The following is a 72,089-nucleotide window of genomic DNA, read 5'->3' as shown; positions in this document are numbered from 1 at the left end:
GTTAATCTGAAACAAAGATTCTGGGACAGGAAAGTCTGATTGAAATCTGTAGATTACTAAGGGGCTTGATCTCTGCACAATGTAAGGATGTGCTCCTATCTTCACAACACTATCACAGTGGATGATTTCACTGCCAGGTTGTTCAGGTAAGGTATTGTTCTGTCACACACAAAAAAATATTGGTGATGAATTTTCTCATGTAACTTTCCAGTCCATAGTTTTGGGTCTGAATTACTCAAACTACATGCTGAAGCTAAGTGGGGGGGGGGGGGGGGACCCCCTTGAAGCAGATAGCAGATAGGGATTAACACCATTGCTGCTGGTGGCTGAGGTGTTTCTGCCCGCACAACCAGACGTCCACCGGTATGTTCACATGACTAGTTATCAAATGATACCTTTAAATGTCCCCTGTGAATCATTTTTCTAAATTAGGCCTATTATTATGTAATCACTAGGCAACATCCTGAAGAGGGCTGGTCAGTTGGAGAAAAGCAAGCATATTCTAGACAACAACCCTCCTGCAGGTCTGGCATAAGGCCTGGGACCTCTACGGCTCAGAGAAGTGGGTGTCATAAGGTTTTCATATCACTTTGACTTTGAATGATTCCAACTCCAACTGTCAAGGCTAACTATCTACCTCTCACTCACTGCAGGGATGTTGTCATGTTTCTGGTTGAAGAGTTCCAAAGAACTTTGGCCGTAGATATACTGAGAACGATCTACGGAACAACTGTCAAGGTTAACTATCTAACTCTCACTCACTGCAGTGATGTTGTCATGTTTCTGGTTGAAGAGTTCCAAAGAACTTTGGACGTAGATATACTGAGAACGATCTACGGAACAAGTACGTTTGGTTGTATTCATTTTGGTGCTTATTAGTCAAGTGAATCGTTATCAGTAATGACACAATGAAGTCATGAGTGTTCACAAAACGGACTGCAACATGTTTCCCTTCATGTTCCTCTTATGAAAAGAGGGTTGGAAGTTGTATGGATTGTGTTTGTTTTCTAACAAGTTTTACTGACACATTTTACTGACAAGAACTAAATAACCAATGTTCATATCAGTGGAGGCTGTTGAGGGGAGGACTGCTTATAATAATGTCTGGAATGGAGTCAATGGAATGGTGTCAACCAGATGGAAACCACGTCTTTGAAGTGTTTGATTCCATTCCGTTGACTCCGTTCCAGCCATTATTATGAGCCGTTGTTACGTTCCCCAGATTATGTGTTGTAGTTTGTGTATTTGCATGTGTTTATTTCAGGAAATGGCTTCCTGAAATCCCCCAAGCAGCTGATTGGTCGACTCCATGGCTAATTGGAGAGCTGACCCCGCCCCCTCATCAAGACGCAGCTGTCTCCAATTACCCATTCATTCTGAAGCTATATAAAAGCCAGTGTTCTGTTCAGGAGAGAGAGATTTGCTGGGAGGTCATTGCAGAGTGATTGATTGTGATAGAGAGATTTTTTTCATAGAGGTGTGCGTAACAGCCGTCCTCCCCTCAGCAGCCTCCACTGACATGAATCTTGTTTGCATTCAAGCAAGTCAAACTCTTTTTTTTATTTTTCATCTCTTGTTGTTTAATCATTCTCTCTGCAGAGATGACGAGAGGTTTCTAATTTATATTTCCGCTATGGGTACATGATACAGAACAACACAGAACAGGTTAGACATTAACATCCAGTTGTTTTACTTCACCTGTGGTTGTTAAAGCTGGAAGTTCATTCTCAGTAGCCATTGTACCGTTGAATGTACTGTATGTACACATTCAAGACTAATTCACAGACCACTTCCCGGTTCATCTATAATGATGATACTGTTGGATTAGATTTGGGCATTTCATTCCACACTAATAATCTTGCCTGAGTGATTTTGTGTAGAACTGGGAGGCTCGCCTCATGATGAAGCGCTATCTGTCTGTGAAGTGTCCAGACATCAGCACCCACCTGGCCGGCACCAAGAAGGTCCAACAGGAACTGGCCAGACCTGGTGTTCTGGAGAGGTTATTTCCCGGTGAACCTGGCGTCGTTTACCAGATCCGGGCCACCTTTGCTGGACTGTATACATTAGATATGGTCAGAGAACCTGGTTCAATGTTTACATAGTACCTATTTTCTTTACAATGCTGTTTTAAGTAGTTTGCATTTCTTCTTCAACTTTCCTATTGGATATCTTACTAACAGGGACCAGAAGGTGACAATGGCTATGACAAAATCAGACCAGTTTGTCCTGAAGCCACAGAGGGACGGCTGGGTTAAGAGGACCTCATTTCTGTACTTCATCTCACTATGTCACTTTAAGACCAATTGAATGGTCTACAATTTACAAACTCCTCCCACTCTGTGCCCCAGCTGAGGTTAAATTAATGTACCTAGTCTCTCATGAACTTGACCTCTAACCTTGTCAACCTGAGGTCTGTATGCTGATGTGTAGAATTCCTCTCCTCTTGTAGTCAACGACATCTATGGAGCTGAGATCTGTCAGGTACTGGAGAGAGTCAAATATGATTTCATTAGCACTTTTCTTTTCTTCACAGCTTATTGAAACGATTGGCAAGGATCAACCAAGTCTAATGTAGAATTATGCTGAGTTCATTCAGGGGTAATTGATTTTAAAACAAATATATCACACAGGCATTAATACAGGCAGCTCAATTCTGATCTTTTGCCCAATTATTGTCAAAAGAGCTGATCTGATTGGTCCAAAGACCAATTGGTGAAGAAATTATCGGAATTGGGCTGCCTGTGTTAATGCACTATTACTCATACGCAAATGGAATAATGTTGTAGAAAATTGCAGTTCTTTAGTTTGAACACCAGGTGGGAGTAAAGGATAAACGGCTCTTTGCAAAAGGCCCAGATGAGAGAAACTGTTTTTTCATCCATTATTCTAAAGTCCTTTTGAATATCTTATTTTTTGAGGAGGTTGATCAGTGGTCATACTGTGTGATGAGTATCAATGAACGGATCGTTTTTGGAAACATGTCAAATACACTTCAGATATGCAATGCAACTGCTGGTCATGGTTGAAGTCTGCTGTGTCAACCATCAAATTATTTACGTATACTGATCCTGATAACTTTATCTGTTCCTCTGTGTAGCCATTCAATTCTCTGTTCATCTACCAACTGGGGTTGGGGTCAATTCGAATCAAAGGCATTCAAATAAGGAAGCAAACTTAAATTACAATTCAAACATTGAAAAAAGGGGTATCTATTTTCAATGACTTCTCATAAACTGACAAGTAGAAGCTATTTCTTTCAAACGTTTTCCTATTTTAGAATGTTTTATTGAAATCATTTCCTGAATTGAGTGTCTTTGAATTGAACCAAACTGTGGTACCAACTCTCCGCAGAAGACAACAAAGACACAATGGGGCCAAATTGGCCGTCCGGAATGAACAAACACCCACAACTCGCCCTCCTTGTCCCTGGCAGTGCTGTTGTCTACTCTGCCTGTGTGTTTTATCCTGCTGCCATCAGATTAGAGTGCTTTGTTATTGATCCCCCAGTGCCACACATTCCAGGAGGCGGGTCATCAAACAGACAAACACACAGGTCACTCTCACTGGGTTTGATGTCAGCACCAGCCGGGAAATGCAAGTGCCTCCCACTTTACTTCCTGGACTGCAGCAGCAGGATTTGGTCAAAAAACTAAGTGTTTGTTCCCAGCAAAAGGTTGCTCTAGAGGTCAGGATATGTATTGTTTTTATGTTCCAGGGATCACTAAGAAGGCAGTTTTTTTTGTCATATATTTCCTTTCTCTGAAATTGCTCCACACGACTGTTCCAAAAGCTGACAAAGAATTACACCTATCTTCTCCATTAATGACTCCACTGTTAATGTTTCCTTGCCAGCTTGCTCACATTCTCAGGCAAGTGATTGGCATGGGCAGAAGGAGGAAAACGCTTGAAAGAGACCGTAATGGATCAACCTTCAGCTCTGATCCACGGGCTAAAAGCAAACTGTTGGGGATAACAGGCTGGTTACACAAGTGGCCCAGTTAGCAGTGGCACTGTGGCAGAAAGTGGCAGAGACTGCAGATGGAAGCGCCAGGTCAGGAAGGAACAACCGGAAGTGGGTCATGACAGGGTGGAAGTGGGTCACAGTGCTCTGGCTCTGCATGGGAGGACAGGGAGGGACAGCAGCACTGGGACAGGATTGGGAGTAGCTTCCCTGCCTGCCTGATTCAGTTCCCTGCTGCACTCCCTACAGCCGCTCACTCCCTACAGCCGCTCACTCCCTACAGCCGCTCACTCCCTATACCACTCTGTTTGTCCGTAGACTGTAAAAATAAACATGGTTAACTCAAATGTGTTTACTATGAATCAATTATTGTTTTATTCAATACCCTCTCTTGAAGGTAAAGTTATTTTTGGGGCAGATCTCTGTCAAGCGTTACTTTCCTTTACAGACTTGTTGAAATCATTTTGTTTTGGTAAAAATGCTGAGGGATGGGGCTGGAGAAATGTAGCCACTCTCAAATGCATAGACAGAGCTGTGGATACAAGGACTGGCCATTCATAATATCAGCGTTGTAGTTTTGTATAGTGTTTACATTTACTTTGTTTACAAAAAGTGGAGAAAAGAAAGCTCATATTTGGGTTCTGATGGGGTAAGACAGTTGAACTAAGGCATTTATAAGTCATATTCTTCAAAAATCAACAAGTACATATCATTAATTAATTCATTAATTTAATTAAGTCCAAAAATGGATGTAGCCACTGCAGATTGCCCCGTTTAGCCACCTATGCTAGACTCTAGTCTATTTTCACACCCTGGAGAAAACCCTTGTATTATACAGTACATTTACTCATTCTTCTTCCTTTTCTGCTACTTCATAAAACCATAGTAGGCAATTGAATAGCCTATATTTACGCATTCTTCTATGAAAACCCTAGTAAGCAATAGCCTATATTATCACATTCTCATTCTTCTTCTTCAGTTAACCCTAGTAGGCTACAGTACATTTACTCCTTCTTCTTCAGTTAACCCTAGTAGGCTACAGTACATTTACTCCTTCTTCTTCAGTTAACCCTAGTAGGCTACAGTACATTCTCATTCTTCTTCTTCAGTTAACCCTAGTAGGCTACAGTACATTCTCATTCTTCTTCTTCAGTTAACCCTAGTAGGCTACAGTACATTCTCATTCTTCTTCTTCAGTTAACCCTAGTAGGCTACAGTACATTCTCATTCTTCTTCTTCAGTTAACCCTGGTAGGCTACAGTACATTTACTCATTCTTCTTCAGTTAACCCTAGTAGGCTACAGTACATTCTCATTCTTCTTCTTCAGTTAACCCTAGTAGGCTACAGTACATTCTCATTCTTCTTCTTCAGTTAACCCTGGTAGGCTACAGTACATTTACTCATTCTTCTTCAGTTAACCCTAGTAGGCTACAGTACATTTACTCCTTCTTCTTCAGTTAACCCTAGTAGGCTACAGTACATTTACTCCTTCTTCTTCAGTTAACCCTAGTAGGCTACAGTACATTTACTCCTTCTTCTTCAGTTAACCCTGGTAGGCTACAGTACATGTACTCCTTCTTCTTCAGTTAACCCTGGTAGGCTACAGTACATTTACTCATTCTTCTTCTTCAGTTAACCCTAGTAGGCTACAGTACATTTACTCCTTCTTCTTCAGTTAACCCTAGTAGGCTACAGTACATTTACTCCTTCTTCTTCAGTTAACCCTAGTAGGCTACAGTACATTTACTTCTTCTTCTTCTTCAGTTAACCCTAGTAGGCTACAGTAAATTTACTCCTTCTTCTTCAGTTAACCCTAGTAGGCTACAGTACATTCTCATTCTTCTTCTTCAGTTAACCCTAGTAGGCTACAGTACATTCTCATTCTTCTTCTTCAGTTAACCCTAGTAGGCTACAGTACATTCTCATTCTTCTTCTTCAGTTAACCCTAGTAGGCTACAGTACATTCTCATTCTTCTTCTTCAGTTAACCCTAGTAGGCTACAGTACATTTACTCCTTCTTCTTCAGTTAACCCTAGTAGGCTACAGTACATTTACTCATTCTTCTTCTTCAGTGAACCCTAGTAGGCTATAGTACATTCTCATTCTTCTTCTTCAGTTAACCCTAGTAGGCTACAGTACATTCTCATTCTTCTTCTTCAGTTAACCCTAGTAGGCTACAGTACATTTACTCCTTCTTCTTCAGTTAACCCTGGTAGGCTACAGTACATTTACTCATTCTTCTTCTTCAGTTAACCCTAGTAGGCTACAGTACATTTACTCATTCTTCTTCAGTTAACCCTAGTAGGCTACAGTACATTTACTCCTTCTTCTTCAGTTAACCCTAGTAGGCTACAGTACATTTACTCCTTCTTCTTCAGTTAACCCTAGTAGGCTACAGTACATTTACTCCTTCTTCTTCAGTTAACCCTAGTAGGCTACAGTACATTTACTCCTTCTTCTTCAGTTAACCCTAGTAGGCTACAGTACATTCTCATTCTTCTTCTTCAGTTAACCCTAGTAGGCTACAGTACATTCTCATTCTTCTTCTTCAGTTAACCCTAGTAGGCTACAGTACATTTACTCCTTCTTCTTCAGTTAACCCTAGTAGGCTACAGTACATTTACTCCTTCTTTTTCAGTTAACCCTAGTAGGCTACAGTACATTTACTCATTCTTCTTCTTCAGTTAACCCTAGTAGGCTACAGTACATTTACTCCTTCTTCTTCAGTTAACCCTAGTAGGCTACAGTACATTTACTCATTCTTCTTCTTCAGTTAACCCTAGTAGGCTACAGTACATTCTCATTCTTCTTCTTCAGTTAACCCTAGTAGGCTACAGTACATTTACTCCTTCTTCTTCAGTTAACCCTAGTAGGCTACAGTACATTCTCATTCTTCTTCTTCAGTTAACCCTAGTAGGCTACAGTACATTCTCATTCTTCTTCTTCAGTTAACCCTAGTAGGCTACAGTACATTCTCATTCTTCTTCTTCAGTTAACCCTAGTAGGCTACAGTACATTTACTCCTTCTTCTTCAGTTAACCCTAGTAGGCTACAGTACATTTACTCCTTCTTCTTCAGTTAACCCTAGTAGGCTACAGTACATTTACTCATTCGTCTTCTTCAGTTAACCCTAGTAGGCTACAGTACATTTACTCCTTCTTCTTCAGTTAACCCTAGTAGGCTACAGTACATTTACTCATTCTTCTTCTTCAGTTAACCCTAGTAGGCTACAGTACATTCTCATTCTTCTTCTTCAGTTAACCCTAGTAGGCTACAGTACATTTACTCCTTCTTCTTCAGTTAACCCTAGTAGGCTACAGTACATTCTCATTCTTCTTCTTCAGTTAACCCTAGTAGGCTACAGTACATTTACTCATTCTTCTTCAGTTAACCCTAGTAGGCTACAGTACATTTACTCCTTCTTCTTCAGTTAACCCTAGTAGGCTACAGTACATTCTCATTCTTCTTCTTCAGTTAACCCTAGTAGGCTACAGTACATTCTCATTCTTCTTCTTCAGTTAACCCTAGTAGGCTACAGTACTTTATCATTCTTCTTCTTCAGTTAACCCTAGTAGGCTACAGTACATTCTCATTCTTCTTCTTCAGTTAACCCTGGTAGGCTACAGTACATTTACTCCTTCTTCTTCAGTTAACCCTAGTAGGCTACAGTACATGTACTCCTTCTTCTTCAGTTAACCCTGGTAGGCTACAGTACATTTACTCATTCTTCTTCTTCAGTTAACCCTAGTAGGCTACAGTACATTTACTCCTTCTTCTTCAGTTAACCCTAGTAGGCTACAGTACATTTACTCATTCTTCTTCAGTTAACCCTAGTAGGCTACAGTACATTCTCATTCTTCTTCTTCAGTTAACCCTAGTAGGCTACAGTACATTCTCATTCTTCTTCTTCAGTTAACCCTAGTAGGCTACAGTACATTCTCATTCTTCTTCTTCAGTTAACCCTAGTAGGCTACAGTACATTTACTCCTTCTTCTTCAGTTAACCCTAGTAGGCTACAGTACATTTACTCCTTCTTTTTCAGTTAACCCTAGTAGGCTACAGTACATTTACTCATTCTTCTTCTTCAGTTAACCCTAGTAGGCTACAGTACATTCTCATTCTTCTTCTTCAGTTAACCCTAGTACGCTACAGTACATTTACTCCTTCTTCTTCAGTTAACCCTAGTAGGCTACAGTACATTCTCATTCTTCTTCTTCAGTTAACCCTAGTAGGCTACAGTACATTCTCATTCTTCTTCTTCAGTTAACCCTAGTAGGCTACAGTACATTCTCATTCTTCTTCTTCAGTTAACCCTAGTAGGCTACAGTACATTTACTCCTTCTTCTTCAGTTAACCCTAGTAGGCTACAGTACATTTACTCATTCGTCTTCTTCAGTTAACCCTAGTAGGCTACAGTACATTTACTCCTTCTTCTTCAGTTAACCCTAGTAGGCTACAGTACATTTACTCATTCTTCTTCTTCAGTTAACCCTAGTAGGCTACAGTACATTCTCATTCTTCTTCTTCAGTTAACCCTAGTAGGCTACAGTACATTTACTCCTTCTTCTTCAGTTAACCCTAGTAGGCTACAGTACATTCTCATTCTTCTTCTTCAGTTAACCCTAGTAGGCTACAGTACATTCTCATTCTTCTTCTTCAGTTAACCCTAGTAGGCTACAGTACATTCTCATTCTTCTTCTTCAGTTAACCCTAGTAGGCTACAGTACATTTACTCCTTCTTCTTCAGTTAACCCTAGTAGGCTACAGTACATTTACTCCTTCTTCTTCAGTTAACCCTAGTAGGCTACAGTACATTCTCATTCTTCTTCTTCAGTTAACCCTAGTAGGCTACAGTACATTTACTCATTCTTCTTCAGTTAACCCTAGTAGGCTACAGTACATTTACTCCTTCTTCTTCAGTTAACCCTAGTAGGCTACAGTACATTCTCATTCTTCTTCTTCAGTTAACCCTAGTAGGCTACAGTACATTCTCATTCTTCTTCTTCAGTTAACCCTAGTAGGCTACAGTACTTTATCATTCTTCTTCTTCAGTTAACCCTAGTAGGCTACAGTACATTCTCATTCTTCTTCTTCAGTTAACCCTGGTAGGCTACAGTACATTTACTCCTTCTTCTTCAGTTAACCCTAGTAGGCTACAGTACATGTACTCCTTCTTCTTCAGTTAACCCTAGTAGGCTACAGTACATTTACTCATTCTTCTTCAGTTAACCCTAGTAGGCTACAGTACATTCTCATTCTTCTTCTTCAGTTAACCCTAGTAGGCTACAGTACATTTACTCCTTCTTCTTCAGTTAACCCTAGTAGGCTACAGTACATTTACTCCTTCTTCTTCAGTTAACCCTAGTAGGCTACAGTACATTCTCATTCTTCTTCTTTAGTTAACCCTAGTAGGCTACAGTACATTTACTCATTCTTCTTCAGTTAACCCTAGTAGGCTACAGTACATTTACTCATTCTTCTTCAGTTAACCCTAGTAGGCTACAGTACATTCTCATTCTTCTTCTTCAATGTTCTCTTCATGCAGCACTGGTTGTAACAGAATCTGCAGCATTTAACTGTCACCGTGACAACAGTTATAACTAAGACAATGAGCAGGGCGAAGACATTTAGCCAGAGGTCACAACATTAATATTGAGGTCTTTTCCCACGCCTTGTGCTGCCATGCCCTGCACGCTGTCACCCTGGTCAGCAAACAGGGGCAGCGTCAGTGTGGGTACACTGTTGCAGATCCCATGTATCCCGCCTTTGTGTGATGAAGGCCTTGACGCTGGGATGGCCCAACAGATTGCTGTGGGGGAGCCAGCTCATGGCCATCACAAGCAGCTTCCCAGCCTGAGTGGAGGCCAGACAGACATGGAGCAGCAGCCCTCAGAAACAGGATAGAGAGAGCGCTACACTCGGTTATACTACAGATTAGAGGGAACTTTCCACACACAACAATAGCAAGTGAACAGTAGCTGAGAATTCACAATGCAGTTTTCACTGTTTTACTGTGCCATCAATGAAACGTTTAACCAGAAGATGTTTCAAAAGTTTACATGTTATATAGTTTAGGAGTTTACATGTTATATAGTTTAGGAGGAGTTTACATGTTATATAGTTTAGGAAGAGTTTACATGTTTTATAGTTTAGGAGGAGTTTACATGTTATATAGTTTAGGAGGAGTTTACATGTTATATAGTTTAGGAGGAGTTTACATGTTACATAGTTTAGGAGGAGTTTATATGTTATATAGTTCAGGAGTTTACATGTTATATAGTTCAGGAGGAGTTAAAATGTGATATGGTTTAGGAGGAGTTTACATGTTATATAGTTTAGGAGGAGTTTACATGTTACATAGTTTAGGAGGAGTTTACATGTTACAAAATGTAGGAGGAGTTTACATGTTACATAGTTTAGGAGGAGTTTACATGTTACAAAATGTAGGAGGAGTTTACATGTTATATAGTTTAGGAGGAGTTTACATTTTACATGGTTTAGGAGTTTACATGTTATATAGTTTAGGAGGAGTTTACATGTTATATAGTTTAGGAGGAGTTTACATGTTATATAGTTCAGGAGGAGTTTACATGTTTCAGAGTTCAGGAGGAGTTTACATGTTATATAGTTTAGGAGGAGTTTACATGTTATATAGTTTAGGAGGAGTTTACATGTTATATAGTTCAGGAGGAGTTTATATGTTATATAGTTTAGGAAGAGTTTACATGTTTTATAGTTTAGGAGGAGTTTACATGTTATATAGTTTAGGAGGAGTTTACATGTTATATAGTTTAGGAGGAGTTTACATGTTACATAGTTTAGGAGGAGTTTATATGTTATATAGTTCAGGAGGAGTTAAAATGTGATATGGTTTAGGAGGAGTTTACATGTTATATAGTTTAGGAGGAGTTTAAATGTTACATAGTTTAGGAGGAGTTTACATGTTACAAAATGTAGGAGGAGTTTACATGTTACATAGTTTAGGAGGAGTTTACATGTTACAAAATGTAGGAGGAGTTTACATGTTATATAGTTTAGGAGGAGTTTACATTTTACATGGTTTAGGAGTTTACATGTTATATAGTTTAGGAGGAGTTTACATGTTATATAGTTTAGGAGGAGTTTACATGTTATATAGTTCAGGAGGAGTTTACATGTTTCAGAGTTCAGGAGGAGTTTACATGTTATATAGTTTAGGAGGAGTTTACATGTTATATAGTTTAGGAGGAGTTTACATGTTATATAGTTCAGGAGGAGTTTATATGTTTTATAGTTTAGGAGGAGTTTATATGTTATGTAGTTTAGTAAAGAGTTTATATGTTATATAGTTTAGGAGGAGTTTACATGTTATATAGGTCAGGAGGAGTTTACATGTTATATAGGTCAGGAGGAGTTTACATGTTATATAGGTCAGGAGGAGTTTACATGTTATATAGGTCAGGAGGAGTTTACATGTTATATAGTTTAGGAGGAGTTTACATGTTATATAGGTCAGGAGGAGTTTACATGTTATATAGGTCAGGAGGAGTTTACATGTTATATAGTTTAGGAGGAGTTTACATGTTATATAGGTCAGGAGGAGTTTACATGTTATATAGTTTAGGAGGAGTTTACATGTTATATAGGTCAGGAGGAGTTTACATGTTATGTAGTTTAGTAAAGAGTTTACATGTTTTATAGTTTAGGAGGAGTTTACATGTTATATAGTTCAGGAGGAGTTTACATGTTTTATAGTTCAGGAGGAGTTTACAAGTTATATAGTTTAGGAGGAGTTTACATGTTATATAGTTTAGTAAAGAGTTTACATGTTACAATTTAAAAGTTGACATGTTTCATAGTTTAGGAGGAGTTTACATGTTATATAGTTCAGGAGGAGTTTACATGTTATATAGTTTAGGAGGAGTTTACATGTTTCATAGTTTAAGAGGAGTTTACATGTTATATAGTTTAGGAGGAGTTTATATGTTATGTAGTTTAGGAGGAGTTTATATGTTATGTAGTTTAGTAAAGAGTTTACATGTTACAATTTAAAAGTTGACATGTTTCATAGTTTAGGAGGAGTTTACATGTTATATAGTTTAGGAGGAGTTTACATGTTATATAGTTCAGGAGGAGTTTACATGTTTCAGAGTTTAGGAAGAGTTTATATGTTATATAGTTTAGGAGGAGTTTACATGTTATATAGTTCAGGAGGAGTTTACATGTTATATAGTTCAGGAGGAGTTTACATGTTATATAGTTTAGGAGGAGTTTACATGTTATATAGTTCAGGAGGAGTTTACATGTTTCAGAGTTTAGGAAGAGTTTATATGTTATATAGTTTAGGAGGAGTTTACATGTTATATAGTTTAGGAGGAGTTTACATGTTATATGGTTTAGGAGGAGTTTACATGTTATATAGTTTAGGAGGAGTTTACATGTTACATAGTTTAGGAAGAGTTTATATGTTATATAGTTTAGGAGGAGTTTACATGTTATATAGGTCAGGAGGAGTTTACATGTTATATAGTTTAGGAGGAGTTTACATGTTATATAGTTTAGGAGGAGTTTACATGTTATATAGTTTAGGAGGAGTTTACATGTTTTATAGTTTAGGAGGAGTTTACATGTTATATAGTTTAGGAGGAGTTTACATGTTATATAGTTTAGGAGGAGTTTACATGTTTTATAGTTTAGGAGGAGTTTACATGTTATATAGTTTAGGAGGAGTTTACATGTTATATAGTTTAGGAAGAGTTTATATGTTATATAGTTTAGGAGGAGTTTACATGTTATATAGTTTAGGAAGAGTTTACATGTTATATAGTTTAGGAGGAGTTTACATGTTTTATAGTTTAGGAGGAGTTTACATGTTATATAGTTTAGGAGGAGTTTACATGTTATATAGTTTAGGAGGAGTTTACATGTTATATAGGTCAGGAGGAGTTTACATGTTATATAGTTTAGTAAAGAGTTTACATGTTATATAGTTTAGGAGGAGTTTACATGTTATATAGTTTAGGAGGAGTTTACATGTTATATAGTTCAGGAGGAGTTTACATGTTATATAGTTTAGGAGGAGTTTACATGTTATATAGTTTAGGAGGAGTTTACATGTTATATAGTTTAGGAGGAGTTTACATGTTATATAGTTTAGGAGTTTACATGTTATATAGGTCAGGAGGAGTTTACATGTTATATAGTTTAGGAGGAGTTTACATGTTTTATAGTTTAGGAGGAGTTTACATGTTATATAGGTCAGGAGGAGTTTACATGTTATATAGTTTAGGAGGAGTTTACATGTTTTATAGTTTAGGAGGAGTTTACATGTTATATAGTTTAGGTGGAGTTTACATGTTATATAGGTCAGGAGGAGTTTACATGTTATATAGGTCAGGAGGAGTTTACATGTTATATAGGTCAGGAGGAGTTTACATGTTATATAGTTTAGGAGGAGTTTACATGTTTTATAGTTTAGTAAAGAGTTTACATGTTATATAGTTTAGGAGTTTACATGTTATATAGTTTAGGAGGAGTTTACATGTTATATAGTTTAGGAGGAGTTTACATGTTATATAGTTTAGGAGGAGTTTACATGTTTTATAGTTTAGTAAAGAGTTTACATGTTATATAGTTTAGGAGTTTACATGTTATATAGTTTAGGAGGAGTTTACATGTTATATAGTTTAGGAGGAGTTTACATGTTATATAGGTCAGGAGGAGTTTATATGTTATATAGTTTAGGAGGAGTTTACATGTTATATAGTTTAGGAGGAGTTTACATGTTATATAGTTTAGGAGGAGTTTACATGTTATATAGTTTAGGAGGAGTTTACATGTTATATAGGTCAGGAGGAGTTTACATGTTATATAGTTTAGGAGGAGTTTACATGTTATATAGGTCAGGAGGAGTTTACATGTTATATAGGTCAGGAGGAGTTTACATGTTATATAGTTTAGGAGGAGTTTACATGTTATATAGTTTAGGAGGAGTTTACATGTTATATAGGTCAGGAGGAGTTTACATGTTATATAGTTTAGTAAAGAGTTTACATGTTATATAGTTTAGGAGGAGTTTACATGTTATATAGGTCAGGAGGAGTTTACATGTTATATAGTTTAGGAGGAGTTTACATGTTATATAGTTTAGGAGGAGTTTACATGTTATATAGTTTAGGAGGAGTTTACATGTTATATAGGTCAGGAGGAGTTTACATGTTATATAGGTCAGGAGGAGATTACATGTTATATAGTTTAGGAGGAGTTTATATGTTATAGGAGGAGTTTACATGTTTTATAGTTTAGGAGGAGTTTACATGTTATATAGTTTAGGAGGAGTTTACATGTTATATAGTTTAGGAGGAGTTTACATGTTATATAGTTTAGGAGGAGTTTACATGTTTTATAGTTTAGGAGGAGTTTTCATGTTATATAGTTCAGGAGGAGTTTACATGTTATATAGTTTAGGAGGAGTTTACATGTTATATAGTTTAGGAGGAGTTTACATGTTATATAGTTCAGGAGGAGTTTACATGTTTCAGAGTTTAGGAAGAGTTTATATGTTATATAGTTTAGGAGGAGTTTACATGTTATATAGTTCAGGAGGAGTTTACATGTTATATAGTTTAGGAGGAGTTTACATGTTATATAGTTCAGGAGGAGTTTACATGTTTCAGAGTTTAGGAAGAGTTTATATGTTATATAGTTCAGGAGGAGTTTACATGTTATATAGTTTAGGAGGAGTTTACATGTTATATAGTTTAGGAGGAGTTTACATGTTTTATAGTTTAGGAGGAGTTTACATGTTATATAGTTTAGGAGGAGTTTACATGTTATATAGTTTAGGAGGAGTTTACATGTTATATAGTTTAGGAGTTTACATGTTATATAGTTTAGGAGGAGTTTACATGTTTTATAGTTTAGGAGGAGTTTACATGTTATATAGTTTAGGAGGAGTTTACATGTTATATAGTTTAGGAGGAGTTTACATGTTATATAGTTTAGTAAAGAGTTTACATGTTATATAGTTTAGGAGGAGTTTACATGTTATATAGTTTAGGAGGAGTTTACATGTTTTATAGTTTAGGAGGAGTTTACATGTTATATAGTTTAGGAGGAGTTTACATGTTATATAGTTTAGGAGGAGTTTACATGTTTTATAGTTTAGGAGGAGTTTACATGTTATATAGTTTAGGAGGAGTTTACATGTTATATAGTTTAGGAGGAGTTTACATGTTATATAGTTTAGGAGGAGTTTATATGTTATATAGTTTAGGAGGAGTTTATATGTTATAGGAGGAGTTTACATGTTTTATAGTTTAGGAGGAGTTTATATGTTATATAGTTTAGGAGGAGTTTATATGTTATAGGAGGAGTTTACATGTTATATAGTTTAGGAGGAGTTTACATGTTATATAGGTCAGGAGGAGTTTATATGTTATAGGAGGAGTTTACATGTTTTATAGTTTAGGAGGAGTTTACATGTTATATAGTTTAGTAAAGAGTTTACATGTTTTATAGTTTAGGAGGAGTTTATATGTTTTATAGTTTAGGAGGAGTTTACATGTTTTATAGTTTAGGAGGAGTTTACATGTTATATAGGTCAGGAGGAGTTTACATGTTATATAGTTTAGGTGGAGTTTACATGTTATATAGGTCAGGAGGAGTTTACATGTTATATAGGTCAGGAGGAGTTTACATGTTATATAGGTCAGGAGGAGTTTACATGTTATATAGGTCAGGAGGAGTTTACATGTTATATAGTTTAGGAGGAGTTTACATGTTATATAGTTTAGGAGGAGTTTATATGTTTTATAGTTTAGGAGGAGTTTACATGTTTTATAGTTTAGGAGGAGTTTACATGTTATATAGTTTAGGAGGAGTTTACATGTTATATAGGTCAGGAGGAGTTTACATGTTACATAGTTTAGGAGGAGTTTACATGTTATATAGGTCAGGAGGAGTTTACATGTTTTATAGTTTAGGAGGAGTTTACATGTTATATAGTTTAGGAGGAGTTTACATGTTATATAGGTCAGGAGGAGTTTACATGTTTTATAGTTTAGGAGGAGTTTACATGTTATATAGTTCAGGAGGAGTTTACATGTTATATAGTTCAGGAGGAGTTTACATGTTATATAGTTTAGGAGGAGTTTACATGTTATATAGTTCAGGAGGAGTTTACATGTTATATAGTTTAGGAGGAGTTTACATGTTATATAGTTTAGGAGGAGTTTACATGTTACATAGTTTAGGAGGAGTTTACATGTTATATAGTTCAGGAGGAGTTTACATGTTATATAGTTCAGGAGGAGTTTACATGTTATATAGTTTAGTAAAGAGTTTACATGTTATATAGGTCAGGAGGAGTTTATATGTTATATAGTTTAGGAGGAGTTTACATGTTATATAGTTTAGGAGGAGTTTACATGTTATATAGTTTAGGAGGAGTTTACATGTTTTATAGTTTAGGAGGAGTTTACATGTTATATAGTTTAGGAGGAGTTTACATGTTATATAGTTCAGGAGGAGTTTACATGTTATATAGTTTAGGAGGAGTTTACATGTTATATAGTTTAGGAGGAGTTTAAATGTTATATAGTTTAGGAGGAGTTTATATGTTATATAGTTTAGGAGGAGTTTACATGTTATATAGGTCAGGAGGAGTTTACATGTTATATAGGTCAGGAGGAGTTTACATGTTTTATAGTTTAGGAGGAGTTTACATGTTATATAGTTTAGGAGGAGTTTACATGTTATATAGGTCAGGAGGAGTTTACATGTTTTATAGTTTAGGAGGAGTTTACATGTTATATAGTTTAGGAGGAGTTTACATGTTATATAGTTTAGGAGGAGTTTACATGTTATATAGTTTAGGAGGAGTTTACATGTTATATAGTTTAGGAGGAGTTTACATGTTATATAGGTCAGGAGGAGTTTACATGTTATATAGGTCAGGAGGAGTTTACATGTTATATAGTTTAGGAGGAGTTTACATGTTATATAGGTCAGGAGGAGTTTACATGTTATATAGTTTAGTAAAGAGTTTACATGTTATATAGGTCAGGAGGAGTTTACATGTTATATAGGTCAGGAGGAGTTTACATGTTATATAGGTCAGGAGGAGATTACATGTTATATAGTTTAGGAGGAGTTTATATGTTATAGGAGGAGTTTACATGTTTTATAGTTTAGGAGGAGTTTACATGTTATATAGTTTAGGAGGAGTTTACATGTTATATAGTTTAGGAGGAGTTTACATGTTATATAGTTTAGGAGGAGTTTACATGTTTTATAGTTTAGGAGGAGTTTTCATGTTATATAGTTCAGGAGGAGTTTACATGTTATATAGTTTAGGAGGAGTTTACATGTTATATAGTTTAGGAGGAGTTTACATGTTATATAGTTCAGGAGGAGTTTACATGTTTCAGAGTTTAGGAAGAGTTTATATGTTATATAGTTTAGGAGGAGTTTACATGTTATATAGTTCAGGAGGAGTTTACATGTTATATAGTTTAGGAGGAGTTTACATGTTATATAGTTCAGGAGGAGTTTACATGTTTCAGAGTTTAGGAAGAGTTTATATGTTATATAGTTCAGGAGGAGTTTACATGTTATATAGTTTAGGAGGAGTTTACATGTTATATAGTTTAGGAGGAGTTTACATGTTTTATAGTTTAGGAGGAGTTTACATGTTATATAGTTTAGGAGGAGTTTACATGTTATATAGTTTAGGAGGAGTTTACATGTTATATAGTTTAGGAGTTTACATGTTATATAGTTTAGGAGGAGTTTACATGTTTTATAGTTTAGGAGGAGTTTACATGTTATATAGTTTAGGAGGAGTTTACATGTTATATAGTTTAGGAGGAGTTTACATGTTATATAGTTTAGTAAAGAGTTTACATGTTATATAGTTTAGGAGGAGTTTACATGTTATATAGTTTAGGAGGAGTTTACATGTTATATAGTTTAGGAGGAGTTTATATGTTATATAGTTCAGGAGGAGTTTACATGTTTTATAGTTTAGGAGGAGTTTACATGTTATATAGTTTAGGAGGAGTTTACATGTTATATAGTTTAGGAGGAGTTTACATGTTTTATAGTTTAGGAGGAGTTTACATGTTATATAGTTTAGGAGGAGTTTACATGTTATATAGTTTAGGAGGAGTTTACATGTTATATAGTTTAGGAGGAGTTTATATGTTATATAGTTTAGGAGGAGTTTATATGTTATAGGAGGAGTTTACATGTTTTATAGTTTAGGAGGAGTTTATATGTTATATAGTTTAGGAGGAGTTTATATGTTATAGGAGGAGTTTACATGTTATATAGTTTAGGAGGAGTTTACATGTTATATAGGTCAGGAGGAGTTTATATGTTATAGGAGGAGTTTACATGTTTTATAGTTTAGGAGGAGTTTACATGTTATATAGTTTAGTAAAGAGTTTACATGTTTTATAGTTTAGGAGGAGTTTATATGTTTTATAGTTTAGGAGGAGTTTACATGTTTTATAGTTTAGGAGGAGTTTACATGTTATATAGGTCAGGAGGAGTTTACATGTTATATAGTTTAGGTGGAGTTTACATGTTATATAGGTCAGGAGGAGTTTACATGTTATATAGGTCAGGAGGAGTTTACATGTTATATAGGTCAGGAGGAGTTTACATGTTATATAGGTCAGGAGGAGTTTACATGTTATATAGTTTAGGAGGAGTTTACATGTTATATAGGTCAGGAGGAGTTTACATGTTATATAGTTTAGGAGGAGTTTACATGTTATATAGTTTAGGAGGAGTTTACATGTTATATAGTTCAGGAGGAGTTTACATGTTACATAGTTTAGGAGGAGTTTACATGTTTCATAGTTTAGGAGGAGTTTACATGTTATATAGTTCAGGAGGAGTTTACATGTTATATAGTTTAGGAGGAGTTTACATGTTATATAGTTTAGGAGGAGTTTACATGTTATATAGGTCAGGAGGAGTTTACATGTTATATAGTTCAGGAGGAGTTTACATGTTATATAGTTTAGGAGGAGTTTACATGTTATATAGGTCAGGAGGAGTTTACATGTTACATAGTTTAGGAGGAGTTTACATGTTATATAGGTCAGGAGGAGTTTACATGTTTTATAGTTTAGGAGGAGTTTACATGTTATATAGTTTAGGAGGAGTTTACATGTTTTATAGTTTAGGAGGAGTTTACATGTTATATAGTTTAGGAGGAGTTTACATGTTATATAGTTTAGGAGGAGTTTACATGTTATATAGTTTAGGAGGAGTTTACATGTTATATAGTTTAGGAGGAGTTTAAATGTTATATAGTTTAGGAGGAGTTTATATGTTATATAGTTTAGGAGGAGTTTACATGTTATATAGGTCAGGAGGAGTTTACATGTTATATAGGTCAGGAGGAGTTTACATGTTTTATAGTTTAGGAGGAGTTTACATGTTATATAGTTTAGGAGGAGTTTACATGTTATATAGGTCAGGAGGAGTTTACATGTTTTATAGTTTAGGAGGAGTTTACATGTTATATAGTTCAGGAGGAGTTTATATGTTATATAGTTTAGGAGGAGTTTATATGTTATATAGTTTAGGAGGAGTTTACATGTTATATAGGTCAGGAGGAGTTTACATGTTATATAGTTTAGGAGGAGTTTATATGTTATGTAGTTTAGGTGGAGTTTACATGTTATATAGTTTAGTAAAGAGTTTACATGTTACAATTTAAGAGTTGACATGTTTCATAGTTTAGGAGGAGTTTACATGTTATATAGTTTAGGAGGAGTTTACATGTTATATAGTTTAGGAGGAGTTTACATGTTTTATAGTTTAGGAGTTTACATGTTATATAGTTTAGGAGGAGTTTACATGTTATATAGTTTAGGAGGAGTTTACATGTTATATAGTTTAGGAGGAGTTTACATGTTATATAGTTTAGTAAAGAGTTTACATGTTACAATTTAAGAGTTGACATGTTTTATAGTTTAGGAGGAGTTTACATGTTATATAGTTTAGGAGGAGTTTACATGTTATATAGTTTAGGAGGAGTTTACATGTTTTATAGTTCAGGAGGAGTTTACATGTTATATAGTTTAGGAGGAGTTTACATGTTATATAGTTTAGTAAAGAGTTTACATGTTACAATTTAAGAGTTGACATGTTATATAGTTTAGGAGGAGTTTACATGTTATATAGTTTAGGAGGAGTTTACATGTTATATAGTTTAGGAGGAGTTTACATGTTATATAGTTTAGGAGGAGTTTACATGTTTTATAGTTCAGGAGGAGTTTACATGTTATATAGTTTAGGAGGAGTTTACATGTTATATAGTTTAGTAAAGAGTTTACATGTTACAATTTAAGAGTTGACATGTTTTATAGTTTAGGAGGAGTTTACATGTTATATAGTTTAGGAGGAGTTTACATGTTATATCGTTTAGTAAAGAGTTTACATGTTATATAGTTTAGGAGGAGTTTACATGTTATATAGTTTAGGAGGAGTTTATATGTTATGTAGTTTAGGAGGAGTTTATATGTTATGTAGTTTAGTAAAGAGTTTACATGTTACAATTTAAAAGTTGACATGTTTCATAGTTTAGGAGGAGTTTACATGTTATATAGTTTAGGAGGAGTTTATATGTTATGTAGTTTAGGAGGAGTTTACATGTTATATAGTTTAGGAGGAGTTTACATGTTATATAGTTTAGGAGGAGTTTACATGTTATATAGTTTAGGAGGAGTTTACATGTTATATAGTTTAGGAGGAGTTTACATGTTATATAGTTTAGGAGGAGTTTACATGTTATATAGTTTAGGAGGAGTTTACATGTTATATAGTTTAGGAGGAGTTTACATGTTATATAGTTTAGGAGGAGTTTACATGTTATATAGGTCAGGAGGAGTTTACATGTTATATAGGTCAGGAGGAGTTTACATGTTATATAGTTTAGGAGGAGTTTACATGTTATATAGTTTAGGAGGAGTTTACATGTTATATAGTTTAGGAGGAGTTTACATGTTATATAGTTTAGGAGGAGTTTACATGTTATATAGGTCAGGAGGAGTTTACATGTTATATAGTTTAGGAGGAGTTTACATGTTACAATTTAAAAGTTGACATGTTTCATAGTTTAGGAGGAGTTTACATGTTATATAGTTTAGGAGGAGTTTACATGTTACAATTTAAAAGTTGACATGTTTCATAGTTTAGGAGGAGTTTACATGTTATATAGTTTAGGAGGAGTTTATATGTTATATAGTTTAGGAGGAGTTTATATGTTATATAGTTTAGGAGGAGTTTATATGTTATATAGTTTAGGAGGAGTTTATATGTTATATAGTTTAGGAGGAGTTTATATGTTTCATAGTTTAGGAGGAGTTTACATGTTATATAGTTTAGGAGGAGTTTATATGTTATGTAGTTTAGGAGGAGTTTATATGTTATGTAGTTTAGTAAAGAGTTTACATGTTACAATTTAAGAGTTGACATGTTTCATAGTTTAGGAGGAGTTTATATGTTATATAGTTTAGGAGGAGTTTACATGTTATATAGTTTAGGAGGAGTTTATATGTTATGTAGTTTAGGAGGAGTTTATATGTTATGTAGTTTAGTAAAGAGTTTACATGTTACAATTTAAGAGTTGACATGTTATATAGTTTAGGAGGAGTTTACATGTTATATAGTTTAGGAGGAGTTTACATGTTATATAGTTTAGGAGGAGTTTACATGTTATATAGTTTAGGAGGAGTTTACATGTTATATAGTTTAGGAGGAGTTTACATGTTATATAGTTCAGGAGGAGTTTACATGTTATATAGTTTAGGAGGAGTTTACATGTTATATAGTTCAGGAGGAGTTTACATGTTATATAGTTTAGGAGGAGTTTACATGTTATATAGTTCAGGAGGAGTTTACATGTTATATAGTTTAGTAAAGAGTTTACATGTTATATAGTTTAGGAGGAGTTTACATGTTTTATAGTTTAGGAGGAGTTTACATGTTATATAGGTCAGGAGGAGTTTACATGTTTTATAGTTTAGGAGGAGTTTACATGTTATATAGTTTAGTAAAGAGTTTACATGTTATATAGTTTAGGAGTTTACATGTTATATAGTTTAGGAGGAGTTTACATGTTTTATAGTTTAGGAGGAGTTTACATGTTATATAGGTCAGGAGGAGTTTACATGTTATATAGGTCAGGAGGAGTTTACATGTTATATAGTTTAGTAAAGAGTTTACATGTTATATAGTTTAGGAGGAGTTTACATGTTATATAGTTTAGGAGTTTACATGTTATATAGTTCAGGAGGAGTTTACATGTTATATAGTTTAGGAGGAGTTTACATGTTATATAGTTTAGGAGGAGTTTACATGTTTTATAGTTTAGGAGTTTACATGTTATATAGTTCAGGAGGAGTTTACATGTTATATAGTTTAGGAGGAGTTTACATGTTATATAGTTTAGGAGGAGTTTACATGTTATATAGGTCAGGAGGAGTTTACATGTTATATAGTTTAGGAGGAGTTTACATGTTATATAGTTTAGGAGGAGTTTACATGTTACAATTTAAGAGTTGACATGTTTTATAGTTTAGGAGGAGTTTACATGTTATATAGTTTAGTAAAGAGTTTACATGTTACAATTTAAGAGTTGACATGTTTCATAGTTTAGGAGGAGTTTACATGTTATATAGTTTAGGAGGAGTTTACATGTTATATAGTTTAGGAGGAGTTTACATGTTATATAGGTCAGGAGGAGTTTACATGTTATATAGTTTAGGAGGAGTTTACATGTTATATCGTTTAGTAAAGAGTTTACATGTTATATAGTTTAGGAGGAGTTTACATGTTATATAGTTTAGGAGGAGTTTATATGTTATGTAGTTTAGGAGGAGTTTATATGTTATGTAGTTTAGTAAAGAGTTTACATGTTACAATTTAAAAGTTGACATGTTTCATAGTTTAGGAGGAGTTTACATGTTATATAGTTTAGGAGGAGTTTATATGTTATGTAGTTTAGGAGGAGTTTACATGTTATATAGTTTAGGAGGAGTTTACATGTTATATAGTTTAGGAGGAGTTTACATGTTATATAGTTTAGGAGGAGTTTACATGTTATATAGTTTAGGAGGAGTTTACATGTTATATAGTTTAGGAGGAGTTTACATGTTATATAGTTTAGGAGGAGTTTACATGTTATATAGTTTAGGAGGAGTTTACATGTTATATAGTTTAGGAGGAGTTTACATGTTATATAGGTCAGGAGGAGTTTACATGTTATATAGGTCAGGAGGAGTTTACATGTTATATAGTTTAGGAGGAGTTTACATGTTATATAGTTTAGGAGGAGTTTACATGTTATATAGTTTAGGAGGAGTTTACATGTTATATAGTTCAGGAGGAGTTTACATGTTATATAGGTCAGGAGGAGTTTACATGTTATATAGTTTAGTAAAGAGTTTACATGTTATATAGTTTAGGAGGAGTTTACATGTTATATAGTTTAGGAGGAGTTTACATGTTATATAGTTTAGGAGGAGTTTACATGTTATATAGTTTAGGAGGAGTTTATATGTTTTATAGTTTAGGAGTTTACATGTTTCATAGTTTAGGAGGAGTTTACATGTTATATAGTTTAGGAGGAGTTTACATGTTACAATTTAAAAGTTGACATGTTACATAGTTTAGGAGGAGTTTACATGTTATATAGTTTAGGAGGAGTTTACATGTTACATAGTTTAGGAGGAGTTTACATGTTACATAGTTTAGGAGGAGTTTACATGTTTCATAGTTTAGGAGGAGTTTACATGTTATATAGTTTAGGAGGAGTTTACATGTTATATAGTTTAGTAAAGAGTTTACATGTTATATAGGTCAGGAGGAGTTTACATGTTATATAGGTCAGGAGGAGTTTACATGTTATATAGTTTAGGAGGAGTTTACATGTTACAATTTAAAAGTTGACATGTTTCATAGTTTAGGAGGAGTTTACATGTTATATAGTTTAGGAGGAGTTTACATGTTACAATTTAAAAGTTGACATGTTTCATAGTTTAGGAGGAGTTTACATGTTATATAGTTTAGGAGGAGTTTATATGTTATATAGTTTAGGAGGAGTTTATATGTTATATAGTTTAGGAGGAGTTTATATGTTATATAGTTTAGGAGGAGTTTATATGTTATATAGTTTAGGAGGAGTTTATATGTTTCATAGTTTAGGAGGAGTTTACATGTTATATAGTTTAGGAGGAGTTTATATGTTATGTAGTTTAGGAGGAGTTTATATGTTATGTAGTTTAGTAAAGAGTTTACATGTTACAATTTAAGAGTTGACATGTTTCATAGTTTAGGAGGAGTTTATATGTTATATAGTTTAGGAGGAGTTTACATGTTATATAGTTTAGGAGGAGTTTATATGTTATGTAGTTTAGGAGGAGTTTATATGTTATGTAGTTTAGTAAAGAGTTTACATGTTACAATTTAAGAGTTGACATGTTATATAGTTTAGGAGGAGTTTACATGTTATATAGTTTAGGAGGAGTTTACATGTTATATAGTTTAGGAGGAGTTTACATGTTTTATAGTTTAGGAGTTTACATGTTATATAGTTTAGGAGGAGTTTACATGTTATATAGTTTAGGAGGAGTTTACATGTTATATAGTTTAGGAGGAGTTTACATGTTATATAGGTCAGGAGGAGTTTACATGTTATATAGTTTAGGAGGAGTTTACATGTTATATAGGTCAGGAGGAGTTTACATGTTATATAGTTTAGGAGGAGTTTACATGTTACATAGTTTAGGAGGAGTTTATATGTTATATAGTTTAGGAGGAGTTTATATGTTATGTAGTTTAGGAGGAGTTTACATGTTATATAGTTTAGTAAAGAGTTTACATGTTACAATTTAAGAGTTGACATGTTTCATAGTTTAGGAGGAGTTTACATGTTATATAGTTTAGGAGGAGTTTACATGTTATATAGTTTAGGAGGAGTTTACATGTTATATAGGTCAGGAGGAGTTTACATGTTATATAGTTTAGGAGGAGTTTACATGTTATATCGTTTAGTAAAGAGTTTACATGTTATATAGTTTAGGAGGAGTTTACATGTTATATAGTTTAGGAGGAGTTTATATGTTATGTAGTTTAGGAGGAGTTTATATGTTATGTAGTTTAGTAAAGAGTTTACATGTTACAATTTAAAAGTTGACATGTTTCATAGTTTAGGAGGAGTTTACATGTTATATAGTTTAGGAGGAGTTTATATGTTATGTAGTTTAGGAGGAGTTTACATGTTATATAGTTTAGGAGGAGTTTACATGTTATATAGTTTAGGAGGAGTTTACATGTTATATAGTTTAGGAGGAGTTTACATGTTATATAGTTTAGGAGGAGTTTACATGTTATATAGTTTAGGAGGAGTTTACATGTTATATAGTTTAGGAGGAGTTTACATGTTATATAGTTTAGGAGGAGTTTACATGTTATATAGTTTAGGAGGAGTTTACATGTTATATAGGTCAGGAGGAGTTTACATGTTATATAGGTCAGGAGGAGTTTACATGTTATATAGTTTAGGAGGAGTTTACATGTTATATAGTTTAGGAGGAGTTTACATGTTATATAGTTTAGGAGGAGTTTACATGTTATATAGTTCAGGAGGAGTTTACATGTTATATAGTTTAGGAGGAGTTTACATGTTATATAGGTCAGGAGGAGTTTACATGTTATATAGTTTAGGAGGAGTTTACATGTTATATAGTTTAGGAGGAGTTTACATGTTATATAGTTTAGGAGGAGTTTACATGTTATATAGTTTAGGAAGAGTTTACATGTTATATAGTTTAGGAGGAGTTTACATGTTATATAGTTTAGTAAAGAGTTTACATGTTATATAGTTTAGGAGGAGTTTACATGTTATATAGTTTAGGAGGAGTTTACATGTTATATAGTTTAGGAGGAGTTTACATGTTATATAGTTTAGGAGGAGTTTACATGTTATATAGTTTAGGAGGAGTTTATATGTTTTATAGTTTAGGAGTTTACATGTTTCATAGTTTAGGAGGAGTTTACATGTTATATAGTTTAGGAGGAGTTTACATGTTACAATTTAAAAGTTGACATGTTACATAGTTTAGGAGGAGTTTACATGTTATATAGTTTAGGAGGAGTTTACATGTTACATAGTTTAGGAGGAGTTTACATGTTACATAGTTTAGGAGGAGTTTACATGTTTCATAGTTTAGGAGGAGTTTACATGTTATATAGTTTAGGAGGAGTTTACATGTTATATAGTTTAGGAGGAGTTTACATGTTATATAGTTTAGGAGGAGTTTACATGTTATATAGTTTAGGAGGAGTTTACATGTTACATAGTTTAGGAGGAGTTTACATGTTATATAGTTTAGGAGGAGTTTACATGTTACATAGTTTAGGAGGAGTTTACATGTTACATAGTTTAGGAGGAGTTTACATGTTACATAGTTTAGGAGGAGTTTACATGTTTCATAGTTTAGGAGGAGTTTACATGTTATATAGTTTAGGAGGAGTTTACATGTTATATAGTTTAGGAGGAGTTTATATGTTATATAGTTTAGGTGGAGTTTACATGTTATATAGTTTAGGAGGAGTTTACATGTTACAATTTAAAAGTTGACATGTTTCATAGTTTAGGAGGAGTTTACATGTTATATAGTTTAGGAGGAGTTTACATGTTACAATTTAAAAGTTGACATGTTTCATAGTTTAGGAGGAGTTTACATGTTATATAGTTTAGGAGGAGTTTATATGTTATATAGTTTAGGAGGAGTTTATATGTTATATAGTTTAGGAGGAGTTTATATGTTATATAGTTTAGGAGGAGTTTATATGTTATATAGTTTAGGAGGAGTTTATATGTTTCATAGTTTAGGAGGAGTTTACATGTTATATAGTTTAGGAGGAGTTTATATGTTATGTAGTTTAGGAGGAGTTTATATGTTATGTAGTTTAGTAAAGAGTTTACATGTTACAATTTAAGAGTTGACATGTTTCATAGTTTAGGAGGAGTTTATATGTTATATAGTTTAGGAGGAGTTTACATGTTATATAGTTTAGGAGGAGTTTATATGTTATGTAGTTTAGGAGGAGTTTATATGTTATGTAGTTTAGTAAAGAGTTTACATGTTACAATTTAAGAGTTGACATGTTATATAGTTTAGGAGGAGTTTACATGTTATATAGTTTAGGAGGAGTTTACATGTTATATAGTTTAGGAGGAGTTTACATGTTATATAGTTTAGGAGGAGTTTACATGTTATATAGTTTAGGAGGAGTTTACATGTTATATAGTTCAGGAGGAGTTTACATGTTATAGTTTAGGAGGAGTTTATATGTTTTATAGTTTAGGAGTTTACATGTTTCATAGTTTAGGAGGAGTTTACATGTTTTATAGTTTAGGAGGAGTTTATATGTTATATAGTTTAGGAGGAGTTTACATGTTATATAGTTTAGGAGGAGTTTACATGTTTTATAGTTTAGGAGGAGTTTATATGTTTTATAGTTTAGGAGTTTACATGTTTCATAGTTTAGGAGGAGTTTACATGTTTTATAGTTTAGGAGGAGTTTACATGTTATATAGGTCAGGAGGAGTTTACATGTTATATAGTTTAGTAAAGAGTTTACATGTTATATAGTTTAGGAGGAGTTTACATGTTATATAGTTTAGGAGGAGTTTACATGTTATATAGTTTAGGAGGAGTTTACATGTTATATAGTTTAGGAGGAGTTTACATGTTATATAGTTTAGGAGGAGTTTATATGTTATATAGTTTAGGAGGAGTTTACATGTTATATAGTTCAGGAGGAGTTTACATGTTATATAGTTTAGGAGGAGTTTACATGTTATATAGTTTAGGAGGAGTTTACATGTTATATAGGTCAGGAGGAGTTTACATGTTTTATAGTTTAGGAGGAGTTTACATGTTATATAGTTTAGGAGGAGTTTACATGTTATATAGTTTAGGAGGAGTTTACATGTTTTATAGTTTAGGAGGAGTTTACATGTTATATAGGTCAGGAGGAGTTTACATGTTATATAGGTCAGGAGGAGTTTACATGTTATATAGGTCAGGAGGAGTTTACATGTTATATAGTTTAGGAGGAGTTTACATGTTATATAGGTCATGAGGAGTTTACATGTTATATAGTTTAGGAGGAGTTTACATGTTATATAGGTCAGGAGGAGTTTATATGTTATGTAGTTTAGGAGGAGTTTATATGTTATGTAGTTTAGTAAAGAGTTTACATGTTACAATTTAAGAGTTGACATGTTATATAGTTTAGGAGGAGTTTACATGTTATATAGTTTAGGAGGAGTTTACATGTTATATAGTTTAGGAGGAGTTTACATGTTTTATAGTTTAGGAGGAGTTTACATGTTTTATAGTTTAGGAGTTTACATGTTATATAGTTTAGGAGGAGTTTACATGTTATATAGTTTAGGAGGAGTTTACATGTTTCATAGTTTAGGAGGAGTTTACATGTTATATAGTTTAGGAGTTTACATGTTATATAGTTTAGGAGGAGTTTACATGTTTTATAGTTTAGGAGGAGTTTATATGTTTTATAGTTTAGGAGTTTACATGTTATATAGTTTAGGAGGAGTTTACATGTTATATAGTTTAGGAGGAGTTTACATGTTATATAGTTTAGGAGGAGTTTATATGTTATATAGTTTAGGAGGAGTTTATATGTTATATAGTTTAGGAGGAGTTTACATGTTACAATTTAAGAGTTGACATGTTTCATAGTTTAGGAGGAGTTTACATGTTATATAGTTTAGGAGGAGTTTACATGTTATATAGTTTAGGAGGAGTTTACATGTTATATAGTTTAGGAGTTTACATGTTATATAGTTCTGGAGGAGTTTATATGTTATATAGTTTAGGAGTTTACATGTTATATAGTTCAGGAGGAGTTTATATGTTATATAGTTTAGGAGGAGTTTACATGTTATATAGTTTAGGAGGAGTTTACATGTTATGTAGTTTAGTAAAGAGTTTATATGTTATATAGTTTAGGAGGAGTTTATATGTTTTATAGTTTAGGAGGAGTTTATATGTTTTATAGTTTAGGAGGAGTTTACATGTTATATAGTTTAGGAGGAGTTTACATGTTATATAGTTTAGGAGGAGTTTATATGTTATATAGTTTAGGAGGAGTTTATATGTTATGTAGTTTAGGAGGAGTTTATATGTTATGTAGTTTAGTAAAGAGTTTATATGTTATATAGTTTAGGAGGAGTTTATATGTTATATAGTTTAGGAGGAGTTTATATGTTATGTAGTTTAGTAAAGAGTTTATATGTTATATAGTTTAGGAGGAGTTTACATGTTTTATAGTTTAGGAGGAGTTTACATGTTATATAGTTTAGGAGGAGTTTACATGTTATATAGTTTAGGAGGAGTTTATATGTTTTATAGTTTAGGAGGAGTTTACATGTTATATAGTTTAGGAGGAGTTTACATGTTATATAGTTTAGGAGGAGTTTATATGTTTTATAGTTTAGGAGGAGTTTATATGTTATGTAGTTTAGTAAAGAGTTTATATGTTACCTATTTCAGGAGTTTACATGTTACATAGTTTAGGAGAATGTCTTGCAGTGGGCTGAATCAGAATGGACTTACCCACCCCAGTTTACTCCCTTTCCTGAAAAAATATATATATTGGGAATGTCAGTATTTCCTAACATGTTTTCATTATGTTTTGTTTATATGCTATTATTATTATTTTTTAAATGGCCACCAGTCTTGTTGCTAGCATGTCAAAAAAGTACACTACAGGGAGCCTTCCACACAGTCTTTGGTCAAGGCTCTGCTATGGGACTAAAGTCCAAAACAGGCAACAGAGCAACTTGGCCACCAATGAATTTGGATCTCTCTATTTCCGTTTATTTTCAAAGCACTTTAACTATGTTATCTCCCTTTACATTTACGCCACTTAGCAGACGCTCGTATCCAGAGAAACTAGGGTTAAGTGCATTGCTCAAGGGCGCATTGACAGATTTTTCATGTAGTTGGCTCTGGGATTTTGAACCAGCGACCTTTCGGTTTCCGGCCCAACACTCTTAACTGATGTACTTTATTGGTTTTATTGCGTCTTTTTCCCCTGACACGACCACATGTCTCTGTCCACATGTTCATGTCAGTGGTTTGATAGAGGACCTTTAGAGTAGCTGTGGAGATAATATGGTTGGGTCTCCTGGGGACAAAGGTCTGTGACAGCGTGCTTCACTGCCTTTTCCCAGTGATAACATTCTGGCTAATGTTTGGAGCGGCTGGCTGCATGGAAGGAGAATGACATGCAGGTAGCAGACCGACAGGAACCCATCAGGCCCATTACACTACACACACTATCCACCTGAACAAGTACTGTTGTTCATTAGGCTATAGGTCAGTGCTATCCGGGATCCTTGGGACGTCCCTAAACTAATCTCTAACTTTAACCTTAACCCTTACCCTTGCACTAATCTTAACCATAACTCTTACCTAACCCTAACCTTAACCCTTAACCACTTTTATTTCAATGGGGTAGGGATGTCCAAAGGATTCCCGATGGCACGGACCGTAGACTGTAGCCTCAGAGGAAGAAAAGTGTTACAGCCACACGGGTCGAGGTTTAATTCCTGTTTTTCAACTTTTAAGTTCTTCATTACTGTAAAATGGAACTTTCCTATCCCCAACTTCCATTTCCACTTTTTTTATGACTGATAAAAGACTTGTGAAACTCAGTGAAACTCACAAAAACCTAAAGAATGCAGTGACAGGGCCACATTTCTTTGAAGAATTTGCATATACAGTGCCTTGCGAAAGTATTCGGCCCCCTTGCGACCTTTTGCCACATTTCAGGCTTCAAACATAAAGATATAAAACTGTATTTTTTTGTGAAGAATCAACAACAAGTGGGACACAATCATGAAGTGGAATGACATTTATTGGATATTTCAAACTTTTTTAACAAATCAAAAACTGAAAAATTGGGCGTGCAAAATTATTCAGCCCCTTTACTTTCAGTGCAGCAAACTCTCTCCAGAAGTTCAGTGAGGATCTCTGAATGATCCAATGTTGACCTAAATGACTAATGATGATAAATACAATCCACCTGTGTGTAATCAAGTCTCCGTATAAATGCACCTGCACTGTGATAGTCTCAGAGGTCCGTTAAAAGCGCAGAGAGCATCATGAAGAACAAGGAACACACCAGGCAGGTCCGAGATACTGTTGTGAAGAAGTTTTAAAGCCGGATATGGATACAAAAATATTTCCCAAGCTTTAAACATCCCAAGGAGCACTGTGCAAGCGATAATATTGAAATGGAAGGAGTATCAGACCACTGCAAATCTACCAAGACCTGGCCGTCCCTCTAAACTTTCAGCTCATACAAGGAGAAGACTGATCAGAGATGCAGCCAAGAGGCCCATGATCACTCTGGATGAACTGCAGAGATCTACAGCTGAGGTGGGAGACTCTGTCAGTAGGACAACAATCAGTCGTATATTGCACAAATCTGGCCTTTATGGAAGAGTGGCAAGAAGAAAGCCATTTCTTAAAGATATCCAAAAAAAGTGTTGTTTAAAGTTTGCCACAAGCCACCTGGGAGACACACCAAACATGTGGAAGAAGGTGCTCTGGTCAGATGAAACCAAAATTGAACTTTTTGGCAACAATGCAAAACGTTATGTTTGGCGTAAAAGCAACACAGCTCATCACCCTGAACACACCATCCCCACTGTCAAACATGGTGGTGGCAGCATCATAGTTTGGGCCTGCTTTTCTTCAGCAGGGACAGGGAAGATGGTTAAAATTGATGGGACGATGGATGGAGCCAAATACAGGACCATTCTGGAAGAAAACCTGATGGAGTCTGCAAAAGACCTGAGACTGGGACGGAGATTTGTATTCCAACAAGACAATGATCCAAAACATAAAGCAAAATCTACAATGGAATGGTTCAAAAATAAACATATCCAGGTGTTAGAATGGCCAAGTCAAAGTCCAGACCTGAATCCAATCGAGAATCTAAAACTGAAAACTGCTCTCCATCCAACCTCACTGAGCTCGAGCTGTTTTGCATGGAGGAATGGGAAAAAAATTTCAGTCTCTCGATGTGCAAAACTGATAGAGACATACCCCAAGCGACTTACAGCTGTAATCGCAGCAAAAGGTGGCGCTACAAAGTATTAACTTAAGGGGGCTGAATAATTTTGCACGCCCAATTTTTCAGTTTTTGATTTGTTAAAAACGTTTGAAATATCCAATAAATGTCGTTCCACTTCATGATTGTGTCCCACTTGTTGTTGATTCTTCACAAAAAAATACAGTTTTATATCTTTATGTTTGAAGCCTGAAATGTGGCAAAAGGTCGCAAAGTTCAAGGGGGCTGAATACTTTCGCAAGGCACTGTATGAAATAATTTGCATACATTATACTTATCATAAATAGGCATGCAATTTTAAAACAAAGTACATATTAGCTTGGCTGTGAAATGACTATGTCCTCAAGATTGTTTTTAGCCAAAGCCTTAGAATTTCAGGCTCATTCAAGATGAAAGCCTCAACAACAACAAGGAGAAGCAAGTATTGACAAATCAGCATCTCTTTAACTACTCTCACAGGAATGAGGAAGTGAGTGAGGAAGTGAGTGAGGATCTAGTTTACGGGAAACTAGTGGGAGGGGTTGATGGGAATGCATGTGGGTGGTTTTGAGGATGACTATAATAAATATTTTAACAGAGAGAGAGAGAGAGAGAGGAAGAGAGAATAGAGAGGTAGAATGCCTTTTAAACAATTGTAGCACAGTAACATTGGATTTGACATCCCAATTTGTTTATATGTGTAGGACCACCATTGAACAAGGCCTACTATACTAGGGTTCAATATGGTGTTTTGCTGATGTGTTCTAAACTTTATGTATGTCTACAGCTTAGGAGTTTACTATTGTACAAATCTCAGACAACTCTTTCAGTGAGTTTTCCAGGTCAATAGTACATTTAAAAGCTACAAAGACAACCCCTCAGTAACATCTTCTTGTCTGTAAACAATGTTTTTTTTAAATGGTTGAGTCACAGGGGTGAGTCGACATGCACATGTTGACAGTTGGCGGTCTGACTATCGATCTTTGTGCTCCCTCCCTCTGCCTCAGAGGAGGACAGGAATCTGGTTGTGGTCTAGTCACCGCGCCCTCCCATCTGCCCCGCGCTCCATGTCGACCTGTTTGCCTGTTTGCTTTAGAGAGCAAGTTGACCTTTTTCCTTAATGGCCTATCTGGCCAATACAATGTGTGGGTCTGTGAGTCAGGCAGCAGGAATTCAGCACTCCCTGACGGGTAGCACCAGTCCCAAGGAGTCAGGGTCACCCTAAGACATTGTATTGTTGTCTTGGAAACCCCTGAGGAATCCTGCAGGCAAACATTGACTCAGTCATCTCCCACACTACAGCCAGACTCCCTCTCAGGCAGCTCTCTCATGTGCTGGCTTGTTGCAGGAGGTGGGTGCCTGGATGGCCAATCGTGGGATCCGTCACAGATGTGAAAGTGCTCGTGTGGATAGCTGGAATAGCTGTCCGCCCTCTCTTATTAGTGTGTCTGACTCATTCACAAAAAATGTGAGAACTTCAACTGCAACACCTTGAACAAGTTCAGCCGTAAACTCTGCAGTGTAGTTGATTATCTCTAACTTTCACAAAGAATAAAGCATGAGATGTGAGCCAAATAAAACTAGCAGCATGTGTTAAGCTTAGGATGGGAAACAGGGTTTTGAATGTTTTCTTGAGAGCAGACGTTTTCCAGTGATAATCCCTTAACTATCGGTTCTCTAAGATCCAGGCCAAACACAGGCAATATTTTGGAGGAGGACCAGGATCACTCATGGATAGAACACCTTGTTATTCAGGGGAAAACGGATCACAGTGACCTCCGTCCAAAACATGAGAAAATGAATGTTTTGGACAGCATGCAAAACATACCTTGTGAAAGCACAGCCCTGTATGATTAGCTGTTTACTTTCAGATTGTAGTCTGTGTTATGCATACGGTGTAAACAGGCTGAGTGTTGACTTTCAGATTGTAGTCTGTGTTTTGCATACAGTGTAAAAGTTCTGCGTGTTTACTTTCAGATTGTAGTCTGTGTTATGCATACGGTGTAAACAGGCTGAGTGTTTACTTTCAGATTGTAGTCTGTGTTATACAAACGGTGTAAACAGTCTGCGTGTTTACTTTCAGATTGTAGTCTGTGTTATGCATACGGTGTAAACAGGCTGAGTGTTTACTTTCAGATTGTAGTCTGTGTTATACAAACGGTGTAAACAGTCTGCGTGTTTACTTTCAGGTTGTAGTCTGTGTTATGCATACAGTGTAAACAGTCTGCGTGTTTAATTTCAGGTTGTAGTCTGTGTTATGCATACAGTGTAAACAGTCTGCATGTTTACTTTCAGGTTGTTGTCTGTGTTATACAAACGGTGTAAACAGTCTGCGTGTTTAATTTCAGGTTGTAGTCTGTGTTATGCATACAGTGTAAACAGTCTGCATGTTTACTTTCAGGTTGTTGTCTGTGTTATACAAACGGTGTAAACAGTCTGCGTGTTTAATTTCAGGTTGTAGTCTGTGTTATGCATACAGTGTAAACAGTCTGCATGTTTACTTTCAGGTTGTTGTCTGTGTTTTGCACACAGTGTAAAAGTTCTGCGTGTTTACTTTCAGGTTGTTGTCTGTGTTATACAAACGGTGTAAACAGTCTGCGTGTTTACTTTCAGGTTGTAGTCTGTGTTATGCATACAGTGTAAACAGTCTGCTTGTTGACTTTCAGGTTGTAGTCTGTGTTATGCATACAGTGTAAACAGTCTGCGTGTTGACTTTCAGGTTGTAGTCTGTGTTATGCATACAGTGTAAACAGTCTGTGTGAGTCTTCTGTTCTTCAGAAGAAATTCTTGAGAAAGATGCTCAGTAGATCTGATCCTATGACAGGTTTGGGAGGGGGGAGTTTGTGCTACAGCTGGAGTTTCTCTTTCTGTTTCCCAAGAACTGATTTGTAGGAGTGGTGTACGGAGCATGTGCATGTGAACAAAACATGAATAACACATTCCTTGATTGAATTGCACCCCCCTCAGAACAGGCTCTACAAGGTGTCGAAGGTGTTCCACAGGGATGTTGGCACATTACCCGTTCAAAGGCACAAATCTTTTGTCTTGCCCGTTCACCCTCTGAATGGCACACGTACACAATCCATTTCTCAACTGTCTCGGGGCTTCAAAATCCTCCTTTAACCTGTCACCTCCCCTTTATCTACACTGATTGAAGTGGATTTAACAAGTGACATCAATAAGGGATCATAGCTTTCACCTGGATTCACCTGGTCAGTCTATGGCATGGAAAGAGCAGGTGTTCTTAATGTTTTGTACACTCAGTGTGGCTGTGCTGTAGCTGTCACTAACGGGGTCATAAACTATGGTCAGAGTGGTAGAGAAATAATATATAAATAATATAAGATGAGCAGCACTGTTAACAACACAGCAGTCACACCAGCATTTCACTGTTATTTGCTGTGTATGAATTTCAGTGGAGGCTGGTGGGAGGCTGCTATAGGAGGACGGACTCATTGTACTGGCTGGATTGGAACATTGAAACGGAGTCAAAAAGTGGTTTCCACATGTTACCGTTCCATGTGTTCCATTCCAGCCATTACAATGAGTCCGTCCTCCTATAGCTCCTGCCACCAGCTGCCACTGATCAAATCAAATCAAATGTTATTGGTCACATACACATGGTTAGCAGATGTTAATGTGAGTGTAGCGAAATGCTTGTGCTTCTAGTTCCGACCGTGCAGATATACCTAACAAGTAATCCAACAATTTCACAAAAACTTCCTTATACACACAAGTGTAAAGGAATGAATAAGAATATGTACATATAAATATATGGATGAGCGATGGCCGAACGGCATAGGCAAGATGCAGTAGATGGTATAGAGTACAGTATATACATATGAGATGAGTAATGTAGGGTATGTAAACATTATATAAGGTGCCATTGTTTAAAGTGACTAGTGATATATTTATTACATCCCATTTTTAATTATTAAAGTGGCTAGAGATTTGAGTCAGTATGTTGGCAGCAGCCCCTCAATGTTAGTGATGGCTGTTTAACAGTCTGATGGCCTTGAGATAGAAGCTGTTTTTCAGTCTCTCGGTCCCTGCTTTGATGCACCTGTATTGACCTCGCCTTCTGGATGATAGCAAGATGAACAAGCAGTGGCTCGGGTGGTTGTTGTCCTTGATGATCTTTTTGGCCTTCCTGTGACATCGGGTGGTGTAGGTGTCCTGGAGGGCAGGTAGTTTGCCCTCGGTAATGCGTTGTGCAGACCTCACTACCCTCTGGAGAGCCTTGCGGTTGTGGGCGGAGCAGATGCCGTGCCAGGCGGTGACACAGCCCGACAGGATGTTCTCGATTGTGCATCTGTAAAAGTTTGTGAGTGTTTTTGGTGACGAGGCAAATTTCTTCAATTGAATATGGTACAATGATAAATGAATTGAGGAAACATATTTTGGAAAAGTTCGTATTGTAACAGCATACTTAGGCAAATAATCAAGTTGTGAGAAAACATTTTTTATTTTCCAACAGTCCCTCAAAGTAGATTGGCTTTGTCCTGCTATTGTGATGACTCCATCCAAAATGCAGATGCGCTCCATAGCTGAGGAGAGGATGAGTCATCGATTCTCCAGATGCACACGGTCCATTTGGGTTACCAGATGCACAAGTTCCATTTGGGTTACCAGATGCACACGGTCCTTTTAGGTGACCAGGTGCACATGGGCCTTTTTAGGTGACCAGGTGCACATGGGCCTTTTTAGGTGACCAGGTGCACATGTGCCTTTTTAGGTGACCAGGTGCACAACATCCATTTTGGGTGACCAGGTGCACGCGGTTCGTAACAGCGCGGCTATCTGCTTTAATGTCCGAGGAAGGGTGCTTAAGTGTGGGTGCCCTGGTTCACCTGGTACGCAAGGTTGTGGAGGTGGGGGGGGGGGGGGTCCCCTGCTCCACCCATGCACATACATAGCCTTATTTGACTCATTGTTAAACACGTTTGCATGATTTTCCCTTCCTCAGTTCAGGGAATGAGAAGGCTACTTCATTGACTGAGTCCTGTCAAAAACACAATGCAGATAGCAGCACATAATGGGACAAGACAAAAATGGTGGCAAGGTTAAAGGTTTAATGGCGGAGAAATATACTGAGATATGAATAGACTGGTGTTGATAAATATCGGAGTGTGGTGTCAGGAAAATAACCTCACACTCAACGTCAACAAAACAAAGGTGATGATCGTGGACTTCAGGCAACAGCAGAGGGAGCACCCCCCTATCCACATCGACGGGACAGTAGTGGAGAAGATGGAAAGTTTTAAGTTCCTCGGCGTACACATCACGGACAACTGAAATGGTCCACCCACACAGACAGCGTGGTGAAGAAGGCACAACAGCGCCTCTTCAACTTCAGGAGACTGAAGAAATTTGGCTTGTCACCAAAAACACTCACAAACTTTTACAGATGCACAATCGAGAGCATCCTGTCGGGCTGTATCACCGCCTGGTATGGCAACTGCTCCGCCCACAACCGCAAGGCTCTCCAGAGGGTAGTGAGGTCTGCACAACGCATCACCGGGTGCAAACTACTTGCCCTCCAGGACACCTGCACCACCCGATGTCACAGAAAGGCCAAAAAGATCATCATGGACAACAACCACCCGAGCCACCGCCTGTTCATCCCGCTATCATCCAGAAGGCGAGGTCAGTACAGGTGCATCAAAGCAGGGACTGAGAGACTGAAAAACAGCTTCTATCTCAAGGCTATCAGACTGTTAAACAGCCATCACTAACATTGAGTGGCTGCTGCCAACATACTGACTCATTGCCTGTGCCTTTCTGCCATCACTCATCCATATATTTATTGCCTATGCCGTTCGGCCATCGCTCATCCATATATTTACATGTACATATTCTTATTCATTCCTTTACACTTGTGTGTGTATAAGGTAGTTGTTGTGAAATTGTTGGATTACTTGTTAGATATTACTGCACGTCCGGAACTAGAAGCACAAGCATTTCGCTACACTCGCATTAACAACTGCTAACCATGTGTATGTGACCAATAAAATTTGATTTGATTTAATACCCAGCCATAGTACAGTGAGTATTTACAGTAATAAACAGCCCACATGGTCATACAGGTCCTCTCAATGGGCTCTGGACACATACTTAGCCATATACTGTATAAAGACAATCAGGTATAGTGAGCAAAAATAGGCGGAGGATTAGAGGCTTGGGGACCATGAACCCCATGGCGGGTGTGTGTCCTGGCGAGAGAAGAGGGGTCAGGTTGGCCAAGCTGGGGCCTGGGGAGAGGAGGGGGTAGGTTGGCCATGCTGGGGCCAGGGGAGAGAGGAGGGGCAGGTTGCTAAGCTGGGGCTTGGCGAGGGAAGAAGGGCCAGGTTAGCCAAGCTGGGGCCTGGGGAGAGACGAGGGGGCAGGTGGCCAAGCTGGGGCCTGGCGAGGGAAGAGGGGCCAGGTTGGCCAAGCTGGGGCCTGGGGAGAGAAGAGGGGCCAGGTTAGCCAAGCTGGGACCTGACGAGAGGACCACATGCTGAGCCATCTCTGCTCAAGGAAGTAAGATGAGTGCAAGCCTTGCTATTTGTATTTGAGTACCTGCTAAATAAACAGACCATTTTGTCACACATTTTGGCTATCTTTAGGTTGTCTCTATTGTTGTACAAACACTACAGCTGGAGACTACTAGAACTGTAAAATACCAGCTACTTTGCCTTCTGAGATGAGAGGAAGGTTCTGACACCAACAGATTTGCAGACTGAGGGTAGGATCCCCCTGCGGTGTAATCACCTCTTATTAAACGTACCCTGCTTTCTAGATAAACCTATAAGAGCATAATTAAAGTTTATTAGCTGGTCTTACCAAGAGACTGCAATGTAATCTGGACCATGTCTCCTTTGCCATATGGTAATGATCTACACCCCCCTTCTGCTTACACATGAAAGAGAGTTGAGCTATGTCAACTCTTGAGCAAGTGCTCGGGTGGTGGCAACTTCTGTTGCTATTCATTCATGCCAATCTAATACAAATGTGAAATATGATTTTAATACATTCCCTAGTTTGTGTTTGGATTTGACTTCCCAGGCTCATGGTAGAAAGGATCTATTGGAAATAAAACCAGTGAGACAAAAGTCAAGGTAAAAAAAAAAGATTTATTGAGAAACGTATAAAAATATTTTTAACAATTTACAATTTGGATGAAAAAACAAAACAAGCCGCAATCATACAACTAGAGGTGAAAACAAGTTGATGCATGTAACAGTCATTTCATCCCCATCAGACAAATACAGTAACAACAAATGTCCATCAGTAGACGTTCAATGTTACATTAAAATGGAAGTGCTTTGAAGGTTATTTACACATATACACGTCTGCTCAGAAGATTTTAAACCATAAATATGGTCAAAATACATTTAAATAATCTGTGGGCCCTTCAACAACCGTGGAATGAAATATACAGCCAAAATTCTCTTAAAATAAATAAATAATTCCACGTAGCTCGAGTGAAAGAAAAAAACCCACAAATAAATATTCACAATGGCCTCAATGCTAGCCTGTTATGCAAAAGACAGAGACATGTTTACACATAAACAAAAGAGCAGGACATTTAGTGTTTCAGTGTGGTGCTTTGCATTTCAGTGTGCATTAACATCTGGATGAGTGGTAACTGTGTGGACAGGAGTTAAAAGCTCAGAGGTGGATGCAGGAAAGTGAGGTAAGTTTTCAGGTTCTTGTTTGCACCATGTGAGGTTGTCTTGTTGCTGTCGACATTGTAATATGGCATAGGCTTTACTGATCTATGCCTATGAGATAGGAAATAAAGCCTTGTAAAGTATTATTTTATTCAAGTATTTCCAGGGTCCCAACAATCTGACTCACAACCAAAGGCATTTAGATCTGCTTCCTCTGACTCCCACTCATCAGTGAGCAACAACAGAGTACAGTGGCTGGTTGGTAGCTAGTTATGTAACAAAGACTGTCCACGCCTTCAGTAGAACAATCACATGGGTAGGGATGGACTTTTTTCTGGTGAACATAATCTCACGCCACAGCCAATATTATAGAGCAAGTCCTTCGTAAGGGTGAGAATAGCTTTCGCTATTACAAGTAGCTATTAAGGACTTTGGTTTTCATGGAGTCCAAAAGCTGTGTGAACAGGTGGGGTCTGGCCACAAGAGAAAGAGGGAGAGAGATTTAACAAGAGTCATCTGTAACTTCCTTCTGTATAACATATGTTGTGTTTCAGTGTACGGCCACATCAGTCCTCTGGGTGTACCACTAGTCTCTGTCAGTGCAGCCATGCCGTCACTGGGCCACCACGGTGGTGAAGGCAGTAGGCTCAGGGCTGATGCTGTGCAGTCGGATCTCGTTGCTCTGCTCTGCAGAGGACACTGTGCTCTGCATCCACGGGTGATTGATGATGTCCTCAAACGATGGCCTCTCAGCAGGTCTCAGGGACAAGCACAACTTGATCAACTGCTGGCACTCTGTAAGAACAATGGGGATAACGGTCAGTCGGTTCTTAGACTGGACACACAATGACTAACATTCCACTGGTTTAGGTTTGAGGTTTTGTTCCAGTTATTGGGGCTCACCTGTGGAGATTCTTCGTCTGAAGAGCACCTGGCCTCGTACAATCTCCTCGTCCTGTTCGAAGGGGATATCTCCACACACCATGTCATACAGCAGGACACCCAGAGACCAAACTGTGGCTGACCGCCCATGGTACCGATGGTATTTAATCCATTCTGGTGGGCTGTACACTCTAGTACCTGTGGATATAAAGAATAAGAATGATAGTTAGATTCAATGGGGTGTCTATTTCTACAAATAGGATGTTTTATTTTATTTTTAATCAGACCTTTATTTAACTAGGAACACATGCAATAGAATCTGTTCAAAAATTGACAAGTAAAAAAAAAAAAAAAAGATTGGGGAAACATTTAATAAATTGTGATATTATAGATTAAAATATTATAAAACAATAGCTGCACCTCCTATTGGGGCCAGGTGACAGTGAGCATGACAGGTGTGCGTGGGAGGAGAGTCAGGTGACAATGTTTACAAACTTTGAGTTGTAAAAATACACGTTTCCTCCAAAGGGTGGCGCTCAAAGCAACACATTCGGTAACCCACTAAAATGGGCTACGGTTAAAGTCTATCAACCGGTATGCTTACCGTCGAAGTCGGTGTAAACAGTGTCTTTGAGCAATGCCCCGGATCCAAAGTCAATAAGATTAATTTCGCCCGTCCGAAGATCGATGAGGATATTTTCGTCCTTGATGTCCCTGTGTACAACCCCACAGTTGTGGCAGTGTCGCACCGCTTCAAGAACCTGACGGAAAAAGTTCTTTGCCAGCTCCTCTGGTAAGGCGCCCTTCTCAGTGATGAAATCAAACAAGTCCTTGCCGTTCTCCGGTCGTTCCATGACAATAATAAAGCTGTCAGGTCGCTCGTACCAGTCCAGCATCTTTATTACCCCCCGAGCCCCATTTCCAACTTTCTTCAAGAGTAGAATCTCCATAGGGACGCGAGAGCCATTGGGCTGAAAACAAAATAGAAATATGTTTAATTTCTGGAGACAATAGTACAACATATGATTAACAACTATCCCTTTAGTTAACTTGTTAAAATGCACAACCATAAGAATCCTTACCATCTCTCCCCAATCCGAGACCCGATCCTTGGCCACATGTTTGACAGCAACCTGTGTGAAAGAAAAACAATCTAACATGAAATTACATGAGCAAACATGCAACAACAAAAAAAATATATATGTATATCACGTTAAAAAAGTTCAAATAATGCGAAAGATACTAACCAGTGCTCCATCTGAAATTGTCGTGCCTGAATAGACTGTGCCAAACCCGCCGCTTCCCAGCACAGCGCCGACCTGGTAAACCTTTTCAAATGGCTCCCTCTCCTTCCCTGTGATTATAGATGTACACACGGTTAATACAACGCTTCAAACTAGTGCAATGTGACATGGCTGAATGCAAAGCATCGAAATAACAGAAAAGGAAAACGATGAATTAAAATACAATAACATTGTTGTGAGCCCAGCTAGATATAGCAGCTGGTTAGTAAAGCGAACATTTAACGTTAGCTAGCTATAGCGAACAACAAAAGCTTAATCTAACCTTGGTGAATTTGAAGCTGGATTTTCGCCGGCATATCAACGGTGGAGATATGAGCGAATGAGTTTAATTTCGACAACAGCATTCCTGTAATCCACGAAATGTGTGATTTATTCTACAAATATTCCGTCGTGGGATACAGTTCCACTATCGGGCGTGTGATCCACGTTGTTGTAGCTGGGGGGGAAAATGCGTCAGGAATGCTCTCTAATCCGGATCTCATGAAGACTCGTATTTGATCCTTGACCATAAATGCTTCGGTATCCAGTGAGTAGAAATAACGACTAGCCCAATGATTAAAAAATGACTATTAACAACCTCAATAGTTGTAAACAGTAAGTCAAATTAAAAGAAAACCAGCTCCTAATACGTTTTAGTCGCAAAGACACCGGCTCCTTGGATTTGAGTAAGGGCAGCGGAAGGACAAATATATATCTATAGTAAATGGGAGTAGCCACAAGGTCCATCGTCATTCTTTTCTCCGCCCACCAGTCATTCTCCACCAATAGTAATTATTATAGACGATCCAAACACACGTCAATCACAGAATTAGAAGAAAGAAAAGCCTAACCGGCTAGACTAGACGTGGCGGGAATTAAAACGCGGCAAAATAAATACTTTTTTTTACTGCACTTCGGAAGGAAATACAAATAGAATATCTACATGGGCAAACTACCCCCTCTCCTTGCATGCGAGATGTAGTCTGCACGGGAATGTATGGAGGGTTACTGTTACGGAGTTCTTATGTTGCATGCTTCATTCAGGCTTTGACGCAACATAGTTTTATAAGAACATTATTTTTTTTGTTATACTATCAACTGTTGTTTACATTATACTACATATCCTTTACCCCAAAAAGGCTATGCCAGAGTTGGTTTAGCCTATATGCATTATGGAATATAGTGTGATCCTAATGCAATTTTATGCAGCGAGATTTCAGTAGATTTTATGTCTTCTGTCGCAGGGATATAATGTAGCTAATTCTGTATCAGTTCATCAAGAACTTGGGTCTATTGTATTAACCCCACAATATGCTATAGCCTATTATTTTCACTTCAGGACAATGCAGTGTATTGCCTATTCGAGGGGAGAACTAACCTATAGTTTTTATTTGAATTGGCGAACAATAGTAGTCTACTCGACACTAAAGCGCTATGTATAATAGCCGCATACCATACATTCTTTCAAATTGGGTGGCCTCGTTTTTAGTTGGTTGCAGGATGTGGGAAACTTGAGATAAAAGACATCCACCCCCCCCCCCCCCCCCCCCCCCCCACCAGTCTTTTCCCGCGCAATACATCATTGTTTGAACGCCCTCCTCCTCTCTCCCTCTCTCTCCCTCTCTCTCTCTCTCTCTGAGTTATGGTTTGTTTGGCTATTCAATGTCATGGTTGACTATATTAATGATACTATCAGGCTTTGACATGTAAAACTTTATCTGCAACATATTTGGTCATTTTGTGCCATATTGTCATTGAGTAATAGCCCAAGGAAAAGCTCCTCAAACAAAGAAACCACTTTTAAATATAACATCAAATAGGCTATATATACAGGTAACTGCCAAAATAAAGGAAACATTTTTTTTTATTTGTTTTACCTTTATTTAACCTGGCAAGTCAGGGGTGGCACAACAGATTTTCACCTTGTCAGCTCAAGGAATTGATCTTGCAACCTTCCAGTTACTAGTCCAATGCTCTAACCACTAGGCTACCTGCTGCCCCCAGTGTGTGTTTTAATAGGGTGTTGGGCCACCATGAGCCAGAACAGCTACAATACACTTTGGCATAGATTCTTCAAGTGCCTGGAACTCTATTGGAGGGATGTGACACCATTCTTCCATGATAAATTCCATAATTTTGTATTGTTTTGATGGTGGTGGGTGGGAACATCATCATATATACTGGCATAGCCATGGTAGCCAAAATAATAGCCTGCCCAGATTTTATACATGACCCTAAGCATGATGGGATGTTAATAGTTTAATTAACTCAGGAACCACACCTCTGTGGAAGCACCTGCTTCCAATATACGTTGTATTCCTCATTTACTCAAGTGTTTCCATTATATTAGCAGTTACCTGTATATATTTATACATTTTCATTTGCTAGTTGTTTTTTTTTACAAAGAGGGAAGAAACAAATGTGCATACATTGCATTGTAAAAAATAGTAATTATGTAATGACACTGGTACAGTGTTTAGGCTACTCCTTTGTTTATCAATGCAAAGCATTGATGCGATCCATTCATCAATACACTGGACTGCATACAAAGTTTTGTTTATCCACAAAGGAATTTTTAGAACAGTTTATTTCTGCTTATGGAATGTGCAATAACGTCGAACACATAGGCCTTTCTAGGCCTACTACCTGATAAGGATCTCATATGTGTTACAACCTTTATACACTTTTGGTGTAGGCCTACACTGTCCAGGCGACAGGTCAGAGGGCAGGGACTTTAATCTTATTTCATAGTAAATTGGCCAGGGGATGCGTTAAAGAGTGTGAACAGGGGTGTGAAAAATGAGCTGCAGGAGAGCAATGAAATGCCAGTGTAAGGTCCGCACTTCTCAGTGACGATACTAAGGTGCCCGATCAGCAAAGTTCGAGTGACAGCAACATAGTTCCCCATCTGTCCACGGCGGCACTGTCTTTTATTAGCTGCACTTGGAAGCATGCATTATTCCAGCTGCCCAGTCCAATCATCTAACTCAATTCCCTTCACATCACCCGGCGTTGGGTGCCATTTGACAACATTCCATTCACAAACCTGCTCTGATATTAGCCCTGAAAGTGACAGCTTTCTCACCTCCGTAGGTCACTCTGGGCCAGACACTCCTCCTATCACTCCTCTGTGGAATAGGCCTACAGTACGAGTCCTCTACCTACTGGTTTGATAGTTAGCAAACAAGAAACAACTTCAAGAAACGTTGCTTCCTTTTTTGGTCCAATGGAAAGATCACAATTTGAATATTTCTCAATGTATTTTTTTTGTGTTTGTGAATATTTGTATTTGGCCTTGTTCTGTAATTTCCTCTTCATGCAAAATAGATGCCGCAAACCAAAATAGTGCCAAATCGTCCAGTTTAGTTATACCATGACTCCAGAGCAGGAACCTTTGGCTTTGTTCTGCCCTGCACTCCACCCTCAGACATTCTAATGACATTTCCTGCATGACACAAGAAAAAGTGTTTGCAGTAACTGTCTGCTGTAACTGGATGAGTTGACTGAAATACTGACCGATATGTCCAGGGTGATGTCTTGAGATGTTGCTTCAATAAATCCAAATAATTTTCCATCCTCATGATGCCAACTATTTTGTGAAGTGCACCAGTCCCTCCTGCAGCAAAGCACCCCCACAACATGATGCTGCCACCCCCGTGCTTCACGGTTCTTCAGCTTGCAAGCCTCCCCCTTGTTCTTCCAAACATAACGATGGTCATTATGGCCAAACAGTTCTATTTTTGTTTCATCACACCAGAGGACATTTCTCCAAAAAGTTCAATCTTTGTCCCCATTTGCAGTTGCAAACCATAGCAGCAGTGGCTTCTTCCTTGCTGAGCGGCCTTTCAGGTTATGTTGATATAGGACTCGTTTTATTGTGGATATAGGCACTTTTGTACCTTTTGCCTCCAGCATCTTCACAAGGTCATTTGCTGTTGTTCTGGGATTGATTTGCATTTTTCGCACCAAAGTACGTTCATCTCTAGGAGACAGAATGCGTCTCCTTCCTGAGCGGTATGACGGTTGCGTGGTCCCATTTATTTTCTGAGCTCTTGCCTGATTTCTTTTGATTTTCCCATGATGTCAAGCAAAGAGGCACTGAGTTTGAAGGTAGGCCTTGAAATACATCCACAGGTACACCTCCAATTAACTCAAATGATGGCAATTAGCCTATTACTACAGGAACAAGCTTCTAAAGCCATGACATCATTTTCTGGAATTTTCCAAGCTGTTTAAAGGCACAGTCAACTTAGTGTATGTAAACTTCTGACCCACTGGAATTGTGATACAGTGAATTATAAGTGAAATGATCTGTCTGTAAATAATTGTTGGAAAAATTACTTGTGTCATGCACAAAGTAGATATTCTAACCGAGTAGCCAAAACTATTGTTTGTTAACAAGAAATTTGTGGAGTGGTTGAAAAACAAATTTTAATGACTCCAACATAAGTGTTTGTTAACTTACGACTTCAACTGTATATAGCTTACCCGCTCCATAGCATGCTGATCTGTCCATTGGTGAGGTAATTTAATGTCGAGCTAAATATAAAAAACCTTTTAAATTCCAGAGGTTTAAAAAGGAACAGAAAATAACAATATAAACCCTAACTTTGTTTTGGTTCGAACCGGTTGAAACGTAATTTTTCATGGTCGTAAGAGTTGAAAGAAACTGAAAAAAGAACGGTTCTGTTCCGTATGAAACAATTGGAAAATAATTTTGGTTCCAAACCCTGGTAGAACATGAACCTATCTAGCACGAAAGGCCAGCGAAATTTAGACTTTCAAACATCGCATGGTACAGATTTTGGACCCGAATAACTGTAGAAATTGCTGTATTGGCTGACCAGGGCCCAAAATCCATAGACACACTCAAGCAAAAAAAAATTACTCTTCCTGTTACACTATCCCACATATAGATGTAGTAATGTACACAGACTTAAGGGTAAAACAAATGTTTCTAACAAAATAGTGTTTTTTATACACAAGTGCAAACTTCACGGAGTAGGCCATTCAAGGAGCTGATGTGACGTCGTCGACCTCCCTTGCTTGAGGAACAATGGAGGAGCAATAGAGAACAAAAGAGGAAAGGTCCAACCCCCTCCCACTTGTGCTTTGTCATGAGGATACCTGGACCACCTATTGAGATGTGCCTTTTGTTAAGCAAATCAGGTGCTAAATGAGCTGAAAAGGAGACTGGAGTAGGACTTTAGATTCCATCCCTGCTTGACAAAGATTACCCTACAATTAGGGGAGGGTCATAAAGCTGCCATTTGTCTCAGCAGGGGGAACAACTCAAGCCCAGAACAACAAACGCAGCATGCATCCAGTCCATTGGGCTGCAGAAAACATGCCAGTAATGTTTTTACATTTTTTATTTATTTAACCTTTATTTAACTAGGTAAGTCAGTTAAGAACCAATTCTTATTACACCAGCCAAACCCAGACAACGCTGGACCGAATTGTACACCGCTCTATGGGACTCCCAATGGGACTCACGGCCAGATGTGATACAGCCTGGATTTGAACCAGGGTGTCTGTAGTGATGCCTCTAGCACTGAGATACAGTGCCTTAGAACGCTGCGCCACTCTGTATTAATTAGAAGTAATATCAAGAAGAAGAAACGTTTGGATTGGCTCTGGCTTTCTGAACATGACATCTCATTTCCCTTATTCCAATTCTGAAACTATAACCCTGCAAGCTTACTTTTCTATGAGTGTGATCACCAAAATTGACTCATTAGTTTTAAAGTTGTCAACAACATGTTTTCCCTCTTCTCTCATTCTGAAAAAAAAAATGTGTGATGAGAAAGATGGAATCAGCAGCAATGTCCCCTTAAGACAGAGGACCAGGAAGTCACCTACCCATCCAGCCCACCACGCCACACACTGTCTTTTCTCTGAAATACCTCCCAACAAGGAGGTGAGCAGAACGTCGTTTTTTTGGAGTTGTTTAAAAGGATGAGGGTTTGGTGTGTAGTCTGAGCACCTCCATCATCAGGTAAGATAATCGCAATTGTCCTTGTCTATTGGTTGGGGGTTTATGCTGCCTAGTCGGTGTTCGGTCAATTGTGATAAACAAACAAAATGTTTCAGCGATCGCCAGCGCTTGGCTTTGCACCAATCACAGCATGGTCCTTCCTTCTCCTCTGGCTGTGGGGGTCATGGCAAGGGAAGAGAAGAGGTTTTCTGGAATGTGGTTGAATTAGGGATGCGAGGAATGTGCTGAACTAGAGAGAAGGTACTCCTTCCCACGGAGTTTAAAGAGGCTAGGGGGATGGGTTTGTATAAACAACTGTCCTGTGACAAACAACAGTATAAATAACACTGTGGTGACCATAGAAACACAAATATATATATTTTTTTATTTAACTGGGCAAGTCAGTTAAGAACAAGTTCTTATTTACAATGTCGGCCTACCCTGGACGCCACTGGGTCAATTGTGCGCCACCCTATAGGACTCCCAATCACAGCCAGATGTGATACAGCCTTAGAATCAGGGACTGTAGTGACACCTCTTGCACTGAGATGCAGTGCCTTAGACCACTGCACCACTCTGGAGCCCAATTAGAATACGTGTTGCATAATTTAATAGGATCTCTATGGTAGTGACACATTAAACCGTTGTCACAAACTCCAACAACCCCCCTTGTAGAGTTTATTAGGAAATGTCTACTCTTTCTATTTGCCTTTTCTTTACGTTAGAACAACTCTTCTCAATCCATCTGTGTGACTGTTAAGTTTTTGTTTCTCCCCTCCCCCGATGTTTACAGTTGATTTCCATGCTGCCAGAGCTGTCGTGGGGTTTTCCCAGGCCTAGTCTACTTCTCCATGTTCAGTTTGAAAACATCCTTGTGTAGTGGTGATGTCATGGCCTAAAAACCGCCCGCAACCATGGGAAATCCCACACCAGGAAGTTCAGACAATGTTTTGACTTGATTATTAAAGCAGAGCACCATAGCCGTTTTGACAGAACAATTCAGATTCCCATGCATAGACAACAAAGTGATCTGCTTGGGAAATGAAACAGCATGGAATTAATTCGCAGCATTCTATTTGTAACTTTTAACATACATTAATATTTGGTGTATTGTTCATTTTCAATGTGTCAAAGTACATTCAAAATATTTTCCCTATAGATTCCAACGTATATTTGTGTATGTGTGTGTGTGTTTTGTTGTGTACTATGTTCCATCTCCTCTTCTCCCTGGTAGTTCGGTTAACCTTTAAATAGCTGGCAGAAAACCCTCCATCACCTCTTCTCCCTGGTTGTTCTGTTAACCTCAAATAGATGGCAGAAAACCCTCCATCTCCTCTTCTCCCTGGTAGTTGGGTTAACCTTAAATAGATGGCAGAAAACCCTCCATCTCCTCTTCTCCCTGGTAGTTGGGTTAACCTTAAATAGATGGCAGAAAACCCTCCATCTCCTCTTCTCCCTGGTAGTTGGGTTAACCTTAAATAGCTGTCAGAAAACCCTCCATCTCCTCTTCTCCCTGGTTGTTCTGTAAACCTCAAATAGATGGCAGAAAACCCTCCATCTCCTGGGCCTGCGTCTGACTGGTTTCTTTCCCTCACCAGACGTGGATAAAGAAAGACATGCTCTGGGCCTACTCACACACCGTCCCACCCTCCTCCATTCCCACGCCTGAATAGGGCAGAGGAGCCATGGGTTGAGCAGGACGATTAGTCTGCTCACCCTGTGGGCAGGGTGTGAGTTCAAGGACCACATTCTCAACCAGTATCTGTCTAATGATTACATCCTGTTGCCACCATATCAAAAGAAGCTTCTTCTTCGTGACTCTTTTTTGGTTTTCCCTCTTTCTGAATGGACTGAGATGTAAAAAAAAACATTATTTGTGTGGTTACATATTTTTTTTAATGAACAAGTCCGTATTATGGCAATAATAGCTCAAATAAGCAAAGAGAAATGACAGTCCATCATTACATTAAGACAAAGACTGATGATTTCTTTGTCAGTGGGCAAACGTACAAAATCAGCAGGGGATCAAACACTTTTTTCCCTCACTGTACATAATATGACATTTGAAACATCTTTATTCTTTTGGAACTTTAGTGAGTGTAATGTTTACTGTACATTTTTTATGGTTTATTTCACTTTGGTTTATTATCTATTTCACTTGCTTTGTCAATGTTAACACATGTTCCCCATGCCAATAAAGCCCCTTGAATTGAATTGAATTGAAAGAGAGATAGTCAAAGAGAGAGGGAGATACAGTAGAGATAGAGAGAGAAAGCGAAATAGAGAGAGAAAGAGAGAAAATGAGAAAGAGAGGAAAGGAGAAAGAGAGAGTGAAATAGAAAGAGAGAGAACATATGTGAGTGTATGAGAGCGTAACAGAGATATTTGGGATCAGTCACTGACTGCTCTAGTAGCACACTGTCAGCTTGTGTAACATGAGTTGTTACATAATGAATGCTGACAGGTAGAGCCACGTGAGCATCTTTACCTTTCACCAAAGGTGTGAATTTATGGACTTCAGGCATCGCCCTGACGCCAACACTTTCACTTTCAATGAAGAGAGAAGAGTGTTGAAACAGTTTTAAAATGCACTGCAAGTTTGGTCAGACTCCTTAACCCCCAGTTTGTGTGTCTCTCATTCATCATTTCATCTGCACCACAACCTTGACATTGCAGGATCAGAAAATAGAGAAGTGCGTATGGTTATATGACCAAAATGAAACACTCTCTGGCACTATAAAGTGGAGAGTAAAAGCTATTCTCGTATTTGTGAGACACTGCTGTGGAAAGTATGGCAAGAGCTGGTTTCCCATAGCTTCACACAGACAGAGAATTAGAATCTCGACACTGAGACACTCACTCCCACATTAAAGACTTATAGGGTATGTACTGGAGAACACAGTGTCCCTGCCCCAGTTGTAGAGAATGATTTACGATAGAGGGAAAGAAACATTATTCCCTACCACTGAGCATGGTGCTCTGACCGGCCATTCAGAAGTACTGTGTAGGTCAGAACAGGGCAGTGTGGTGGACAGATGCTTACTGAGATCAGACTGGTCCTCATGGAATAGTATTTTAAGTAACTGAAGGTCTTTCACAGTAATATCCCGTGTGGCTCAGTTGTGGGTTCGATTCCCACGGGGGACCAGTACGTTAAAGTACGAACATATCCGCACTCACTACTGTAAGTGGCTCAGGAGAAAAGCATCTGCTAAACTACTGAAAATAAAACATTTTTAAAGTAATATAGGCCTACTCATGTGAATACAAAAGTTCAGCTGCAGAGGCTAACAGGTGGATGTTACCTAGACATTTCCAGATGTATTATTTTGGTTGTGGGAGGCCCCAGGGAAGAGCAACAGCGTGGAGCCATGCCGGTGACCTCGAGGGCCACTTCACCTCATAGCTCCAACACAAAGCACATGTGTCCAGCAGCAGTTAACAGGACAACACTGTACAGCACAGGTGTTTCCTCACTACACTCAGAAGAAAAGGTGCTGTCTATAACCTACACTGGTTCTTTGACTGTCCCCATAGGAGAATCATTTGAAGAACCCTTTTTGGTTCTGGGTAGAACACTTCTGAGTTCCATGTCGAACCCTTTAGACAGAGGGTTCTACATGGAACCCAAAAGAGTTCTACCTGGAACCAAAAAAGGTTCTACCTGGAACCAAAAAGGGTTATTCTATGGAGACAGCCAAATAACAATTTTTGAACCCTCTTCTTTAAGAGTGTACAAAGTAGCCTTGGGCAGGAGGACTGGAATGTGACCTATTGTTACCCTGGCATTCAGTACCAATGATAGGATCATAGACAGTTGCCATCACAATGCATTCATAAAAAATGATAGAATTGCAGACCATTACCATCACAATGCATTCATGCTGATTTGGGCATTACACCACGGAGAGATCCTGCCTAATTCAGGTCACTTGTGTAACCCATCAATTATTAATGCTGCTTTCCCAACAATTATGTTAATGACAATCATGTAATGACAGACGAGGAACATCTGAAGAACCATGGGTAACTTGAGCAGACAATATATGAGATGTAAAGGTAGTTTGCCAGCTCTTACAACATCTGGGTAGGGGCTGAGTGGGAAGGGTTGGAGGAGATGTGTCGAGAAAAGGAAACAAAGTAGTGATCAGAGACCTGGAGGGGCGTTGCAGTGAGATTACTAGGAGAACAGCCTCTGGTAAAGATGAGGTCAAGTGTATTGCCTTAAAGAAAATGGTGAAAAATACAAATATATTTCCAATTTCATTTAAGGACCAAAAAACTGACAGCTGTCACACCCTGACCATAGTTTGCTTTGTATGTTTCTATGTTTTGTTTGGTCAGGGTGTGATCTGAGTGGGCATTGTATGTTACATGTCTAGTTTGTCTATTTCTATGTTTGGCCTGATATGGTTCTCAATCAGAGGCAGGTGTTAGTCATTGTCTCTGATTGGGAACCATATTTAGGTAGCCTGTTTGGTGTTGGGTTTTGTGGGTGATTGTTCCTGTCTTTGTGTTTGTGGCACCAGATAGGACTGTTTTGGGTTTTTCACGGTTCTTGTTTTGTAGATTGTTGTATTTTCATCTTTATTAAAGATGTACAAAACTAACCACGCTGCATTTTGGTCCGCCTCTCTTTCCCCAGAAGAAAACTGTTACAACAGCTGCGCCATATCAATTGCAAAATAGTTGGGAAGAGATTTTCGATGTACCGATTCCATGGCACATGGTTTATGAATTGTCACGCAAAATGCCAGATTCAAAACTTCGAATTCTTAAATTTAAATTATTATACAAAATTCTTGCAACCAACCGATAGATTGAAAAGTCATAGTCAATCTATCAATAATATAATAATTATTTTGGCAAAAATGTTTATCTTTAATTTACAATCTGTAGAAGCTATGAGAATAGAAAGGTTCAGTACTTTTGTGAAGCATCACAACACAGTTGAAGAATATGTGGCAAATAGAAATCCAAAATGGATGGTGTTAAGAGATAGATGGGAGGGGTTGAACAGAGCTGAAGGGTGGGACCCCCTGAAAAAAAAGGTTAAAGTGTATTGCTTGCCTTGTGAATGGGAGGTGACTGGGAAAGGGTGAGGCCAAAAGAGGAAAGGACTGAAAATAAATTAATTGAAGTCAGGCATCGGGAGGTTGAAGTCACCCAGTACGATGAGTGTTGATCCATTGTCAGCAAATGAGCTTATCAAGGTGTCAACCTCTCCAAGCTTAACATGGTGGGTGACCTACAGGGAGAGGAGCATACTGGGATAGAAAACACACATATTTTGCAAAAGCTACAAATTAACTAAAACGAGATCTTCAGAAAATAATTAGATAAGATATTCAACTGAAAGTGGTGTGGCGCCTTCCTCTCTTTCCATCTTCGAATAATTCAGCAGAACAACTCTCCAGAATTCCTTTGTTTCAGCGACAACACTTCCACTTGACAATACTGCCGCTGAAAAAACTGGCGAGGCTGAAGTACTAATAGTACATGTGTCTAATGAGTCATAATGCAGAACAGGAAAAACAAACACTCCCTGAAATGTGGAGAGTGGAAGAAGGTGTAAAATAACTTTCATTCATCCAGAGCAAGGGGATGGGTTTGGTAAATAGCTACCTAGGATGGGTGGGGTGAATAGAAAACTGGGATGGGTGGGGTGAATAGCTAGGATATGCGAGGAGTGGTCGGGCCTGAAGGACCGTAGTTTGTGCATCGACAGTGTCCAATTTGAATTGGAAAGCAACATTTTAGAGTTTAAGGTGTTGGTTGCTATAACTGTCAAAGGTTTGGGCATGTGGGTTAGGTATGTAAAGGCAAAAGGAGATGTGTGAACTGTGGAGGAGAACATGCATATGGAGAATGTGTAAATGGGGTTCAGTTAAAGGGATGTAACTGTGGGATGTTATATAATGAATGCTGACAGGTAGAGCCACGTGAGCATCTTTATCTTTCACCCAAGGTGTGAATTTATGGACTTCAGGCATCGCCCTGACTCCAACACTTTCACTTTCAATGAAGAGAGAAGAGTGTTGCAACAGTTTTAAAATGCACTGCAAGTTTGGTCAGATTCCTTAACCCCCAGTTTGTGTGTCTCTCATTCATCATTTAATTTGCACCACAACCTTGACATTGCAGGATCAGAAAATAGAGAAGTGCATATATATGTGCAAGTTATATGACCAAAATGAAACACTCTCTGGCACTATAAAGTGGAGAGTAAAAGCTATTCACGTATTTGTGTGACGCTGCTGTGGAAAGTATGGCAAGAGCTGGACATTTACCTAGAACTGACGCTGCAGATAGCAATACTGGGTGATTTGAAATGTCATAGTCTGATTTGCTGATTTGGGCATTACACCACGGAGAGATCCTGCCTAATTCAGGTCACTTGTGTAACCCATCAATTATTAATGCTGCTTTCCCAACAATTATGTTAATGCCAATCATGTAATGACAGACGAGGATCATCTGAGGAACCATGGGTAACTTGAGCAGACAATATATGAGATGTAAAGGTAGTTTGCCAGCTCTTACAACATACATGTCATTGTTTTTTTGACATTAAGGTACCAGAAACATGTAACATAGCTGTGTTGGTTCTAGTCCCTCATTACACAGAAAGGGAACAAAAACCTGTGGGAAAAAAAATATGCTTTTTGTCACTGTGTCATAGAAGAAAAACAATAGTGACACACAAAACAGCTGGGGAGTCAGTGTCACGGTAACGTAGTGCCTGACAGGGCACATGTACAATGTTTCCGCCCGAGGCCAGGATGAGGAAGTGATTCCACTGTAAGGGGAGGGATGGGGGATTCAGAGGGGGATTAACAGTTTCCTCTTGTGAGCAACTAGAAGCTAAACTAGGAAGTGGAAATAATGAGAACTGAGTAGTAAACAAATGTTTTATCCTGTTCAAAATTGTATGGGATGATCCGGCAGTAGCAGTGTATTATTGTGTTGTGTTTGAGTACACAAAAGGCCAACAAACAAAGGGAAAATGTTTAGCTATTTACTCCTGTCTGTTTTTCCCTCACGTCCCTTTACCTAGGTAGGCTGGCTTTAATTATGTTTGATACATCCTCCTAGATGGAGTACAGCTACGGATAGAAGTGACTTGCTGTAGCCGGTTGGGAAAGCGTTTTAGCTAACCCTAAACCCTTTTCATATGCTTAGCCTAATTATCCTAACCTGGTACACTAATTCTCCTAACCTGCTGCTTACGTTCTCCTAACCTGCTACGAAAAAGTAACTTTCGTCCGTAGCTGTATACCTTCTAGTGAAAACCGCTGTTTGCTGCTCTTCAAGAGAAATGCACTGTAGGCAACAGGGCATGAAAGAGAAACAAGCTCCTCCCTCAGGAGAAAAAGTAAACATGGCAGAATGAATGAAGCAGAAGGAACACCCTAACATTACACCCTGGGTGTTGTGAATTCTCAGACTTGTACACTACGCGATAACAACAACACTGAACCTAATGCTCTTAGAGAAGTGCATAAAATAACACCTTATCTTTTTTTTGTGTTAAGAATTAGATCAGGAGGACTTAAAAAAAAAAAGTGTATTAAAATGGATATGACTCATCTTCGAATAAGAAAAAAAACCTCTAGTCTCAAGCATTGTGGAGAGCCTCCTTGACACAGAGAAGACCAGTCTCAGTTGAGTGACCCGTCTTGAAGCCTGACTGGTTAGGGTCAAGAAGATGGCTCTGAGAACGATAACGAGAGAGTTGGTCAGAGACAGCATGCTCAAGTGTTTTGAGTGAAGACTTCGGTGGAACATGACCATCTGGGTAGGGGCTGAGTGGGTAGGGTTGGAGGAGGGATGTCGAGAAAATGAAACTGTGGAGTGTGTGTGAACTGTGGAGGAGAACATGACCATCTGGGTAGGGGCTGAGTGGGTAGGGTTGGAGGAGAACATGACTATCTGGGTAGGGGCTGAGTGGGTAGGGTTGGAGGAGAGATGTCGAGAAAAGGAAACTGTGGAGTGTGTGTGAACTGTGGAGGAGAACATGACCATCTGGGTAGGGGCTGAGTGGATAGGGTTGGAGCAGGGATGTCGAGAAAAGGAAACTGTGGAGTGTGTGTGAACTGTGGAGGAGAACATGAACATCTGGGTAGGGGCTGAGTGGATAGGGTTGGAGCAGGGATGTCGAGAAAAGGAAACTGTGGAGTGTGTGTGAACTGTGGAGGAGAACATGACCATCTGGGTAGGGGCTGAGTGGGTAGGGTTGGAGCAGGGATGTCGAGAAAAGGAAACTGTGGAGTGTGTGTGAACTGTGGAGGAGAACATGCATATGGAGAGTGTGTAAATGCGGTTCAGTTAAAGGGATGTAACTGTGGGGGCGCCCACAGTGTGACTTAAAGGAGTTGTGCAGTGATGAAAAGACAGGTGGAATCGCAGCAGGTGAGGAGTGAGCATACAATAACATACGCAGAAGCAGTGGAGGATTTTCAAATGGACACAAGCGGGGCACATGGAAGAGTAGGAATTCCAGGACAAATTGCAATGCAAGTTGGGTGTGATGTAGGGAGAAGAATTGGGGAGAACACAAGACTGGTAGACATGAGAAAGGTTGCTACGTTCATAACAGCAGCAATCAACTGAGCAGTAAGTGAGAAATCTAAGAATAAGAGTATTGGAATCATTTTGGATCAGGCAGTAAAGTATATAGGGATCACATGACAGACATGGGAAAATGTCCTCAAGAATGTGAGCGATGTTCTTGATCCTGACAGAGAAAATGTTGTTATGACTATTACATACTTTGCTAAGAAATTTATTTTTTCTATTGTGGGCCTCTAATACCCCTCCTACATTTAAAATGTGGATTGACCAGATTGTTGACTTTCTCCCTCTTGAAAAGCTCACTTACTGTATGAACTCCACAAGAGACAGCCCAAGTTTGATAGACTCTGGTCTCCACTTCTCAACTATATTTCAAATTGGACAGAGTGAATGGGGTGATTAGGGAAGTGAGCAGATACATGTTGTGTAAGGTGCTGTAAAATCTAAAAACTAATTATTTGCTCGTCGTCTCAGCGAAGGCTAGAAATAGTTACTAAGAACCTTGATAGTGCTGCTGCAAGTTTTATATGTTTGTTTTTTTATTATTAAATTTTTTTATTTGTGAGTACGTGTAGGTGTGTAGGATATCTGTGTGTGTATGGGTGTGAATTTATGTATGTATATGTGTACGTATGTGTATGTGTGTGTGTATATACATACATGTATGCATACATGTGTGTATGTATATACAGTATATACTGTATATATAATTTAAAAATATATATATTTTATTTTAATTGTATTTTTTAAATTATTATTATTATATATTTAATTTAAAAAAATATATATTTTATTTTAATTGTATTTTTTAAATTATTATTATTATATATTTTTACTTCTTTTTTTTAAGCCTGCCACATCTGTGAATGTGGAATGTGTTTTGTTGGTTGATTGAAAAACAAAACTTAATAAAACTTTGAATTGAAAAAAATGTGTGAGATGACCTCAAGAATGTGAGAGATGACCTGGAAGCAGTCCAGCCAGGAATCATATCTGGGTTCATTTGCATAATGGTGTTAATCCTCCAATGGAACACAGACAGTTTGATAGCCAATGGACAAGAGTTTCTTGAGGATTTACCAGCTAAATCAGATGTGATATGTCTCCTGGAGACATGGCTTAAACCTACTCAAGATTTTGTAATACAAGGTTACGTTGCAGTCCGTAGAGATAGGGTGGCTGGGGGACTGTTTTATACCTTTATAAAGCAGGAGGTCCCATATAGGCTTGTTGAGTAGCAGTATGTAGTGCTAGAAGTGTGGTTGGGAGGGGGGAATCTGGTAAGAGTGAACTTTCCAACCTGTGTAAGAGACCACAGTTGATGGTCCTTCGGAGTGTAGAAGGTCAAGATAGGAGACAGGTGATGTGATGTGGTGTGGGGACTTTAACCCTCTAAATTCTAAGCCCCGTCTAAGCTGTGGGAGGGGGGTTCTACTTAGCTAACATATGGAATTGTTTTAAAATGGTCATACCAAGGATAATTTAGTCATTTGATTTTAGGGTTAGGGTTCTAAAATAAAAACATTATTTGATGAAACATTGAATTTGGCATTACTGCTATTGGCCAATAGAAATGCATTGAACAACAACAAAAATGTATTTTAAATATTCTGTCCTATATCTGAAACATATCAGAAAGACCAGGAAACATGATTATTTATTTCTTACATGAACATATTGATACCCTTATTTTCGGCACTAAACTATCTCCGTATATACTTCCATTCACTTGTAAACTGGTACCAGGGACCTTCAGATGAGTCTTGTGTGGCTTGTGGGCATCCCAGAGCAAAACAACTCTGTTTGTGAGAGGGGTCATATTAGTGTGTAGGCCAAACTGTTGGGACGCTACTGGCGTTTTCGGGAAAAGACCGATTTTCAGGATGTTTCGCTTTAGCGCAAAAATAGCGCAGCCACCTTTCACCACAGATGCAGAAGGGCCATATTGGCGGATGCCGTGGATTGAGACCCAGCCAGGCCGATTTTGATGGGGATTTTTGTATTATGTTAATTTGATTTCCGTGGCTCCGCAGAAATGAGAGGCTAAGGGTTTGGAGTTCAGCCCCTCTGTGGTTCCTCCTGCTATCCTTGGTTGCTCCCTTGACCAATGATAAACCTAGGCTGCTACCCATGGGTACGGGGGGAAAAGGAGGAAGGCAGGTGATACCCATGGGTACAGGAAGGAGAAGGAGAAGGAGGAAGGCAGTTCCTTGGTGGACTGAAGAGTGCAGAGAAGCTGTGAAGAGTAGGAACGGGGCTTTCAGGATGTTGATAAGATCCCATAACTACCAGCGCTTAGTACAGCTCAAGCAGTAGTAAGAAGGACCATGAGGACAGCTAAGAGGGACTATTGATGTCAGTTCTGTGGAAACATAGGAACGACTACTCTTGTGGAAGAGGGATGATTAAGAAGATGAGTGGGGTCAGACGAGATTGGGATCCCCCTGTGCTGAAAAGTGGGGAGACTGTTGCAGCGAGAGACATGGAGAAGGTAGAGGTGTGCAGCTCCAGCACTGGGTCTAGTCAGTCATATGGAAGGCCCAGGCAAATAAGTCGGTGTTGGTAGCCATTTTCTTTGATGTAGAGAAGGCCTATGATATTATGTTGAAGGAGGGCCTGCTTATCAAACTGGATATCATGGGGGATGGAGAAAGGGTTTTTAACTGGATAAATTACTTTATTTTTGGACAATCAGTACAAGTGAGGGTGGGAGCTCTATGTCAGAAGGTTACAAGGTAGAAAGTGGTAACCCCCAGGGAAGTGTCATTTATTGTTTGCTTACTGCCCCAATAGGTCCACAGACAATGCAATCGCCATCAGACTGCACACTGCCATATCCCATCTGGACAAGAGGAATACCTATGTAAGAATGTTGTTCATTGACTATAGCTCAGCATTCAACACCATAGTACCTTCTAAGCTCATCATTAAGCTTGAGGCCCTGGGTCTGAACCCCTCCCTGTGCAACTGGCTCCTTAACTTCCTGACGGGCCGCCCTATGGTGGTGAAGGTAGGAAACAACACCTCCACAAGGTAGGAAACAACACCTCCACTTTGCTAACCCTCAACCCTGGGGCCCCACAAGGGTGCATGCTCAGCCCCCTCCTGTACTCCTTGTTCACCCATGACTGCGTGGCCAAGCACGCCTCCAACTCAATCATCAAGTTTGTAGACAACACAACAGTTGTAGGCTTGATTACCAACAATGACGAGACAGCCTACAGGAAGGAGGTGAGGGCTCCGGGAGTGTGGTGCCAGGAAAATAACCTCTCACTCAATGTCAGCAAAACATAGGAGATGATTGTGGATTTCAGGAAACAGCAGAGGGAGCACCCCCCTATCTACATCAACGGGACCGCAGTGGAGAAGGTGGAAAGCTTCAAGTTCCTCAGCGTACACATCACTGACAAACTGAAATGGTCCACCCACACAGACAGTGAGGTGAAGAAGACGCAACAGTGCGTCTTCAACCTCAGGAGACTGAAGAAATTTGTCTTGGCACCTAAAACCTTCACAAACTTTTACAGATTCACAAATAAGAGCATCCTACCGGGCTGTATCACCGCTTGGTACGGCAACTGCACCTCCTGCAACCGCAGGGCTCTCCAGAGGGTGGTGCGGTCTGCCCAACGCATCACCGGGGGCAAACTACCTGCCCACCAGGACACCTACAGCACCCGATGTCACAGGAAGGCCAAAAAGATCAACAAGGACACAACCACCCAAGCCACTGCCTGGTCACCCTGCTATCATCCAGAAGGCGTGGTCAGTACAGGTGCATCAAAGCTGGGACTGAGAGACTGAAAAACAGCTTCTATCTCAAGGTCATCAGACTGTTCAATAGCCATCACTAGCACATAGAGACCGCTGCCTATATACAGACTTAAAATCACTGGCCACTTTAATAAATGGAACACTAGTCATTTTAATAATGTTTACATATCTTGCATTACTCATCTCATGTATATACTGTATTCCACACAATTCTACTGTATCTTATTCTATGCCGCTCTGACATTGCTTGTTCATTTATTGATTTATTCTTAATTACATTCCTTTACTTAGATTTGTGTGTATTGGGTATATGTTGTGAAATTGTTAGATATTACTTGTTAGATATTACTGCACTGTCGGAGCTAGAAACACCTACATTTCTCTACACCCGCAATAACATCTGCTAAACATGTGTATGTGACCAATTAAAATTTGATTTGATTTTCATTTAACCATTTTTCTGTCCTGTTAAACATTCAAATTGTAACAAGTACTTTTGGGTATCAGGGAAAATGTATGGAGTAAAATGTACATTATTTTCATTAGGAATGTAGTGGAGTAAAATAAAAAGTTGCCAAAAATATAAATATTAAAGTAATGTACATATATCCCCCCAAAACGACTCAGGTAGCTCTTCAAAGCATTTTTACTTAAGTAATTTACACCACTGATTCTCCCAGGTGAGACCAGAAATTGGGAGGTCGTTGTTTGCGGCTGACGGGACGTTGTGGAAGAGAGGGATAAATACTCCCCATACAGCCGGGAGAGTTCAAGAAGCGATCAGTGAAGTTGAGCAGTGGTCCCTCAGGTGCAGCTTCAAGTTCTCAGTTGAGAAAATACAGACTTAGTTTTTTTTTACTAGAAGGAAGGCTGGGTTAGGAAATATGCCTGAAGCTGTATGAAAGGAATCTGAATAGGGTTGGATTGTTTAGGTCCCTGGGGCTCTGGTTTAACACTCCAATGACATGGGCAGAGAATATTAACAGAGTAGTTGTTAGAGGAAAGACAATATTGAATGTGATTCATTGCCGGTTAGGAGTGGAGTGGAGGGCGGATAGGATGGTGTTGAATACATTATATATAGCGCTATCAAGGTCATCACTGGACTATGGTAGTGTAGCATATGGATCAGCAGCGCCCGACATCTTTACAAAAGCTAGATGTAATCAAAGGCTCACGCTCTAAGAATATGTTGTGGAACAGTCAGGACCTCCCCGTTGGCAGTGCTGCAGGTAGAGTTGGGAGAGATGCTGTTAAAGTTAAGAAGACAACATCTAACCATGACATATTGGGTAAATCTACAGGGTCACACATCCTACAAGGAGGAATTCAGTCCCTCTGTGGCTCTTCCTGCTATCCCACCTTGGTTGCTCCCTCGACCAATGATAAGCCGAGGGTTGCTAGAGAGGGTAATAGCTGGTGAGGAAGGAGTGGATCCAGTAAATGTTGTAAGTGAACATTTAAGAACTCAGTACTATGCTGTCTTGAATATATTCACTGATGGATCTAAGGACCCTAAAACAGGGAAGACAGGTGCAGCTTTTAGTGTTCCTGAGTTTAAGGTGGCAGTGACAAAAATCCACACACATAATGGAGTTGCTGGCCATACTCTTGGCTGCTAAGTGGGTGGAGGAGGTGAAGCCAGACAGGGAAGTCATCTTCTCTGACTCATGTGCTGCACTGATGAGCTTAAATTAATTTGTGTCACAGAGCAGACATGCATTGTATATGATTTTTGCCCATTTAGGGTGAGACAGGTGGGGTTATTTGTGATGTTCCTCTGGGTACCAGCTCATGTGGAAGTGGAGGGGAATGAGGAGGTGGATGTTCTCGTCAAGCAGCCTCTCAAATATCCTAGTGTTGAGATGGAAATCAGTAAAGCAGAAGCCAAGGGATTAATAAGAACAATGGTTAAAAACAAATGGCTAGAGTTGTGGAACAGGGAGGGAAAGGGAACACACCCGTATAAGATTGAGGGAAAGGTGGGGGCAGAGATGTCCTCAGGTCAAGAGAGAAGGGAGGAAAGTGTAATTACAAGGCTGAGACTGGGACACACAATGCTCAACAGGACATTAAAATTGGTAGGAAAACAGACTGGGAGGTGTGATCTCTGTCAGGAGGAGATGGAGACAGTTGAACATGTCTTATTTCAGTGCCAGCAATATGGGAGGGAAAAGGATAGGAGTAATGGTGTTGAAGAGCCAAGTGTAAGTGAACTGCTGAGAAAATCTTCAGGGGATATCATATTTCATTATGTATTACGTTTCCTTAAGGAGACGAGGATAATGGGTTGGATTTAGACCTTCCCCGTCTCTGGTCCACACTATTCGCTTATCTTAAAGTTGGTTGCCAACCATCATAGAAAAACCACAGAAGAAGGGGTGAGTGAGTAGCTTCCTGGGAGGGGTGGGGTAAATAGCTGCCTGGGATGGTACAGTGGCTTGCAAAAGTATTCACCCCTTGGAATTTTTCCTATTTTGTTGCCTTACAACCTGGAATTAAACATTTTGGGGGGTTTGTATAATTTGATTTACACAACATCCCTACCACTTTGAAGATGCAACATATTTTGTATTGTGAAACAAACAAGAAATAACACAGAAAAATGTAAAACTTTAGCATGCATAACTATTCACCCCTCAAAGTCAATACTTTGTAGTGTCACCTTTTGCAACAATTACAGCTACAAGTCTCTTGGGGTATGTCTCTATAAGCTTGGCACATCTAGCCACTGGGATTTTCCCCATTCTTCAAGGCAAAACTGCTCCAGCTCCTTCAAGTTGGAAGGGTTCTGCTGGTGTACAGCAATCTTTGTCATACCACAGATTCTCAATTGGATTGATATCTGGGATTTGACTTGGCCATTTCAAGACATTTAAATGTTTCTCCTTAAACCACTCGAGTGGTGCTTTAGCAGTATGCTTAGGGTCATTGTCCTGCTGGAAGGTGAACCTTCGTCTCAGTCTCAAATCTCTGAAACACGTTTCCCTCAAGAATTTCCCTGTATTTAGCGCCATCCATCATTCCTTCAATTCTTACCAGTTTCCAAGTCCCTGCCGATGAAAACATCCCCACAGCATGATGCTGTCACCACCATGCTTCACTTTGGGGAAGTGGTTCTCGCGGTGATGAGAGGTGTTGGGTTTGCACTATACATATCATTTTCATTGATGGCCAAAAAGCAAAATTTTAGTCTAATCTGACCAGAGTATCTTGTTCCATAGATTTGGGGAAAGCCCAGCTCTGTGTAGTGTACTGCTTAAATTGGTCCTATGGACATGCACTTCAATTTCCGCTGTGAAGCTTTGCAGCTCCTTCAGGGTTATCTTTGATCTCTTTGTTGCCTCTCTTATTTATGCCCTCCTTGCCTGGTCCGTGAGTTTTGGTGGGCGGCCCTCTCTTGGCAGGTTTGTTGTGGTGCCATATTCTTTCTGTTTTTTAATAATGAATTTAATGGTGCTCCGTGGGATGTTCAAAGTTTCTGATGTTTTTTTATATCCCAACCCTGATCTGTACTTCTCCACAACTTTGTCCTTGACCTGTTTGGAGAGCTCTTTGGTCTTCATGCTGCTCCTTGCTTGGTGGTTCCTCTTGCTTAGTGGTGTTGCAGACTCTGGGGCCTTTCAGAACAGGTGAATATATACTGAAAAAATGCAAAAATGTGACAATTTTTTTTACTTCATTTCCTGAATACAAAGCATTATATTTGGGCCAAATTCAACACAACACATCACTGAGTACTAGTTTTCATATTTTCAAACATGGTGGCGGCTGCATCATGTTATGGGTATACTTGTCACCTGCATGGACTCTGGAGCTTCCAACAGATGCTGCGAGACAAATTCACCTTTCTGCAGGACAATTACCTAAAACTCAAGGCCAAATCTACACTGGAGATGCTTACCAAGATAAGTGAATGTTCCTGAGTAGCCTAGTTACAGTTTAAATCTATGGCAAGCATTGAAAATGGTTTTCTAGCAATGATCAAAAACCAACTTGACAGATCATGAAGAATTAAAAAAAATAAGTAATGTACAAATATTGTACAATCCATTTTCAGTGTGCTAAGCCCTTGGCGACTTGCTCAGAAAGACTCACAGCTGTAATCACTGGCAAAGGTGATTCTAACATGTATTGCCTCAGGGGTGTGCATTCTTATTTAAATGACATATTTCTGTATTTAATTTTTAATAAATTAGCTAAACAATTGACAAACATGTTTTCACTTTGTCATTATGGGGTATTGGGTGAGAGATTATACTTTTTTGTATCAATTTTGAATTCAGGCTGTAACACAAGAAAATGTGGAATAAGTCAAGGGGTATGAATACTTTCTGAAGGCAATGTAGCAACCTGGGATGGGTGGGAAAGTATGCAAAGAAACTCTCAAGGTGTGGTGTAGGATCTGGTACCCTGTACATACTGTGTGGGCGTGACGCTGCAGATCTGTCAGTCAATGCCTGAAGGTGATAAATATAAAGGAATGTTGTTTTGTTAAATAGTGTTTATGATAAACATGAAGTCCAATGTGTCATGTGATAACAGTGGTCGTGTTACATCATCGAAGAGTGAAGAACTGAAAACAAAGAACAGAATTAAAGCAAAACGGTTACGTCTAAGAACGTAACCGTCACTTTGGGCACAAACATGCTGCTACAGGCCACATTCTTCCTGGAACAAGAGTTTAGGACAAGAGGATTGTAATATCCCATAGCTCTTTCCATAAATGACTGGAAGTGAATGTTAAAGTTCACCATCAAAGTGGAAAATAAACACAATTATCGTGAATTTCAGCGAACTACTCATCAAACTCAAAACGGTTTTTACTGTCATTCTACTATTACTGTCTTTTTTTCTTCTTCAAATGATCTAATCCCCGAGCCGACAAGGTGAAAAATCTGTCGATGTGCCCTTGAGCAAGGCACTTAACCCTGATTTGCTCCAGGGCAGCCGTAGTTATATGGCTAACTCTCTAAAACAACACATTTCACTGCACCTATCTGGTGTTCCACAATCCATTTAAAACTAAATCTATCAATGAATACATAGAATTCAGCAGTTGCGCTGGTCCCATGAATTTGCATATTTTCGAATGCTTCAACATGGAATTATTATGCTGTCTTAACCTATATATCTTCAAACTAGGAACAGAGCACATCTCCCTCCCTAGCTGTTTCAGGGAGTGTGCCTCTGCTATGCAGCACTCCCTTTCAACATGCCAGTGACCCATTACAGCTGTTTTTACACACAGCTCCTTACCTGGTTTCCCTAAACCCAAGCTTCACAGCCCACATAGAGTTGTCGAAACCCAGGCATAGGAATGTACATGTAGATCTGTAGCTTCAATTCAAAGTCTATTCCACGTTGGTTCAACGTAATTCCATTAAAATGACACGGAGACAACGCTGATTCAACCAGTGCGTGCCAATCAAATAATCAAATGGTTACATTAGACATTAGACTAAAGACAATTTCCGGTTGAGTCAACATATGCAGCATCTAGCATGAATGAGATCTCTGCGAATGCAAAAACCTTGCCTTTAAAAGCCACATTGTTGACAATCTGCTGTTGGATTGAAGGACAAGAGCATAAATTATCATGGGACATGAAGATGACAGAATGCTTCACTAGAAATATCAGATAAGTACGCTAAGTAAAAAGATTCAAATACAGGCGTGCAGACGGGCCGTTGAGTTGGTATGTGACTGGACAGACACATCTAATGTGAAGATTGAAATGTTCCCTTTATCAAATACTTTGCTTTCACTTTCGACATTAGTAATCTATGTTGGTGAACCTGTGAAGGAAACAGAAGATATTCACTGTTTCTCTCACTCTGACTCACCTGGAGACCGTGTGATAACAGCCCAGTTGTTTTTCAGCCATCTCTTTCAGCCATGACACTCTAACATGACTTAATAATGCAAGTAAAGTGGTGTAAAAACAGTAGTACTGATATGACTGCTCTAGAGCCAGGGCTTCAGGCTTCTTCTGTTTCACACAGCAGCAGTGTGGTAGTGTAGAGGATGGGGGTGGGGGGGTGTCAGACTATACAACGAGGACTCCAGCAGTCTTTACCTGAATTGCCCTCCTGTGGGTTGCTCCTGTGGTGGTCTTTCAGCGCGCTGTGGAGCAGAGCTGCCTGAGTGGTTTCTCTCACTCACACACTCCTCAGCTTTTTCTGTCTCCATCTGCTCCTCTCTCTCCCTCTCTCCCTCTCTCCCTCTCTCCCTCTCTCCCTCTCTCCCTCTCTCCCTCTCTCCCTCTCTCTCTCTCTCTCTCTCTCTCTCTCTCTCTCTCTCTCTCTCTCTCTCTCTCTCTCTCTCTCTCTCTCTCTCTCTCTCTCTCTCTCTCTCTCTCTCTCTCTCTCTCTCTCTCTCTCTCTCTCTCTCTCTCTCTCTCTCTCTCTCTCTCTCTCTCTCTCTCTCTCTCTCTCTCTCTCTCTCTCTCTCTCTCTCTCTTTCTGTTTAAATGAGGGGCTCCCCAGGTTACATTCTTTCTTAGAAAATGTAATTAAATGAATAATTTTATTTAACCCTTATTTTGCCAGGTAAGTTGACTGAGAACACATGCTCATTTACAGCAACAACTTGAGGAGTAGTTTACAGGGATGATTAGGTAGCCATGACGGTATGAGGGCTACATTTAGCCAGGACAGCACAGTTAACACCCCTATTCATATGATAAGTGCCATGTGATCTTTAGTGACAACAGAGAGTCAGGACACCCGTTTAACGCCCCATTGGAAAGACGGCACCCTACACAGGGCAATGTCCCCAATCACTGCCCTGGGGCTTTGGATTATAAAAAATACAAAATTAGACCAGAGGAAAAAGTACTTCCTATTGGCCCTCCAACACCACTTCCAGCAGCATCTGGCCTCCCATCTAGGGACTGACCAGGACCAACTCTGCTTAGCTTCAGAGACAAGCCAGTATGTAGGGTGAGATGCTGCTGACTGATGAAGAAGAAGAATATTAAGGAAATGGTTACATATTACATTCACCCTTTCTGTGGAAATCCATTGATTGCATTGCACTCAAAACCTGCGTATTTGATCAACACGTATGACTGAACACATTGCAGAGAATCATTCGGGTTAAGGTCCTTATTCTATTCTTACCACATAGGGCACCTCTGCTGATATGACCAAGCATGAAAAACAACATTGGCTGTGTGAGCGCTCCCCATCCTAACCACTGTTCTCAGAAATGAAGTCAAAGTGCAGAGTAAACCGACTGGGAGGAAGTGCGGGGAAGAGAATTGAACCTGAGATGTAGTCACAGCAGTAACTGACTGAAGGCTGGTCTCTTTGTCTACAGATGAAGGATCTTCATTTGACTGGAAATTGAGGTTTAAAAAGGCTTTTGAAGTTTGTAATTTCCACCTTGAAATTTCAGACTTGATTTTCCCTTCTAAAAACATTTATCAACCCCTACAAAGATGTATATCAATTATAATGTACATAATTATTCAAATGTTCTATTGCTGAAGGATTATTTTTCTACTTTAGCAAACTGGCTCAAATTAAGATCCTCCATCTGTAACCCATGATGAGTGTGGGGCATTAGGGGCTTCAAATGATGAGGATTATTTCCTACGATGGATAATGGATACACTCTTAGAAAAAAGGGTTCCAAAAGGGTTCTTCTGGTACCCCCATAGGAGAATCCTTTTGGGTTCCATGTAGAACCATATGTGGAAAGGGTTCTACATGGAACCAAAAAGGGTTCTTAAAAGGATTCTCCTATGGTGACTTTTTGGTTCTAGATATAAAATAATAATAAAAGAGTGTACCGTGTGACTAATATCTGGAAGAAACCTGGAATACAAATGACGCAATAATAGCAGTAAATGTGGTGTTTACTTTAATACGCCCTATCAGCACTGATGCACTGCTTAATGTCTCCTGTGGTGATTACTGGAAGAGAGGTTGTGGGAAATGTGCCAGCCGAGCAAGGCAGTCATACAGTAGAAGCTGCTGGCTTCCCAGAATACCTCAGCTCCTCATCACTCCCATGCACTAACCACAAACACAGCCTGATCCATATTCACCCTGAGTCAGAGAGCCTTTATAAACACCATCACTGTTATCACTGTATCTGACCAGCATCATCCTCCCACCATCCTCCTCCTCCTCCTCCTCCTCTTATCCCCACATTGCTTTAGCTCTTGCTGGGTGTCTAGCCCTCGGTTCTTACCTCCTCCCTCATGCCTACAGATATGGCAGTGGCAGCGGACACATAGGTGGGGGAGCTCCCCAGTCCGGCCCTGTCTCCCACAGGTGGATTCCATTCCTGGTAATTATATCAACCCACGAGAGGAGTTGGCCAGCTCTGTGGGAGACAGGGAACTACTCTGATTGGTTGACCCACCTCACACGGGGCCACAGCTGCTCCTCTGGGCGATATTGGACTCATCCCCTTGCTCCGTGATTCAGAGATGGAGTGAGGTATTGTCTCATGGTCGGTGACAGCAGTCATTCCCATATAAAACCCTTCCAGACAGGAAGTCAGAAGAGGAGAAGCACAGTGATGAGGAACACAGTGAATGATGGGAAAGATGGCTGGCCCAGACGTGATTTCAGACACACAAAACCATGTGTGGTGAAGATGTTAAATACCAGCCTACAACGTTTAAGGAACAAATGTGTTTATAATGAGTCTTCCCAACAAAAGGCTTGGGCCAGAAATTGTATTCTACCACAGTCATGTACTGCTGTGTGATAGTTTGTCGCCCTCTTTGTAATGATACATTTGGAGCTGTAAAGAAGTCTACAAGCTAGCCACCCTGGCGCTGTATAGAAGTCTACAAGCTAGCTACCCTGGCGCTGTATAGAAGTCTACAAGCTAGCCACCCTGGCGCTGTATAGAAGTTTACAAGCTAGCCACCCTGGCACTGTATAGAAGTCTGCAAGCTAGCCACCCTGGCGCTGTATAGAAGTCTACAAGCTAGCCACCCTGCGCTGTATAGAAGTCTACAAGCTAGCCACCCTGGCGCTGTAAAGAAGTCTACAAGCTAGCCACCCTGGCGCTGTAAAGAAGTCTACAAGCTAGCCACCCAGGCGCTGTATAGAAGTCTACAAGCTAGTCACCCTGGCGCTGTATAGAATTCTACAAGCTAGCCACCCTGGCACTGTATAGAAGTCTACAAGCTAGCCACCCTGCGCTGTATAGAAGTCTACAAGCTAGCCACCCTGGCGCTGTAAAGAAGTCTACAAGCTAGCCACCCTGGCGCTGTATAGAAGTCTACAAGCTAGCCACCCTGGCGCTGTAAAGAAGTCTACAAGCTAGCCACCCTGGCGCTGTATAGAAGTCTACAAGCTAGCCACCCTGCGCTGTATAGAAGTCTACAAGCTAGCCACCCTGGCGCTGTAAAGAAGTCTACAAGCTAGCCACCCTGGCGCTGTATAGAAGTCTACAAGCTAGCCACCCTGGCGCTGTAAAGAAGTCTACAAGCTAGCCACCCTGGCGCTGTATAGAAGTCTACAAGCTAGCCACCCTGTGCTGTATAGAAGTCTACAAGCTAGCCACCCTGGCGCTGTAAAGAAGTCTACAAGCTAGCCACCCTGGCGCTGTAAAGAAGTCTACAAGCTAGCCACCCTGGCGCTGTAAAGAAGTCTACAAGCTAGCCACCCTGGCGTTATAAAGAAGTCTACAAGCTAGGCACCCTGGCGCTGTATAGAACTCTACAAGCTAGCCACCCTGGCGCTGTATAGAAGTCCACAAGCTAGCCACCCTGGCGCTGGAAAAAAGTCTACAAGCTAGCCACCCTGGCGCTGTATAGAAGTCTACAAGCTAGCCACCCTGGCGCTGTAAAGAAGTCTACAAGCTAGCCACCCTGGCGCTGTAAAGAAGTCTACAAGCTAGCCACCCTGACTGACATGGTTGTGATATCCTCAGTTGAACTTTACTTCACCTTTTACAGGTTTGCAACTCAAAAGACTCCAACATTTTTCCCCCCCTCAGAAACTGAAATAAGCTGAGTGTTTTGTTTCATGGAATGTTTGTTATGCATCACGATGACGGGGGTCATTCAACGGTGGCGAATACGATAAATATGGACAATAGAAATCACTGAGATCTGATATAGACAGGATCCTATAATCCATCACAATTTGCTACTGTATACTTTGTACTGTATTTGAGCCACTGAATTGCATCTCGTCTTTATTTCTGTGGTCAGTGTGGTCTGACTGCAGTAGTGTTGTTTGGGTGGATGGATTTCTCTGGCTCGGTTACTCAGTGGACTTTCCAGGAAGACTCGTCACGCACCCTGGCTGTCTATGACTCTCCCCCACCAACGGCTAACCTCCCAGGGGAAGGATGTGGACGGACAAATCAGGCAGTGACAAATGTTTCCTCCAGTGTCTGTCACTTTCATTTGGGAAAACAGATTTTCAAGTAAAGTTTTGCTGGGTTTCACTAATAGACTCCAGATGGAAAGTGCATTTCTCTGGGTAAATACACCAAAGCAGCTCCTTTACAGCTCTACGTTCATCAGTATACCCAGAGTAAGAAGCCATATATCTACTGTCCATCCACATTAACAGCAGTAATAGTTATTCACAACCAAAGCTAATAATTTGAATAGGTCTACAGTAATGTCAATTTGTACAGTATGAGAGAGTATTGTTTTCTACCTGTAGCTTCATCATAATATGAGGAAAGTCAGTGACAGAAAGTGAATATGTTGGCATGAATCTAGCATAATGATCTACTCCCTTGAGTGTACAAAGAGATCTCCTCTCTGTACAGAGGTAATGAGACCAGAATGTTGTGACAACAAATGCCGACACAACATTGTATAGGCCTAACTGAATCTACTGATTTGACAACCTGCCTACTGGTGCACATTCACATATACAGACCAGGCATAGCGCAGCTGCCAGCTGCTGGGGCTGTGAAGACTCTCGAACGTTAAAGACATGGCCGCTCCATCATCATCATTGTAGCTTCATAGTCGGAGCTTCTTATGAATAATTCAATGTTAGCTGCAGCAGGGATTGTGATTCCCCTTCCTCCATGCACAGCTTACCACCAAATAACTCCCAAACTATCACATACCAACAACCTACAGTTATGCATACTAACAAGCCCCACTGCCTTCCTCCACTTTAAATGCAGTCTGTCATAACCAGGATCCCATTTTCCCACACAAGGTAAGTCATTGCAATTGAAAGTGCAACATGCATCCACTGAAATGTCAAGACTCTAGATGATGAGGTGAGTAAATCCCCCTAAGCAATATTATCAGCACCTGTGTTGGATTGAAATCAATGATCTTTGACTGGGGATCATAAACGAATCACACTTTGACCTTTTGACAGGCACTCAGTGATAAAGAGATAGACATGGGGGCATTAATGCCATCAGTGATGATGGAGGGAGAAGAGGAGAGAGAGCACAGCACGCCTGCCTGACTGATTGAGATTCTGGCAGACAGGCGGTTGCCATTGTCAATTAACCCATGCATGGAGGCCCCTCACACAGCTTTTCATTTAAAGCTGCCCAGGACTGGTTCCATGTGCTGTAGATTGTAAATAAACGAGGTGGTAAATTAAAGCTTCCAACGGGCGTTCAGCAATCAACATCACAGTTACCGCTCCGTGTATCTTGAAGATAACACTACCTGAGGTGATTTAGACAGCATAGCTACTTCATGTATTCAGATGCTGGCAGACTGTAATCACTGTCAGATGGCAAGCGGTTATCATAAACAACTGGAAAAATGGTCACTTTTTCCCAACATGATCCGTCGTACTGGGAGAGATGAAGGAAGCATCAAGGCAGACTAGGAACATTAAACTCACCCAGCATG

General features: G+C 39.0%; 1 protein-coding gene across 1 annotated transcript; it reads right to left on the bottom strand.

Annotated features, from left to right (window-relative positions):
* Positions 1-39,218: 39,218 nt before the first annotated feature.
* On the bottom strand, positions 39,219-42,665 carry pim1 (Pim-1 proto-oncogene, serine/threonine kinase). The gene is made up of 6 exons (XM_021567007.3): positions 42,227-42,665; positions 41,908-42,014; positions 41,743-41,793; positions 41,265-41,631; positions 40,682-40,858; positions 39,219-40,573 (listed from the first exon to the last, which is right to left on the bottom strand). The coding sequence occupies exons 1-6, from the start codon at positions 42,306-42,308 to the stop codon at positions 40,392-40,394; spliced, it is 966 nt and encodes a 321-aa protein (XP_021422682.3). The 5' UTR covers positions 42,309-42,665; the 3' UTR covers positions 39,219-40,391.
* Positions 42,666-72,089: the final 29,424 nt, after the last annotated feature.

The sequence above is a fragment of the Oncorhynchus mykiss genome, chromosome 16 (assembly GCF_057628025.1).
Source record: "Oncorhynchus mykiss isolate SJ-2025 chromosome 16, ASM5762802v1, whole genome shotgun sequence".
In the NCBI taxonomy this organism is placed as follows: Eukaryota; Metazoa; Chordata; class Actinopteri; order Salmoniformes; family Salmonidae; genus Oncorhynchus; species Oncorhynchus mykiss.
The sequence above is the reverse complement of the archived record's forward strand: the minus strand, read 5'-3'. Positions and strand labels throughout refer to the sequence as shown.

Bases quoted from the DNA above. Each gene is read 5' to 3' on its own strand.
- pim1 (XM_021567007.3), bottom strand. From the start codon at position 42,308: ATGCTGTTGTCGAAATTAAACTCATTCGCTCATATCTCCACCGTTGAT. The intron at 41,794-41,907 runs GTTAGTATCTTT...TCTTTCACACAG, and splicing joins CAATTTCAGATGGAGCACTG to GTTGCTGTCAAACATGTGGC. The intron at 40,859-41,264 runs GTAAGCATACCG...TTATATCCACAG, and splicing joins TGTTTACACCGACTTCGACG to GTACTAGAGTGTACAGCCCA.